The following is a 60,538-nucleotide window of genomic DNA, read 5'->3' as shown; positions in this document are numbered from 1 at the left end:
ATACTCTCCTCTCTCAATAAGTGAATTATTGACATAAATACATAAAATGAGCTGATGAATTTAGTTCTGTAGCTGAACAGTTTTAGATCTCGACACTTAACAAACTCCTGCCTATCGTGACTCGGCACAAAAATTTAAAATATTGGTTCCGTACGTCATGCGGACTGCGCCCCTCGTGCGGATGGGCGGGAATGGAGGGTAAAAACCGTTGGGATATTATTATTATTATTATTATATTGACTGTTCACATCTGCGTATATATATGAGTGTACATACGCACCCCAAGCAAGCAGAGCGCCGCTCTGAGAGTAGTGACAACACACACATTCATACATAGTACATGTGTATCCGTACAAATCGCGTGCTGTGGTGTTGATGGATATTCAACATTTGAAAGCAAATTTATATGTCTGGGTGTAGCTGAATGCGCAAAGATGCTTGCCACAAGTTGCTGATATCCGGGGATGGTCGGGTTCGAATTCCACTGCAGGCACATGCAAATAAATTTTTTTTTAGTTTTTGTCTTGATTGTTCACTTCACGGATGCTTTTTCAGTACGAACGCGGTAATTTTAATATGCGCGTAATTGAATTGAATATTTACCAATATACGGTACTTTCGTTGACGTTTATAGTAAGATCAATTACGTTTCTATTTGATTTTAATATTTTTTTCCCTCAGCGTGGCGCGGATATAAAGTCAGTGGGAACTTAACTGCTCTAAAGGACTTGGATACCGCTCGCACCTCTTCTAAAATAGTCCGGAATGTAAGTTAAGGCTGAACTCTGGTGTTTCTTGGCGCCCACCATTCCATTCCATTCTAATACCAATACGAAGTACTAAACGTTTAGTATACCGCCGTTGAGATACCTCCGAATAAACAAATGCTTCGGGGATACACTATAGAGAAAACTGAATGACGAGAAGACGTTACAGATCTTTGTGAAAGACATATCATCTGCTTGCGAGTATTTTTGTTTAAAAACAATGACTTGTTTGTGCCACAATCTATTCAATCGAAGCAGAGAGTCTATCGAAGAGGAGGCTAGTATGTGCAATGTCTTCAAATTTGTTAAAAAGTAGAAGCACTTTTTCTTGAATATGCTTATTTAAAAAACAGAGATGTAGATAGCTTTTGGATATGCAATTACAGATGCTTGACTATACCATAGTAATTAAAACTCTAGCATTCACGTTCACGCGCTCTAGACAGCCATGGCTACCCATTTGTCAAAATACCTGCATTTAATTTCTTCCAAAAACGGGTTGTGCGCAGGTCGCGAGAAAGAAAAAAAAAACGTCTAAAAAAATTATCCCTATTACAAACGAAACCGGGAGTGGGATTCATGTATATGCGCCGAGAATACCTATAGCCGCTATAAAGAAAGTGCCTCTAATAAATAGATGTATTGTCTATTTATTTTCTGTAGTGTCCCCAGATAAGTTTCTATATTTTGAGTTGGTTTTTAAATCAGTGTACCGCTTGCGGTAGTTGCAATTTGCATTATTAAAAGCTTCTCTTTTCCATTTTGGGACAAGCCTTTATTAAGGTCTTCCTTGAGCTTAACTGCTCATTCAGCCACTAGCTACATATATTTCTTTTACAATATTGAACCCCATATTAAAATTGTGTTCGTTTTCCTATTCCCCTTGGCTCTTTAGCGTGAAAGGTCGCTTAAATATAATTAGTGAAGCCGCATGGCGTTAAAACACCCAAATTTTAGTTTCAAATACTTAAAAAAATATTCCAAATGTTGGTCAGAGATGTAAGAGGTCCGAGTGCCATATTTCAGCAAAAACCGTGCAGCCATTTCTGATTGAAAAGCAATCTCGCATAGTGTTTGTTTTTAATTTCATCAAATTTTAAATCACCATATACCGATTAAAAAAGTTCTTAATAAAAAAAAAATAAAACTTTATTACACTTCTGCAGGCTAAGGTCTTTAATTTGACCTCTCATTTTTGAAATTCCTCAAAAGTATTCTCAAATTAAAATCTTCTTAAATCTCATTCGTGTGACATTGTGATACACATGTATTTCAATAAACTGATGCACTAATTTGAATTTGATTGTTCGAACAAATGGCAGCGCTCTAAATAAAGGTCAGGAATAAAGCCTTTTCAACCCCATTTCGATTGATACCCATCTTTTAATGATTCATCCAACTTATTGTATAGTATGAATTTTACTTTTTGAACACATGTCAACCCTCTTAAAACATTCCAAATGTTCAAACCAAAGATTTCTTAACATCCTTTCTTTTGACATTTTTTGTAATGTGAGGCCATGAGGGCTAGAGGAGCCTATCTACAAAATAGTAGTAATATGAGAAAGAAGGATCTATAAAAAATAAATCGTTTTTTTTACTAAAATGTTCATTGCACTTACGTGATGTTACATATCGCTAGCTTAGAAAGAAAAGTTGCTAAGTCCCATTTTAAAAATTTTACAGGAGAGGAAAAAATCTTCCTATAGCCATTTTCTTTAAGTATTTCGCAAGACTTTGAATCATACATTTTGCGCGTTTAAAGCAAAGCAAAACTCCATACGAATCAGAAGGATTCGATATTTATTAAAAGATGTCGTATTATTTTGGCCTTATCGGATTTGTGGTGCCTCTTTTGGACTTAGCAAATTTTCCTTTTAGGGCTTATGAAGAAGAAAAAATAAAACAAGTACCTTTATTATTTTCGAAACAATGCGTATTCAATTTCTCTAGTCTCCTATATCAAAATATGAGTTTTCATAAAAAGTGGACTTAGCAACTTTTCACTCTAAGCTAGCGATATTATGGTAAAAGAATACTAAACAGGCGTGCCTCGGACTTTCAATTCCAGCAATGTATTGTCAGGTGCGCCTCAACTGTTTTTGCAATGTCAATTAGGCTACTCCGGCCCTCATAGCCTCATATTTCATTTCGTCGTTTAAAGTACAAAACCGCTAATCGTCATTCTGTAAAACCGCGTAACTGACATTGGCTGCCAAAAATTAGATTTGCTCACACAAGCTCCATTCGTCCTGAAATATACTAGCCAGAAATGCGATAGCTTTATAAAAAAGAGAACCATTTTGAAATATTGAGTGTTTTTACGCTCTACAAAATAAATTCTACAACTTCACATACGCGGTTTTGCATTTTGTTGATATGCGATTTTGCACTTTAAACGACGATTTACTTGTTGTATTTGGTTATTGAGTTAGATCTTTCAAACAGGTGGCAGCACTCTTCAAAAGTATTTTCAAGCTTAATCCTTGTTAACTCTTCCTCGCCCGACATTGCAACACATATCTTATTACATTAAACGAGCAATTCTTGTACATATATATATACATATATCCATAGGGTTCTTGGAAACGACTCTAACGATTTTGGTGAAATTTTGTACGCAGATAATGTTTTGGATTTTAAGGTTATCTGTATAGGCATAATCTCCGAGAAGACTCCCATAAGGTTGCCACCTATTCGAAATTAGTTACAATTAATTAAAAATCATAGTATGGGTATCGAATGGAAGGTATTTTAAAGATTCCTAATTCAAAAATATTTTTTAAGAGGGTTGCCACCTATTTTGAATCGCAAGTTTATTTAGAATTTTGTTTAGAAAAAAAGGTAAAATATTCATGGGTACCAAGAGAAGTTTCTTAAACAATGCTTTCCCTATATACAAAATGTTATCCCTTAGGATAATAGTGTAAGGTTGCCACTTATTTTCGATTCTTCACAATTTATCTAAGACATCGCAATATGGATATCAAATGAAAGGTAATGTTGAGAACTTTGGTCAGAAAATATTTTCGATCAAGGTTCTATGTAATACAAATTTTTATTTTGTTAATTTCAATCAGCATTTTTTGTAAATATACACAGTACATATACGCTTAAGACTTGTACTATGGATTCCAACGTATTTGGGAATGGGGTTAACACCTAAATTTTAGAGTAAGAAATTTACTTACTAGATATCGAAATCAATTTTTTTCCAATTCCAGAATATTTTTTTAAAGCTATCCAAATCTTGAAAACCTTAAAAAGTATATGCNGTAAATATACACAGTACATATACGCTTAAGACTTGTACTATGGATTCCAACGTATTTGGGAATGGGGTTAACACCTAAATTTTAGAGTAAGAAATTTACTTACTAGATATCGAAATCAATTTTTTTCCAATTCCAGAATATTTTTTTAAAGCTATCCAAATCTTGAAAACCTTAAAAAGTATATGCACTCCGGGCAAGACGCGGTCAACCTGGTACTTTTAATTAACTGATGAATTAAGTGGAATTTTATTTTTCAAACATGTGGCAACCCTGCTAAATACAGTTCAGAAGTAAAAAAATTTCAAAACCCATTTCGATTGATACCCATATTTTGATAATTCATTTGAATAATCAAATAATTTCAATTTAACTTTTTAAACAGGTGGCAACCCTCTTCCAACACCTCAAACATATTCTAAGCGTTCAAACTAAATATGTCTTCAGACTCCTTCGATATTTCAAGCAGGTGGCCACCTTCTTCGAATATAATTTTTCTTTGAATATAATTTTTAAAAGGCGGCAACTCTTTTAATAAAAGTAAAACCTTATTGCACATCTACAGTTCAAACCATTTAATTTGACAAGTCATTTCGGAAGATCGTACGAACGGTGCGGGCATGATGGCATTGATTATTAAATAATTTGAGTTTGATTGTTAAGCAGTTGGCAACTCTTTTTAAAAAACTTAAACCAGTTTGCACATCTAGGGACCAAGTGCTTTAATTTTACAAAACATTTTTGAAAATGGGGTGAACGATTAATTAAATCAAACTGTTTATAGAACATATTTGTAGAATATCTTAACCCTCCAACGGCTAATTTTTCAAAAGTGGAAAAGTAGGAAATTTAATACAGGTCTCCGAACACGAGAATTATGTCCTGAAGTCGATTTGTATATAAGAAGACATGTTGAGCATAATTTTTAAAAAACCTTATCAACAAAATTTTGATAAAAATGAAACTCTCAGACTTTAATTACCAATTACTGCGGTACACTAAGCACATTTCACTGCATTTTTTAAATCATTTTTGAATTACCAACGTCATAGTGAAAAGCTAAAATCGCAATATTACTATATTTGGCCCATAGTTTCGCGAATATATTGATTTTCGTGTGTAAAACTTGCTATTGGACTTATTAAATAAAAAGTAAATATAGCCAATACGGGTCAAGAAAAGGAGTTTCTATGACTGCCATCAGTACAAATTGCAAATCCCGGGATTATTTGCCAAGAATCCTGGGATTTTCGGGACCTAAAAAAGGGATTAACATTCCTAGTTAGCACTTACTTAGACCACACTTGTTTTTAACTTTTACATTCCTAAAAACAATTGACCACCATGCAAGAAATCGCCATAGCTTGCAAATTTTACTGTATTATAAAAATTAAATTAAAAATTTTAACTCGTGGAGTAAGTAAAATTTCGAATTGTAAATTCGAGTAAATTAAAGAAAACAGTGAAGAAAAATAGTCTAGATATTAAATTATAAAGGAGATCACAAAAACGTATGTCCATATTTAGATTAAACAGGCAAAAATACATAAAGTGCAATTAAAATACATATATTAAACTTCTAACTGGCTTATAGGAAAACTCTACCACTTTGTGAAAATTACCGGAATTTGTGTAGCTTAGGGGCTCTCGATACGATTTTGAAAATTTTTCATAGGGCACGTTATGACCAAACGAACCTATTTAGGGGCAGTCTTGCTTTGTATGTAGAACAAAGTTGAAAAATAAGGCGCACCCTAATGTACGTACATACGAATTCATTGGGCCACTCACAACTCATTGCATACGCTTAGTATAATCGTAATTATGCGTAACAAACTCCTTGACAATAAAAACAAGCTACAATCGCATTGTATACGACACGGCAGGTGATTCGCACAAAGCATTCAGAGGAAGAGTAAAGAAAGCTAAGAAAAAACACGATGAAGCACATAACTATACCTCTGCAGAGGAGCACTCGGTTGCCTAGTGGTTCGCATTGCAACCGTACCAGTTACTCAAACACTGACAAAAGATAACAATACACAATGATTGGACACAATGCAGCAACAACAACAAAAAGCAACTACATTGCAGCAACAAAAAAAAAAACATTGCGAAGCATACTACATACTATACTTGAAAGCGAAAAAAGTAATAATAAAAAATGGATGAAAAGATATGTAGTTGAGTGGATAAGAGAAAGAATAGATGAAAGAAGGAATAACTGAAAGAATAGATGAAATGAAAGGACGAATGATTCAAGGCGCTTTGAATGACACCAAAGACATGTCCAAGTGGGTGAACAAGTACAACTTCAACATGAAATAGTAGGATGAATGACGGAGCAACGATGATGAGTACATACATACATACTATAACGTTGTACGACAGGTTATAAAATGACATAGCACATAGCCTAGCAATTTTCAACATCACAAAATGGTACAGGCTGGTTAGTGAACATTGGCAATCGGTTAAAAACGCTAACGTGTCACTCAGCAAAACATTATAAAGGAAAAAAGTAAAAGGGACTACATACTACAAAAAAAATTGGGTTAGTCAATGGCTAAAGCATAGCTAGAGTATGTTTTCGAAGTGCGATGATGGCAGAAAATTGAAGCGAAAAGGACAAGCACTTGAAAATGCTGGAAGTGCGCACAATAAGCATGAGCATGTCAAAAATAATAAAGTAGTATAAAGTACTTAAATATGATTTTAATTGTCCATCAATTATCATTTCAAATGGAGTGTTTTGCTATGAACGAAGGTGAACTATGCAAATCTGTACGTTCTCGCGGCGAGCTTTATAAAAATGAGCAATGCAATATGATTTTATCGACTGATAAGAATTAATGTATGGTAAGGATAGCTTAAGAATAACCTGAACATATCTACTTTCCCGACTTTCAACCACTTTCTATTCATTACATCATGCTGCGGTAGCGCTTCTTATTTACAGTTATGTTCCCTCTGCGGCCAACATTTGACTGAAATTATTAAAAAAAAATAAATCCTAGATACTCTTCTTTCGGGTGATAATAAAGATTTAGACATATAGTTCGGTCTTAAGTGTTTTATTTAAAATTAGAAAACCAAGGTTTAGATCAGTGATTCCCAAATTGGTCCAGGTGGACTCCCAGGGGTCCACGGGAGACTCAATGGGGGTCTACGCCGGCGTGAAAAAAATATGGGGGTCCATGAGTTGTAGGTGGAGGTTCACGAAAATTAATCTAGTTTCAAAAGTAAAGAACCAAATTGGTTGCTTGATAGCCCCTTTATTTAACTTTAATATTTTTGAGTAGTGTATAGTGCTCCTGACGCACGGCTGCACTTACCGTCACTTTGTGTTCTCATACGTGGGAAAGCCTTAAAGGCCACCTTCAGACTAAAAAACACCGTATGTTGCTATAACACTGAGGGGGGCGCGACGGAAATTGCTGGCGGCAGAGATTTGAGCATTTGTGTGTTTTCAATGCTACAGGATGGTACGCCACCATTACCTTTGTTGAAGAGATTCTATAATGTTGAGTTCCCTGAGACTGAATGCTGGTTTGATTCCATCGCTGAGACCGGACTCACACATTGTCAAATCTTCACTGATGGAACCAAAAGTGTCTCTAGGGAATAAGCTTCACTTTTCTGTTGGGGAATATGCTTCGGGCTTCCAGGCTGAGGTAAATGCAATCCTCAAAGCCATGGACTACCTGGTAGAACATAGGTGGAGGGGAAGGAGTTTACGTGTCTGTAGTGATAACCAAGCTGCACTTAAGGCATTAACCAACCCTCTATTTCAGTAGTTCCAAACTAGTTCGGCAATGCAAGTCTCAACTAAATGATGGTGGTGAACATAACCAGGTTGATTTACTTTGGGTGCCAGGTTACTAGGAGTACCTGGTAATGAGACATCTGCCTATTTGGACAGAGTTGACTCAGACCAGGCATTCCTCGGTTCGCAACCAGTTCTAGCGCTCCCACCTTCTGCTATCGAAGCCACCATCAGAAACTGAGCGTATACTTCGCTCAGAAATTACTGGGAAGCATCGAGGGGATGCCGGTGGGAAAAACTCATGTAGCCTTAAATCTTAGATGGTCTATCTAATTTTTTGCTTTCACTGAGCAGTTGGACTGCTGACTGGTCACTTCATGTGGCACAAACACCTGACTCTGATAGGCGTAGATGACAAGTCCATTTGCCCATCTTGCCTTGAAGAGGATGAGATAGTGGAACACTTTTTGTGCTTCTTGCTTGCTTGGTTATTTTTCATCGATTTTTCTAGACTCGTTCTTTTCTCTCTTGTCAGTTTCTGAAGTTTGGCCGTTTTGTTGTTTTAAGTTTGTGTTTTAAAAGTGTGAGTAATAAATATTTTTCACCTCACTTTAAAACTCGGAGCGATAAAAATAAAAATGATGCTATCAATACAAATAAACTATTTAACAAATACTCCATGTACAAAGTCATGAGTGAGCCGTACATTTGATGAGTTTATGGTGAAGATAATGTAAATAACTCCTCAGAGCGAGAGAGTATTTTGATGGATTTACGAGCTCTATTTTTGAAAACCTACAAGAGTGTAATCGCATTATTTTTATAAATAGAACACAAAAAAATATTTTAGTTTTATTTTGCGATGCAATTTATATAGGTAGATCGAATCTTCACATCTAATTTTTTTACGAGCTTTGGGAATATTTAAAAATGTGTCAAAGGGGTTAGCGAGAAAAAGAAGTTTGGGAACCCCTGGTTTAGATGGATCACCCTATACCTATATACTTATGTATATCCATAGGTCTATTGGAAACGGCTAGGGATGGATAGTTTTTAAAAATTAACGAACCTTATTTAATCCTTACGATTCTTGGAATAGAATAATCGATTGCGGGATTCGAGTTATTCGATTTTAATCAATTCTTTATTTCAATCCTTCTTTTACTTTTATATAGCCACGAATCATAGCTAATAATGGTGGTATAATGAATCAACAAAAATTATTGTATCAAGAGATTTAATAATAAATTTGTGTAAAAATTGCTTCATTTACCGTAAAATATGTGCTTGACACATATTAAAGGTACTGTTTAATTTGGAAGGTAATAAAGTTTCATCCTAATTTGAATACCCTCTTTTAAATTTTCTTCTTTCCATAAATTTATCTCTAGTATCTATACGAATATGCGCCAATTAGTCTTACTTAATATTTCTATTACTCATGCCAGAAATTGAAACTGTTAATCAAGAAATATTATACGTTACAAGTAAACGGTAATTATAGATTCATGATTATCCGTGGCTCCAATGCGCAGAATGTGACTGATGAGATTGTAACTCCGACCCACAGATCGCTTCGTCGGTCAGACTCGTTTGTGCTAACGCCGTATAAAAAAATCAGAGAATCGAGTTCTCAGAATCGATTCTCGATCGATTCCAAAAATTTAGAATCGATTCTCTAAAATCGATTATTTTGAGAAAATCTTCGGTTCTGGAATAAAATCGGAATCGATTTTCCCATCCCTAGAAATGGCTTTAACCATTTTGATGAAATCAGATAATGTTTTACATTTTAAGGTTGTCCACGTAGGTGTTATATGCGAGAATATTCTTATAAGCTTGCCACCGATTCGATAATTTAAAAATTAAATAAACCATTTCAAACATCAACAATTCAAAGGTTCTTTGAATAGGGTGGCACCTAGTTCCCATCGTATATGTATTTATTTAATTTAATGTTTAGAAAATTAAGAAACCTTTATATACGATGAACATCCGTACTTTATTTCAAAGGACAGTCCTTTTTCTTATGATATGTCGCTTGACTTTATTTATTTACTTAAATACTATTTTGATAAAAATTTTGAAGAATGAGCCTTCTTCGTGTATTACCATTTAACAGTGTCCGTTGACAAGACCCCCTTCAAAGCTAATGAAGAGACAATCACGTAGATTTAGAGACTTCCATCCTTTTTGCTTTCTTGTTCAATAAAAACAGATCCCAGCTATAGTTTGTTTGAAGATACAGATTTGTTCTCTTTCGAGCCATATTCTTTGCAATGTTGTTTGCATAAATATTTCGGTGGTTGGGAATCCAAATTACTTTCTTTGTACATCGTGTAGCCAAATTGCTTAGAACCACTATTCCTTGAACTGCTACCCTGAGGTAATGCTGCATTGCAGATATTAAATCGTAGCCTGGTTTTCAGAGCAGAGGGTGATGCAGCATTCTTTACTCCAGTACAGCCTTTTTTATACATATATCTTAATTCAACTTCGTGACGCCACACGCAGACGATTTTATTATTTCACTTGGAGCCATTGAAATGGAACTATGGGGCTATTTCTTGATTTCGTTCGATCCGAAAATCATAAAATTTTCTATAGAAGATACGTACGAAAACAAGAATACATACGCTCCTATGTAGGTATGTTCTACACTGTACATTTCATTCCGAAAGGGTTTTACTTTCGCAAAATGTATTATAATTATCAAAACAGGAAATTAAGATTTTCGCCAAGTATCACTTCAATTAGCCTGGAGTTTGTCGCAATAAGGGTCGACAGAGCTTCAGGAGCTTTTCTGGGGTTGAAGGGAAGGCCCTCGGGATAAGCACCTCTTCCATTTTACTTATGGACGTGTTTTTGGCTGGTGATGGACTATGTGTTGCTGTAAACCCCACCACGTCCATCGGTATACTTATTTTCCCATGCATCGAGAGTGGCTGCTTTAAAACCCATCAAGCTGTTGTATTGGTAATCAATAATTTTCTGCAGCATATAACCCCAAGTGCAACATTCCATGGGATTACAGACAAGTTAGCCATTCGTCCTTGGAAATAAATCATTTTTTTTTTACAGTTATAGAAAGTAAGCATGTCTGCTATCACGATATAAAAAAATCTAACCCACCGATATTCCAGATATTTACTATGTGATTGTAATATGTTGAAAAATTTTTAAATCGGACTTTAGCTACACCCACTTGTGATACAACGATATATTTCAGAAATACGAAAACTGCGATATTTCAATAACTAAAAACGGCAATTTACTCCAGCTCTCTTAACAAGTAACAATATTAAAGATTTTTGAAAAATATGCGTGGAACCAGCCACTTATGACTATATAATTGTATATGGATGGCCGCCTTATCAATTTCCAACAAACTTGGTGCAATTACTACGATATATCACATAGCATATTAACGGGTGATTTTTTTGAGGTTAGGATTTTCATGCATTAGTATCTAATGCATGAAAATCCTAACCTCAAAAAAATCACCCGTTATTATCGAAACTGTTTGATATTGGGAAATAATTTAATTTTCGTTAACCTTACAGATTTAATTTTTTTTTTACCGTCTGCAGTTCTTAAGAAAAATCACAAGAAATATTTTTCATTATGAGTATTCATGGAAACGCGTAAATGCCTCGTAACCGCGTAAACCTCATGACTAAATCGGGTTTCCATACAAAATTAAGTAAGTTTAAGAGGCCTACATGGTTACGAGGCATTTACGCCTCGCTGTCGCTGTAAATTTCCTTGAAGAAATTAATATATGAGCACCTGTTCAATGATAGCTGCATATGATTTAAGAAATGTTTATTGAAGAAAATTTCTTTTCCATTTCTTGTGCGCCATTTTATATAAATTTTTCGTTTACTTGAGAGCTGCAGACGGCCCTTAAAAAAGAAAATATATTTTTTTAATTTAGTTTCGGTTTGACTTTTCTTTTAATTAATTTTCTATTCATTTTTTGTTTTATGATAAAATTTTTTTATTTGATGTAGTTTTTAATAGATATTTTTTTAAATTTGTATATTTCATTGTTCTAAAAAGAATAAAAGTATTTTTTTAGTTACTTATTTTTTAAAATAATTTGATTTATTTTGGCTTTATTTTCAGTTTATTTATTTCTCATTTTTTAATTTTACTTATTAGGTTTTTTGTTTTAAAAAGAAAGATAAATTCGTGTATATCTTTTTAAGAATATAATTTTTAATAAAGCTTATTGCTAAAAGGCGGACAGCGTAACGCTAAGGGCTCGTCGTTAGCAGGTCTTTTAATTAGTCTTTCGAAAGACAATACAGAGCTTTCAAAATAGTTGCCATAATTGACAATTGCCTTACTATTACTACTTACTATTGAATGAGGACGCTAATTTACTCCAGGTGCCACCGCCCGCTTTATGACTATATGATGTATCCTGGCAACCACTTCATCGATTTCTACCAAGCTTGGTACAATTATATCATTAAGTCTAGCTCAGCATATTATAGAAAGCGCAAAGGTAGTTTAGAGAAAACTGAAACGACGATATTTGATACCTGCGCCAGGTATACATATAAAATTCGGTTTCGCCCGAACTTATACAACTTTACTTACTTCAATTTAATATTTGTTTGTAATTTTTTAAATTTAGTTTTTCTTAATTTTTAGATTTATTTTAAAAACAAAAATATTGCTTTAACTTATTTAATTTTAAATTTTTAAGCACTATTTTCACCCTTATGCTTTTTTTCTAATTTAATGTTTAATTTTATTGTCATAAAAAAATATTTTTTTTTTATTTAATTTATTTGTAAAAATATTTTTATTTATTTTGGCTTTATTTTTATTTTATTGACTAAATTTTCTTTTATTTATTAAAGAAAAATACATAGCTAGATACATACACAAATATTACTATACATATACTACGTACGTAGCCGCAAAAGAAAGAAATTCGATGATTAAATAGTCCATAATTATGTTTATCAGAAAATAGTATTTATGCAAATCTTCTTTGTATGACCATATGTATGTACATTGGGGTGGCCCAAATGTTTTTCTTCCAGCCACCCCCAGATCTGAAGAATATCAAAAGTGAGAAGACACGTATTTTTTATTTTGAAATCGATTAATATTTACCAGTGCCGCAGGGTACTTTGGTATGAAATCGTATTTTTTTTTTGCGAATAAGAAGTCTTCGAAAAATAACAATATGCTGCTTATTCAACCCTAAAAATTTTACTAAGTGTGTTTTAATAACCGATAATGTCATCTGTTTTATAGAATAATTAGTTATTTTAAGTTTTCCTAACCACATCACGCACGAACAGCTCAATGGATGTGTTTAATTCTTTTTTTGCATTCTAATCAATGTTTTCCGGTTTGTGGTAAAAAATTTTAAAAAATAGGGTTGCAAGATATTTTAAAATGTAAAATTATATAAAAGCTCAATAAAATAATTAAATTTGTTCATCAAAACTAAAAGAGTTTGAAAAAAAAAATAAAAAAATTTAACGGGGTTGCCACATTTAAAAAAGACAACAACGGTTATTCAAAACGTAAGCTTACTTAATACCACAATATGGATACCAAATGGAAGGTTTATGCACTTCCAGCAAAGGATTTTGAAAATACATACTTTAACTCACATATATTTTTGAATAGGGTTGCCCTTTATCCATAACAAATTTTTTTTTAAATCATGCTACATGCGGTTAAGTAAAATATTAATTTCAAACAAAAAGTGTTAAAATAAAGCTTTAACCCCTACATATTTCTGGATAGAGTTTGCACCTATCTAAAAAATTAAAATATGTGTGATATATGGTCGCTACCATGTCAAACTATCGAATGTGCAAAAATGCATATTGCATCATTTCACTTAACTTGCATAATAACCTTAATCTTAGTTAATATATGGGTGGCAACGCTATTTAAAAATAAGTTAGTTCAAAGCTTATGCGTACACCTTTCGTGTGATGCTCATATTNTAGTAATATATTATCTTGCTTCTTCCATCCGCAATAAAAAATGCAGAGCAGAAATAAATTGAAGAGCAAATAAGAAAAGACAGTAAGTCAAATATTAAAACGAAATTGGAAGCTAGCCTAGAGGAACATTGTATATTTTTGAAGAAATTCTCTTCTTAAAGATAAAATACTTAAAATAAAAATAATTATTTGGCGGTTATGTATATATTCGTTAAGACTTTTGGGCCGAGTTTATTTTCCAATTTTTATCGGAAATTTTAATGAATTACCCTGCAGGGAAACAGCGAACTAGTGAAATAAATTTCTAGTTCCGTACAAGATCTTTATCGCCGAAAGCGAAGCAGTTTTATAGTAACTAGATCCCCACGAGTTCAAAATCAGCGAAATGTGGTACTCTTAAAAAACTATTTCTATTAGAAATTTATATCTAAAGAGACGAATTTAGAACAGATTCGGAATTATAGAAAAATAGATGCAGAATGAACTAGATCTTATCTGTCGAATTTAGAACTAGTTCGGAACTGTAGAAAAATGGATGGATGGTGTTTGGCGGCTTTTTCGCTCAAATACGCTTCCATTCTGCACTTTGCATATGCTTTTTCATAGCTTGGTGATACAAAACAAAAGTTTGTGTTAACAGCCAAAATGTAAACGTACATTTCTTATAATCATTCAAACAAAATTTCATTTCAAATTGAAAACACAATTCTTTAAAAATAATTTAAATCGCACACAGGGAAGAACCAAAAAATCATGATACTTTTTCTTTCGTCTGTCGATTTTAGAACTGGTTCGGAACTATAGAATTTAGGTCTAGTTCGGAATTATCGAAAAAGAGATGCAGCGGGCGGGCCATCGATCGCCCTGTTAAATTCGCAAGTTGTTTGCATGCAAAAGGGATTTATCGCGAACCAGTACTGGCTCTAAATGTACTAGAAGGGCACCAGTTCAGAACTAGAGATTTTCACCACAGGGATTTTGCTGCATATGTTGATACGAAGGACAGGTACGGAAGTGCGCTCCGTCGGATTCTGGTTGAGCTTTCAGTTTTGGCCTTTTTGCACTTCACCGACGATGTGTGGAAACAGTGATGCTTATGTTGCTCGCAACTCCAGCCTCCAGCCGGGCATCAATGTTTTAATGAAAAGAACGCAAGAAAAAAGACACAGATGGAGATTTAAACCAATAAAATACTTGCTAAAAGTTTATTGAAGAATTTCTTGATTTTGATGGGAATATATATAGTATGTATGTATAACAATTTTACCTTAAGATGCGATGAAGGGTGGTGGCTGATATGAATGACCGCGCTATTTTTTGACGGATTTAGCCGAACCCTCAAAACAGCAAATTGTAATGAGGGGAAATTCGGCTAACTAGTTATATTATTCGGCGGGAAAATGGTCATGCGGCGGTGTATATGTGCATAATCGTATGTGCGTGGATGCACTTAAACATTAGGGTGGTTCACCCTTTCAAAGCTTGGTTTAGCCCAGTGGTTTAAACAATGTGGGATTCGCCCTTTTCATACTATACTAGTTAAATCTATATTTTCTTCAGTGTTGAAATACTCAGAAGCAAACAATAAACAAAAGCAAAGTAAAAAAAGCAGAGATGTTAAGTGAATTAAGAATGTGTCGTGGAAACAGGGTAATTGAGAGAGGGTCAATTTGCATGGGGTATTTTTTCGACTATGAGCGTATAGCACAGAAGGATTCTACATGTAATTCTAAGTAAACTTGTCTCGAGGAAATTTTGAAAATTTGCACTATTGCGCCCTCTTTAACTAATAAAAGAATATTACGCTTATAAATTGGCTAGTCGATGCAAGTCAATGAGCTGTAGCAGAGAAACGTTTTTTCTTGTGCGATTCCTTATTAAAAGTGTAACGGTGCGTCTAGTTATTGCAAATATTTTGTTCCTGAAGAGAAGGTATTACTGGTAATTAAAAGATTATTTCATAATTACTAAAATTTATTAAATGAATTTTATATAGCTCTGTAAGTTCAACGTGAAATTATTGCTATTATTCTACTTTAATATTTAAATAGAAAAAAACTAAATAGTTCCGCTGAGTTTCGACTGGAAATTCATAAAATGTTATTCTGTGCAGTGTTGGCCTTAAGGTAAAATATACTCTTTTTACGCACTTTTGCTACACCCATACAATTACCTTCACTTTTCAGAAACCCCAGAGTAACAAGTTTTTAGCGAATTCAATAAATTTTTTTAAAATTTTTCCGCCATATTGGATTTTTGGAGCTTGATTTCATATTAGTATTCAGCCACCATAAAAATCCGAAATACGACCAAAAACCCCCGGGAAACAAGTTTCGAGCGAATTCAATAAAAATTTATGGTCAGATTCATGATCAGCGATTCCAAATACACCCGAGGAACAAGTTCGAACGAATTCAATAAATTTTTAAAAATTTGTCCGCCATATTGGAGTGTTGGAACCTGACTGAAGATTTGTAATCAGTGGCCCCATAAACTATTATCTATTCAGACCACTGTGCGACGACTGCAAAAGTATAAAGGACTACGATTTGAGGGTATGCACCTGGAATATCAGGACCCTTAATGGGAAAGGTGCCGCTACTCGGCTGGTTGATGTCCTCGGGAAGACAAAAAATGGCATTGTCTCTACCAAAGAAATAATACGGACCGAGCAAGGCAAGTGATATACGGAAGCAAGTACCGCCGCCGAAGAAGTAGTCGGATTTCAGCGAACCCGAAAGAACAACTGTTAGGCTGAGGACTACGAAGAGCTTGACAGTAAAAACGAATTTAAGTGTGACCTGCCCAATCCATAAGAAAATCGACCCTGTCGTATGCGCCAACTGCCGCGGGAGCAGCCTTTTAAGCACAGGTTACAAGATCGCATCGAGTGTATTGTGTGAAAGATCACCCACCGCCAACGAACTTATTGGGCCTTATCAGTGTGGCTTTCGACCTAGAAAATCCACCATAGATCAGGATCGACACACACCCTCTCTTTTTCGATTTCAAAGCAACTTTTGACAGCCTGAAATGAAGATGTCTTTATGCCTATTTGGTATTAATGCTGGGCTAGATTTCTGAATTTGGTATCCTCTCGAAATTGATACGGCTGTGTAAAATGACGTTCAGCAATACCATCAGCTCCGTCAGAATTGGGAATGACCTCTCCAAGCCGTTTGATACCAAACGAGGCTTCAGACAAGGTGACTCTGTTTCATGTGATTTCTTTAATCTTATGTTGGAGAAGATAATAAGAGCCGCAAAACTGAACCGCCCAGGCACAATACTTTACAAGAGCGTACAACTGCTGGCATATGCCGAAGACATCGACATTATCGGCGAAAACAAGGGCTATATCTGTTGAGTCTTTTGGGAGTTAGATAGAGAAGCAAAGCGAATGGGTCTGGTGATGAACGAGGACAAAACGAAGTATCTACTGTCATCAGATAAACAGTCAGAGCATAAGCGTATTGGCACCCACGCCACTATTGACAGTTAATAGTTTGAAATATTAGACAACTACTTTTGTTTAGCAACCAGCATTAACACCAATAAAAATGTCAGCCTTGAAATCCAACGGAGAATCACTCTTGCCAACAAGTGCTACTTTGGGCTGATTAGGCAATTGAGAAGTAAAATCCTGTCTCGTTGTACAAAGATCACACTCTGTAAGTCACTCATCATGCCTGTGCTGGTGTATGGCGTGGAAGCATGGACAATGAGAGCATCTGATGAGGCGGCTCTTGGAGTTTTCGAGAGAAAGGTTCTGTGAAAGATTACCGAACCTTTACGCGTTGGCGACGGCGAATATCGCAGACGATTTTACGATGAGCTGTATGAGGTTTATAACCATATAGACATAGTGCAGGGAACTAAACTATAGCGGTATTCAATACGGTTAGCTATGCTGGTAACAAAGGAAGCGGAAGGCCTCCCCTGAGGTGGAAAGATCAGGTGGAGAACAACCTGGCTTCACTTGGCATTTCCAATTGGCGCAGTTGGCACAGAAGAGAAAAAACTGGCGTGGTGTTTTGGACCCGTGTAAAATCGCTTTGGCGATTACAGCGCCAATAAAAAAGTAGTGTTACACCAAACTTATTTCTTTTTTTTTAATATTAGTTCAGTGCTCTTAAAAGAAGGAGCTTCGGTACAAAAGATGTGCCGAATTTTTGGTTGCATATAAATTGTGGATTAGGTAAGCTCTTTAAGTTATTTGTTTTTACATAAAACAAGGTGCAAAATTCGTAGTGTATACATATGTGGTTTAAATATTAGATGCGATACCTTTTCCTGCGATTTTCATAAAATTTTCACTTGTAACACTGGCATGAGCTGCCGTCTTTTCGTTCACTTCTAATTTGGTGAGGCTAAATTTAAAGGGTATTTTTCTTATTGTATGTTAATATATATACAACTCACTGCAGCTTTTAACGAGCCATTTTAACCCATTTTCAAACTCGCAGTAAGCCTGTGTCCCTACTACAGCCGTATTAAAAAGTTATTCAGACACACATTCTACATACATAAATAAGTAAGTACAAACGCAAGTATTTTAGTTGCTTGTGGTCTAAAATAAAACTCGTTGCTGTTGTCGTCGCTGTCGTAAGTTTAATGGTTTTTAATGAATTTTAAATGCAGACAACGAACTGTGGGCGAATATAAGAATTTTCAATTTATGAACGCTATATATATGCATGCGTAGTATAGGGTGATTCAACGATTCAAGGGTGATGCAGATCTTTGACAGAAATTATTTGTGATAAATATGTTAATTTTGAAGTTGTTGTTTTTTTTTGCGTATTTGACAGAAGATTTTTTCATTCCTCTTATTGCGCTTTCTGGTTTACACTGTTGCACTGAACTTCGCAGCTAACATATTACGTTTAGCGTTAAAAAATATTTGCCAAATAGCACTGGGTTACTGGGTGTTCTATGGGTGCCACTATTCAATCTCTATGTAGAATTGCTCGGTGATTCAGAAAATCGTGTTAACTTTTTTTTTCTGAAGATACGTTTTCGAGATATTTTCAATTTACTGCTTTTCAGCTTAAAGCAAAAATTGGTTCCTTTTAATGACGTATATCTTACCAACCAATTTAAAAATTTTAATAAATAATTTGGCAAATGAAGGCTAATGAAATTCTCCATAAACCGTGTATACATCACTTTCCGATAGGACTTATAGTTTCTGACAAATTAATAAATCATTCGAGCTTTTTTATTTTTTAATGAAAAAATAAAAAAAAATCAAACTTTAAACAGAAGAAAGATTTAAAAAATAACAGGTTCTGTGCCAAATTTTTACACTTATACTAAAGCCTGTTCTGTTACAAAAATCAAATTACTAGTGAAGAAAATCGATGTATAAATAAGAAATAATGAGTGGTCAAATGAAAATACGCAAAGATTTTTTGTATGAAAAATGAGCATCATTATTTCTCATTTATCCACCGATTTTCTTCATCAGCAACTGGATTTTTATTCGTAACAGAACAGGTTTTAGTACAAATGCAAAAATTTGGCACAGAACCTGTTATTATCTTAATTTTTCTTCTGTTAAAGTTAGATTTTTTTTAGTTTTTTCATTAAAAAGTAAAAAAAACTGGAATGAATAATTAATTTGTCAGACACCATCAGTCCTAACGGAAAGTGATGTGTGTACATATATGTGGTTTATGGAGAATTTCATTAGCTTTCATTTGCCGTATTTTATATTAAGATTTTTACCAAACCAATTTTTGCTTTAAGCTGGTCGAAAACGTATCCATAGAAAAAAAATTAACCCGATTCTCGGAATCACCGTTCAGTTCTGGCAATCCACTCACAAAACTCTTTTATAGTATATTTATACACTTAATTACGCCTGAGAAATGTATGGATTGCCTGCGACACTCATTACTTGTCCATTTTTATAATGATTGACATTTGAATTTCATTTCCGCCAGGCGGCAGGCACAGTCGCGGTTTGTTATTATTCTCATACTACGAGGATATTTACGAACAGTGGCGGATACAGAATTTTATTTGAGGAGGCGCGGTTGAGATCAACTTGCCAAATGACGTTAAATTACAGGCATCCAAATTTATACAACGGAGAGTGACCAATCAAAGTTTGAGCTATATGACCTACAAGCATCCAAACTGGTTGAACCCTCGCGTAATTTTTATGGAGTTTGAAGCGTAGTGTTTTGTGATATAATTTTACTTTTAAAAAGTTTCATTTTGAGAATTTGGTGCAAGTTCCATTCACAGAGTCCCCTGTAATAAAACAATAACACTACATATTTAAAAAAAAAAAACACAAGACAAAAAGGTATACGTTGGGTTTATTAAAGCAATATACACGTATGAATACTTATTTCTTGCCTACAATGTTTGTCAAATGAAGGATGTTATTAAGTAACTTAACAACTTTTTAACGACAAATTTTATTATAATACTTTAAATTCCAAACCCAATTTAGCATTTTTCTTTTGCAAATCTTTCTATTATCCTTTCAGTGTCTATTTCAAAATGCAAGTGTACGTGTCAAAATGCTAGACCTATCACTCTTTCTTCAGTCATGGTACCATGCAACCATGTTTCAACAGGCGAAGGGTTTAAAAACTTCTTTCTGAAGTAGCGTTACTAGCTGGAAGTGTAGACAGATTTCGGAGAAATTCGTTAATCAATGGAAAAGCATATTCGTCACATTTACCAAGAGCTTCTGCTGATGATTTAGGGAATAGCTTTTCGCTTACCTCATTTGTCCATTGTTCTGACCACACTTTATACCCTCCTACCAAGGTGATTGCGTCTTTTTCTATGGAAAATTCTATTGTTTTTCAAGCGATTTTACACGTTCGAAAGCACTTTTTTTTATATAGCGTATTATATTCTCCAATTTTAGATGGAAAGTAATGAGTTCAAATCAAAAATGCTTAATGTCTCTTTCGGCAATCATCATCGGATGTCTAGAAAAATATTAAAGGTATTCAGACTATCCTCGTTAATGTATTAATTNTTCCTTCCAAGGTGATTGCGTCTTTTTCTATGGAAAATTCTATTGTTTTTCAAGCGATTTTACACGTTCGAAAGCACTTTTTTTATATAGCGTATTATATTCTCCAATTTTAGATGGAAGTAATGAGTTCAAATCAAAAATGCTTAATTTCTCTTTCGGCAATCTTCATCGGATATCTAGAAAAATATTAAAGGTATTCAGACTATCCTCGTTAATGTATTAATTCGTTATCAGGTAACTCGGTAACACTTTCAACTTCGAACGCCCCTTATTCTTTTTTTGGTTAAAATTACTTTCTAATCAGCTGGCGTGAAGTTCTTTTATTTTAAACATTTATTAAGACAGACATTTATTAGACAGAAAGGTTTATTGAACTTTTCATAAAATGTATGCACTTTTCGCGGGAGAAAATTCCAGCAAATAAGTGACAGAAGGGATTCAGCTGCAATTTTAACGCGTGTGTTACCACATTATCAGACTTGTCACCTCGCTGAGTTGGTAATGATATATTCAGTAATTTACAAAAACAAAACAATGGTGGGAGTTACCGAATACCGAATTAAGACCTTAACGACGGTAGTCTGAATACCCTGGTTATGAAATAGCTGTATAAATGTTGCATTCTGGTATATTTCATTCCTTTAAGCATGTAGTTCATCGGGGTAATTCTGATTACGCCGGGGCTTATTAATTTATTTTAACCGTTAAGAACGGTAATGAACGGTTATGGAAATATTTTTAATTTTTAGTATATTTTTCAAGTCATTAAATTTTTTTAATNTTGGTTAAAATTACTTTCTAATCAGCTGGCGTGAAGTTCTTTTATTTTAAACATTTATTAAGACAGACATTTATTAGACAGAAAGGTTTATTGAACTTTTCATAAAATGTATGCACTTTTCGCGGGAGAAAATTNCATAAAATTTATGCACTTTTCGCGGGAGAAAATTCCAGCAAATAAGTGACAGAAAGGAATCAGCTGNGGGATTCAGCTGCAATTTTAACGCGTGTGTTACCACATTATCAGACTTGTCACCTCGCTGAGTTGGTAATGATATATTCAGTAATTTACAAAAACAAAACAATGGTGGGAGTTACCGAATACCGAATTAAGACCTTAACGACGGTAGTCTGAATACCCTGGTTATGAAATAGCTGTATAAATGTTGCATTCTGGTATATTTCATTCCTTTAAGCATGTAGTTCATCGGGGTAATTCTGATTACGCCGGGGCTTATTAATTTATTTTAACCGTTAAGAACGGTAATGAACGGTTATGGAAATATTTTTAATTTTTAGTATATTTTTCAAGTCATTAAATTTTTTTAATGCGCATACAAATTTCTGGTTACACAGTTGAAAGTGAAATTTTCTACGTTCACCGCGGAAATAGATAAAAAGTAGTATCAGAAAGTTCGATTCGACATACATATCAATAGCTGAGTGGAAAATCGACATATATCGGCAGCCAGTTCCAAAACGCCGTATCTCAGAATTTGGTTGAAGAACGCCCTATTTTAGAATTTGATTCAAAAATTTCGATATTTTAGTATGCAGTTTTGTAGCCACTTCAACAAAGTGCAAGTTTAAAGTCACTCGGAATTACCATTGATTTTTGAGAACTTTTTAGCTAAAGGTGTTGCTCATTTTCTGCATACAAAAAAACCGCCAAAAATGCTACGTATGAAAGAAAATCGTCAACAAAAAAATGCATACTGCATACTCAAAATATTTCTAAAAAAATCATATGAAAAAGTTGAAATGTTGCACAAAGATTCAAACTTGGATTTATACGGGTTCTGTTAGAGAATGCTATTTTTTATAAACAAATAATTAAAGTTAAAAAATATTAAGACAAATGGACAAGTCTTGTAAGTGTTGTAAAGTTATGATAAGGCCAATGCATTCATAGCATCTACATACCCATTGTTTTAATTCGTCACGTCCTGTTCTACAAATAATATTGTGCAAGCCTAAAAAGGGCATTATGATTGAAGATTAGAAAAAGAAAACTTAAAAAAAAAATTGTTTACAGATTTCTCGCTTGAGGTCATATATATTTTTATTTTTTATTTTTTATTTTTTAATTTTTCGAGCTCTGAGGGGGCGGGCGATCACCCCAATCGCCCCTCTTCTGTATCCGCTACTGTTTGCGCTTACCTTGCTTTTTATACATATGTATGTATGCATATATGAGCATGCATATATCCTTTTTTCTTCTGTTTTTTGTGGTATTGTTAGGGTTGACGCAATCCCTTCAAAGCTTTCGTTGAACAAGTATGGTTGGAAGTTTTTGAAATACGCCTTATATCACGCGTTATTCATTTGTTTAATGCTAAATGTCATTAACCACAAATAAAATGTTGTAAAAATAAACGTACCACGTAAAATTTAAATTAATCAAGCTATGACTTTTGGCCTAAATAGTAAATGATTGTGTTGGTTATTGATTGCTGGTAATTGGAGGTTTAAGCGTAAGGTTGAGAATTTTTTTATGCTTACATATATATACAAAGTTATGTAATGGTTATAATGTAGTATTTTTAATTATATACGCACATTTTTTTTTTGTTTTGGTGTATAAAGACGAGTACACTGGCGTTCAAAAGTGGATGAATGGTGTTTTTTTTTTATTATTTACAAAAACTTGTTTCTTACTTTAATAATAATATGGTTCATGCTTTAACAAGAACCATATAAGTCACACTTTCAAAATTTATATTTATTTATATTTATTAAAGCGAAATAAAATCCATTGACATTATTGCTCTTTGAAACATTAAATTTGCTTAGCTTCACGGCGGCCCGCGCGAGACCGTCGTACCACACCACGTCATGCTATGCACTTGTCTGCAGTAAAAAAGCATATAATTTGTGTTTCAAAAGTGTGTGAAAAGTAATCAATTAACTTACATGATCTCGGTTCCGATATTAAATAATCAATAACTGTTTATACCCGCATTTTGGCACATTTGCTTGAATGTGCCATCTAATAAATAGTGTCGCCGTTCTCCTTAGCTGCTTCTGAATGATGTCGTCACAAATTGCTGGCGTAGACATGAGTACAGTGTAAGAAAATTCCTTTCCATAATTGTTTCCTTATAGAAAGGTTGGTTTCTTTTCCACTTTAGACATTCCGAATTCTTTCAAAATATGTTAATTTAAAACACAGAATTACTTTCAGTGTTCCGCCGGGGATTTTGGACATGGACTGTTTCTTCAATTTAATAGTGCTCGCTTTATTTTTGTGGAAACGAAACATGTTTTGCAAGTTCTGGATCATTTCTATACTCCTTCTTCAAATATTTCTCGTATTCCAGCTGCGTTTTGCGTTTGGTTTTTGGCATCCTCTTTTTACAATATTCGTAATTTCAAATTTTTTAATAAAATCAATTGGTGGTAGTTTATAATTGTGTGTGGATTAATATCACAACACTGAGGATTTGGCAATAACCTTTTTCATCTTAGGGTGCAATGTTTATTGTAAGAATAACATTTTTTTCTATGAATCGACATACTTTAAGCATTGTTGACACTATTTCCATTTGAATGAAGAAATAGCGTCAATGACTTTATTTCCAAATTTTTGTTGACTTTAATTCTCTTTTGAAAAGGTAATAATGTCAATTGGCTTTATTTCGCACCAGGGTGGGAAATAAAGTCAATTGACCTTATTTCCGTTGATCTTGTTACCTGTCACCGGCTCAATTAGCTCGAAACTTGTTAATGGGGGGTTTTTGCGGTCGCTGATTGTGAAACTCACCATGAATTTTTCAAATTCAGAATAGCTGATCCAATATGGCTGATAAATTTTTGAAAATTAAATGAATTCGCTCGTAACTTATTACTCGTTGTTTCTTTTTAATAGGTTGTTGTAAGTATCAACCTTGAGTAAAGTAGCGACCTTAATTTTTGAAATATCCAAGTTTCCGCATTTCTGAAATTTGCAGTTCCTGCTAAAAAATTATTTCAAATATCAATTTTGAGCAGACTAGCTTCAGTAGTTACTGATTTATCGCGGATTTCGTATATCTCTAAATTACCGTTGTATCAGATATGGACGTTGCTATCATCCGATTTTAAAAATGTCTACCGCGTGGGAGAAGTTGGTAGAGCGGTTGCCGAGATACACACATATACTCATAAGTGGGGGCTACGGCCATTTTCCGAAAAATTCCAGTATGTATCTACTCTTATTTTCCGCTAAGAGATCATTATAAATATGCTAAGCTTCAGAAATTAATAAATTATAGCAGTTTATGTACTTCTGCATACTAATTTTACATGGTAGATAGGCGTGGTAATTGTCCGATTTTGCCCAAAAAGTACACACACCCAGTCTCGTTAGGATTCTCAATTTTTACTCCCGACAGACAGCCAAAGGTTAATCTCTATTTGGTATATATATGTCTATAATTTCTAGATTCCTTTAGGCTGTTACAAATAATCTTTATAGAGTGGGAGAAATGACGAAAAAGCTGGCCAATATTCCAAAAATCAAAGTTGTCCGACTGTTGCAAAACATAGTAATTTGTCAAGAGGAAGGTCCATTGTGAAGTGGATGAAAAATTAACTGTAAAAGCTGTCTCAGAAAAAAAAATATATATAAGAATACTTTTTTATTTGATTGTTGAAAAAGTCGTGATCGCGGGTGAACGGGCTATTCTGCACTTTGAAGATTTCAATTTATGCCGCATAGCTCCAGCTGAATTTGAGCGATGACCTAAGTTATTTTAGATTCAGAGACATAAATGGATCCTTTGTGCCTTATTTGCAAAAAGCGGCAACTTAAAAAACCCGCATAAGAATAAGTCTAGCAAGTGAATTCGCACAATCTTGGCGGCCAATTCAATCTACCTTTGCGAGCGATAACAATACCCCCAAAGCCAATAGCCGCAATGTAGATAGTGGCGTCTTTTGTGTGGTGTCTTGTTAATTTGGCATCAGTGACTGAAAGGTCGAAAAAATCTACCCACCTTAACTGCCCTATATATGGCGCGTAAATATGAAAGGAGGACTGAAAAATCGATAGCCCCTAGTTGTTGGTGATAGTAAATACCCCAGATAAAGGAACGATGACCCTTTATGAGCTACAAATACAGCCGGGTCCTGGATTTACATAAATAGTACATAAAACTCAAACAAATTAGTATCATCAGAGAAGTTGCCATAACCGCTTTTACATACTATTTTTGGTTTAGAAAATACTCAATTTATCTGTATTTTGGTACTTAAGTATAAGTCTGTAATTACTTAAAACCGGCATATGGAAATAAGTATCAAACTTATATACTCATATATGTGCATGTACATATGATGACAACATACATACATACATAAATATATGTTGAAGAACAATATGGCTTTTCCCAAAACTCCGAACAATGCCAAACATTTGTGTGTGAAAACTGGAATATAAGTCTAGGGAAACCAAATATTAATTTGCAAATGTCCTCAATAAGTTTGCAATATTGTCTGTGCGCGTTTACATAGTTATAAATACATAAGTCAATGGGATAGCATGTAAGCATATGTTTTGAAATTACTTTCCATAGAACGTGGGAAAATATACAATTTTGATACAGCGAATAGCAAAATCACGTTTTAAAAATTATGAACAATTCTACTATGCATATTTTATACACACGCAGTTATGTACATACATAAGTGTGTATGTATGTCGGCCATTAGCGTAGTCGAAATATATATGATTTAGGAAAGCAGTTTGATTGTTTAAAAACCATGCACACAAATGACATAGTCAAACACCTACTGTGCCAACCCTGTACTTTTGCGCCTTCCTTGACATTATTGTTGAATGGACTTCCGACTAACCCATATACTAACTGAACGATCCCTACTGCACGGTCTGTACTGAATAGGTTATCGAGGGCGCAGAACATTAATTTTTCGTTTTCGGCTAAATTTGCAACCAAAAGGCATGATTTGAGCAGGAAGGCAGGGAGGTCTCTTAATGTTGGCAACCTTGTGGATATCATGCTTAAGTCAAAATAAAATTTATCCGACGTTTGTCATGTGGCACACACTATTCTCAGGAAATTACGTCAAGCAGCCAGAAAAAAAAAAATCAGATAATGGGTCCGAAATAATAAAAAAGGGGGTGAAATGCGAACTTTTTGCGTTTACCGATTCCATTTTCGGATACTTTTACAATCCGTTTTCTTACTAAAGTGTGTGGCAGAAACGTATATACAGGCAAGTACCGAAAATTGTTGTGAAACGGATACGTTTTCTTACTGTTTTTCGAAAATTTGTCTGATTGAATTTTTCGTTCAGTATGCTTTCTTTCTGCACTTCACAAATGCTTTTTCATGGTTCGGAAAAAAATTAAGGAAATGACTGACGGGATTCGAACCCAGCACCTTCTTAAAGCTAAGAAATAGTGGCACGCTCCTCTGAACTCTCAGCCCCTGCCGATTACGTATACATGCTTGCAAATGTTCAGCTTAAAGAATTAAAATACAACTATTACTTTCAAATAGCACCATCTTTTTCGAACGTTTTCCGGATACGAAAATGAATGATAATTGCAGTCGTTTTCTAATCGTTTCCGACATTACAGATGCTTGCTCCCATGTCCTTAAGCCGTCATTAAATGTGAGAAATCTTTAAAGCTTGAAATTTTTTCCTTTCTTTTGAGTATTTTGACGATTATAAAGTTAGTTGGTGCTATTCCATTGACAACTATGACAAAAAGTAGAAAATAACTTTAATGCCGACCTCATTTTTGAACACGCATACTTCGGTTATATCTTCCTAACTAATTTCTGGAGTACCTGATTTCACTGCACAGCTGATCCTGTAATATTATGCGCTCCGTACGGGGTATAATTACAGCCCTGCTTCACATGCACTGCTTGCCCATGCCCTGCACTGAAATGTAAGTATAATCAGCCAAATATGTACCTATGGTATTGGGCTGCTTGCTTGCTTCCAAATGAAGTTTTATTGCGAAAACCCCTTGAACCGTATGTCATTTCTGCGTGATAGAGAGTCAAAAATTGTCTTCGGGGACTTAAGCACACGAAACCATCCTCACCGTATAACATTAGCTGCTTGTAAATTATAAAGAAGTCATAGGTTCGGAAATAGCATAGCCATACTTCGTTGGCTCTAATCTAAAATTATAGCGTTGCAACCACTAACAATGTATCGTTTTTGTAAAGTACATAGAACATGCATACATATGTATGTATATCAGTGATCATGATTCATGAAAATCACACGCAAATAAAAATTTAAAAGAAAAAAAAAATAACTGAATTGATTTACCTCCCCTATGTGGGAAGTCGATGAAAAATTGCTCTCTATACGCCGAACAATGCCATGTCATCAATCAAAATTGTATTTACAAATATTTAACCCATTCACAATAGATGCTTGCAGCATCATCGGTCATCATAGCGTCAATGCATTCTACATACATAAATATGCATACACACATGCACGTAACTGCATGCAGCATGTAGCGAATTCGGATCACTCATACGCCCGGTATCACCGACCAATACCACCTGTGTTACTCCTTTTCATTCATGTTTATTGTGTTGCCATCGGCATGNACGCCCGGTATCACCGACCAATACCACCTGTGTTACTCCTTTTCATTCATTGGTATTGTGTTGCCATCGGCATAACCACCCGCATACACAAATGCATGAATTCATTTACATACACACATATGTACATATGTATTTCTGTACACATATANACCACCCGCATACACAAATGCATGTATTCATTTACATACACACATATGTACATATGTATTTCTGTACACATATACTTTGTCTAATGGGTACTCGTTCATATATATGTACATACAGTGTGGGCTCAAGCATAGTGGCAACATAAATAACAGAGATGTTTGTTTATATGTAAATTGCCCCTCTTGTATGGTAACATTCATGAAGCAACAAATACAATTGGTTATGCATAAATGCATGTTGCAAAATGTAACAATAACTATGTTCGCTGTGCCAGCATGTTTGTAGTTTACAAAATGCAAAACACTAAAAGAAAACACAAAACATGGAAGCAATGCATTAAATCATTTCAAAAGCACCTTTGTTAATTTTTCTAGTGGTTTCGGTAGATCAACTAAGTATGTAAGCACATACATATATGTATGTGTGCCAGCTTGTAGAAAATGTGTATGTAAATAACGACATAAATGAAATGATAACATTGTAGATAAATTGCAAATCGCTAGCATAGTACATACGAAACCTAATCTTGTAAAGCAATCAAGCGCTCAAAAATTGTNTGTAAATAACGACATAAATGAAATGATAACATTGTAGATAAATTGCAAATTGCTAGCATAGTACATACGAACCCTAATCTTGTAAAGCAATCAAGCGCTCATGGAAAAATTGCTCAGATTATTGAAGGANATCTTGTAAAGCAATCAAGCGCTCAAAAATTGTTCAGATTATTGGAGGGTATGTGCATTAGGGCGGGTACATTTTTTTTTTTTGATTATGCGCGTAAAGCATAGCAGATTCTACGTACGTGAAATTTTAAGCAAATTTGGAGTTTGCCAAATTGCGAAAATAGGTTTGGTGGAAATTTTAAGGAAACGATAAATGCAGAAATTGATTCCTCANATATGTGCATTAGGGCGGGTACATTTTTTTTTTTGATTATGCGCGTAAAGCATAGCAGATTCTACGTACGTGAAATTTTAAGCAAATTTGGAGTTTGCCAAATTGCGATAATAGGTTTAGAAAAAATTTAAAAACTTTTACTGCTGCGCCCTCTGGTGGAAATTTTAAGGAAACGATAAATGCAGAAATTGATTCCTCATACCAACAAAAACCTTGAAGCATGTTTTTATGCAAAATTTAAGCACTTCTTTACGACACTACAGCAAAATGCTACGAAAACCTTTTTCGCAATTTGGCAAACTCCAAATTGATTTTAGAGCCATTGTTTCTGCGAAAATTTTGCTTAGAATAACACGTAGAATCCTCCTATACTATCGGCGCATAGTCGAAAAAATCTCCCTTATAAATTGATATGCCCTAGTGGGCATACTTACATACATAAATATTGGTGGAGCTGCTATTTCCCCCACAAACACCCGGTGGTTTCTAATGTAGATACTTAATCACTACATACATTCGAAATTATATTAGCAGCCAAGCATCAGGAGGTGGAAAGAGACCCAGGCACTGACGGTGTTCCCTATAAAGCACTCACTAAAGCACTTGTTAACCTCTTCAACCAGATTCGCTGAAGGAATTTTTCTAGGTATATGGAAGACACAAAAACTAGTTGTCATTCCGAATCCGGGGAAACCTCCGGATGATCAATCTTGGTATGTCTATATACTTGCTGGATTCCGCCGGTAAAATTTTGGAGCACATCTTTTCTAAACGCTTAGAAATGGAACTCCAAGCGAAAGGTGGAATCTCGCCAAACCAATTTGGCTTTAGAAAGGAGAAGATTCAGTAGATTCAGTATATACAGTGGTTATTATAGCGCGGGAAGCAACTAGCGGCATCATGGTTGGATGGGGCAAAAGAATATTGCCTAGTAGTAATAAATACTTTATGCTAGAAACGGTTTTAACTCAGCTGGATGGTCAAAAATCTTCGATAGACTTAATGAAATAGGTGTTTCGCAGTACTTGAAAATGTTGGTAAGGAGTTACTTTGATAACCGACTTTCACTGTACCAAACCGAACGAAGATGCAAAAAAGAATACTTAACCGGAGGGATTCTTCAGGGTTCCATCCAATGTCCACTATTTTGGAATGCCATGTATGTATGACGGAGTATTGAGAGTTGAGCTATCCGAGGGCTCAAACATAGAAGGACGATCTTGTCGCAGTCCTTACAGAGAGCTGGATAATGTTCGTGAAAAGGCAAGTACTTCAGTCAGCTTAATTAAACTGCAATAGACTNTTTAGAGCCATTGTTTCTGCGAAAATTTTGCTTAGAATAACACGTAGAATAATCCTATACTATCGGCGCATAGTCGAAAAAATCTCCCTTATAAATTGATCTGCCCTAGTGTGCATACTTACATACATAAATATTGGTGGAGCTGCTATTTCCCCCACAAACACCCGGTGGTTTCTAATGTAGAGACTTAATCACTACATACATTCGAAATTATATTAGCAGCCAAGCATCAGGAGGTGGAAAGAGACCCAGGCACTGACGGTGTTCCCTATAAAGCAGTCACTAAAGCACTTGTTAACCTCTTCAACCAGATTCGCTGAAGGAATTTTTCTAGGTATATGGAAGACACAAAAACTTGTTCTCATTCCGAATCCGGGGAAACCTCCGAATGATCAATCTTGGTATGTCTATATACTTGCTGGATTCCGCCGGTAAAATTTTGGAGCACATCTTTTCTAAATGCTTAGAAATGGAACTCCAAGCGAAAGGTGGAATCTCGCCAAACCAATTTGGATTTAGAAAGGAGAAGTCCACGGTAGATTCAGTATATACAGTGGTTATTATAGCGCGGGAAGCAACTAGCGGCATCATGGTTGGGTGGGGCAAAAGAATATTGCCTAGTAGTAATAAATACTTTATGCTAGAAACGTTTTTAACTCAGCTGGATGGTCAAAAATCTTCGATAGACTTAATGAAATAGGTGTTTCGCAGTACTTGCAAATGTTGGTAAGGAGTTACTTTGATAACCGACTTTGACTGTACGAAACCGAACAAAGATGCATAAAAGAATACTTAACCTAGGTTCCATCCAATGCCCACTATTTTGGAATGTCATGTATGTGTGACGGAGTATTGAGATTTGAGCTATCCGAGGGCTCCAACATGGAAGGACGATCTTGTCGCAGTCCTTACAGAGAGCTGGATAATGTTCGTGAAAAGGCAAGTACTTCAGTCAGCTTAATTAAACTGCAATAGACCGCACAAAAGACGGAAGCGGTACCCATCTCCAGTAGGAAAAAATTTTAGGAAATAGAATTTCAGATTGACAGCTACGTCGCCTCGACTAAGCTGGTCATAAAATATCTACCTATAATTCTGGACAAGTTATTACCATTCAAAGCGCACCCACAGTAGTAAGGCAGCAGCAACAGTGATGGCGTTATAAAGAATAATGCTCAACACTCAAATGCTGAAACAACGGCTCCGACAGTTTTTATCGAATGTGGTCAAAAGCCAAACCCCTTACGGGGACCCTATCTGATCTAATTCAATAGAACGGCCTTCATACTGCAGAGGAATCAGCTCTACATATCGCTTGTGCGCCCTTCGAGTCTGTAGCGCATTCAGAATGGTGTCAGATGAAGCAGCCACTCGTGATTTCAGGTATGCCGCCAATAAATCTACTGGAGAAAGATGCAGGCATACTGTCTGCAGCACCGCGCCCTTTAAGTGCAGCGGAGCGAACACGTATCAGAAATACTGTAATATAGGAATAGAAAAGCAGGTGGGACCACTCGGCTTACCAGAATCGCTAGTAAAATATATGCTGAAGAGAATGGACGGCAACCAGCGACACAGTGGCTTCAATCATGAAAAATCCCAGGAGTCTGAAGAGACAGCATCGTAGCAGCGGCGACTAATCGCCAAATCTGATTTGCGCCTAGCTGTCTAAGTATATATTAACCTTCCTTACTGTCAGTGTATGGAGAATGAGCTAGCACGCAATGATCCATGTTATCAGGGATGAAATCGAGACCTTCTAGAATACCAGAGTATTCAAACCCTGTATCAATCCGGCAAGCAGTGTTCCTAAGTCTTACTTCCGCCCTTGATGGAACTGCTATATCGACAGGTGGTATTTTAAGCATAACGACAAGAGCCAGCGCTGAAGTGTCCTAAGAGCCCCACTGATTCCGATGAGGACAGCTCGTTACACTCGTTCTATCCGACTATGTTAGATAGCCCCTTCCCGTACATTCCACCAGATGAGGACTACATAGAATATGATGGGAATAAATATGGTTTCATATAGCCAGGAAATAACCTCGGGAGAAAGGCCCCATCTCCCTGCAGATATGTAGAACCACTGAAGCCTTCCTTGCTCTCTTCTCGATGTTAGACATCCACGACAAGTTCTTATCAAAAATCAAGCCCAAACACTCAAACCTTTCAGAAAGCGCCAGGAGTGGCGTGGGGCATATTACTGAACAAAACGAGTTCCTTTTTACTAGGATTTACAGTAAGTCCTTATTAGGCAGACCATCTTGTCATTACGTTCAAGAATCCTCGAATTAAGTCGTAGAGGGTATCCAAAAATTTAAGTAGTGCATTATCATAAATTCAAAGATTATACGAACTTGATAATCCAAGCACCTAAACCTTTTATACTTACATAACGTGAATGCATTCATATCCATGCATACAAGCATAGCATAACGCGCAAACAAGCGTATTTCGTATGAAAAGATCAGGCGGCGTCGATTGTCACCGCCATTGTGTGTATTGCAAGGCCTTCACCATTCCCGCCTAAACGAGCACCCACTTCAAAGCTCTCATCACATTGACTATGCATCTGTTTGTGTACACTTGTATGAAGATTTTTATATGCATATGTCGATGTTCGTGTTTTAAGCGTATTAAATTTCTACACAAGACATTCGAGTTGGTGACCGAAGAGTGACTTTAGACGGAAGGCTTTGGTTACTTGAATTGCCTGATTAATGACGTGACGTTAACATTATAGCATAATTAACATCATTATCATGGAACATACCGTGTGTGATAAAGAAACATCATTATTATTCTAATCAGAATTATACTCTAAAGCGGTATATGCACCTTAGGGTGGTTCTTAAATGTAGGAAGCCAATTATTATATCAGATTTTCTAAGCCTCTACCACTACGTCGATGCTTTTATAGTAGAAGATAATCACGTATGAAGAGGTTAGAATCATAAAGGTCTAAGTGACATTTTTTTGAAAATATAAGTTATACCCATATTTGTATAGTTAAATATACTATTTATTTGGTGACAAAGAGTAAACATTCTTTGAATTAGTTTATTAACCTGCATTCGTTAGGCAAGAATCATTTTAAATGAATTTACCCAGAATTTACAATAAGGAATCAACTATAACTTTCTTATTTTATTATTACCTTAAAACAATGTCAATCGGGACCAAAATTGGGAGGGGGAGACTGAAAAAAATCGTTCATTTGATTTTTTAAGGACCACCCCAATGTACATAAATATGTAGTTTCATACCTGATGTGGTTGATAAGAAGATGCATTTTACAGTGAGGCTGTATAATGTTACTCAAATACGCATATTTGTAGTACATATATGACTGATGGTGTACATATGTATGTAAGCCTACTTGTTAGAGTTCGCATTAGTTAGTGTACAAGTTTGCAAGCATGTTGTGACACTTGAGTGGGATAATTTTTAGAGGGCTACTCATCTTATGGTTATTTTGTTATTGCATGTGCAATAGTTAGAATATTTGACGAGCGTAGAATGATATTATTTATCCTTATCTTCATGCTAGTCTTCTTCCTCTTAATAATAATAATAATAGATTGGCGCTTACACATATGTTAGTGTTTGGCCGAGCTTCTCCTCCGACTTGTGGCGTGCGCCTTGATATTGTCACACAAGGCGAAGGGACCTACAGTTTTACGCCGACTCCGAACGGCGATTGTATTTTTATGAGAAGCTGTTTTTCATGGCAGAAATACGATCGGAGGTTTGCCATTGCCTGCCGACGGACGACCGCTGTTAAGAAAAAACCTTTTTTCTACATTTTTTGCGATGTTGCTTTGACCAGGGTTTGAACTCGGGTCCTGCGGAGTGGAAGCGCGCACTTCTTACCACTACACCACAGCGGCCGACACTTCCTCTTATTTAAATAAATTATGGTAGAAATTGAAACGCTGTTGCAGAGATGCACATATCGCACACGATCTTCATAGGTGACATAAGTCAAAACTACACGTACGTCAGAAAATGTGAACCACTATTTCTTGGCACATGCTAATGATATGGGAAAGGGAGACTTTGCTTAAAGGTGCCCACACTTACCGACGTTAACGTACGTGAGTGTGGCTGACACGATCAAAATTATGAGAGCGCCATGTAAATGGAAACTCACCACGGTGTACGTGCGGCGGTTATGCGTGCTTCTCTCTCTCTCTATCAACAGTAATCTTTTCATGTTGCTACGTCAAACAGACACGGCATACAGACACGTCGGTGAGTGTGGGCACCTTAAGTTTGTCCAATAAATTATAACAAAAATTTGCTCAGGCTTTTGCTGAAAGGTAAATAAAAGCTCAGTGTCATTTTTTTTTTTCAAAAAAAACCAATTCTCAAAAACTTGAACACATTTGACATTTGAAATTTGCACATTATTATACCAAATTGCAAACTGCATACCTGAATTCTTTTTAGAGATTCTTATTAAAAATTTAAAAATTTCGCTGAAAGTTTTCAGATTTTCTTAATTTTCGTACACTGTTTCATTCTTGGATTTAAATGGGGTTTGCTAAAATATAGCCATATTTTAATACAAACTTAACAAAAAGATTTTAGCATATATAACTTTGCGAATATTAGTGAAAAAAAAGAGCCGTACGCTCAATTTTGGGAGTAACTGTATGTATATAATAAGTATTTGGTTTCGAAAAAGTCGTATTCTTCTTATTTGGCACGACAACCGTTTGTCTCTTTGAACCAGTTATTTATCCCAAATGCGGACACGTCCTCCTGTAATTGGTTCTTCTACTTTGTATACGTGAGCGCCCTTGCTTTCGTTGTCCAACCATTTGTGTGGAGTCCAAGGATCTTTTCTCCGGAGCGTCCATGCATACAGCATGTCCTAGCCAGCGCATTTGTTATATTTTTATGCGCTCTATGTCGTTAAAAAGCTCGTACAGTTCGTCGTACCATCTTCTTCGGTACTCGTCGCCAACGCGAATAGGGCCATAGATCTTGCGTAGAATAGTTCCCTCGAAAGCCCCCACAACCTTCTCAAATTTGTTAAACATCGTCCATGTTTCTGCGCCATATAAAAGGACGGGTTTAAGAGAGATTTATGGAGCGTGATTTTTGTTCATCATGACAANTATTTTTATGCGCTCTATGTCGTTAAAAAGCTCGTACAGTTCGTCGTACCGTCTTCTTCGGTACTCGTCGCCAACGCGAATAGGGCCATAGATCTTGCGTAGAATAGTTCCCTCGAATGCCCCCATAACCTTCTCATCTTTGTTAAACATCGTCCATGTTTCTGCGCCATATAAAAGGACGGGTTTGAGAGAGATTTATGGAGCGTGATTTTTGTTCATCATGACAAAGGTCTGCCTTTCAATTGCCTACCGAGGCCAAAGTATCACCTGACAAAAGAAGTTATTCTTCGCTTTACATCCAAACTGACACTATTGGTGCGCCTATGAATATTTCTCGATGAAATCAAAATTATTGGTTTTTCAACGGAAATTGTCGACGGTTGTAGCAAAAAAAAATAAGTAAAAAACTCTAACTTTGGGCGGAGCCGAATATTAGATACCCGGCGCAAGTATTAAAAATAGTTTTTTTTCTCCTTTGCGAAAACTACCGCTACATGGTAAGCAGGGGTGGTTTTACCCCGCTCGATAAACTTATATAGTTATATGTGGGCGGTATCACGCCCATTTCCGAAATTCCGGTAAAATGTTACTTCTTTCCAAGGGGCTACTAGCAATTTTAGTAAATAAGCGTCCTTAAATTTTGAGATATCGAAGTTTCTTATGTGAAAAGTGAATGTAATTTTTGTCCGATTTTAGTAATTTTGCTTTTGTGTGGCAAGCACAATAATTGTACCCAGTTTGGAACAAATTTATCGAATGGTTACCGAGATACACATATGTGGTCGTAAATCGGTGGTGCTACGCCCATTTTCCATAATTTTATCATAAACTTATTTTTTACAGACAGACAGCCGCCGCTTAATCGATTTCTCTTTTCATTCTGATCATTTATGTACACTTTTGTCTATATCTATCTCGATTCGTTTTGCCGGTAACAAACAACCGTTATGTGAACAAAGTTATAATACCCTTGTGCACAAGTGCATTCGGGTATAAATATATATTTTTTCTAAGTAATAAACCGAAAGTCAGATATTTATTATTCTTATTCATCGCAAATTTTTTAATATTTAAATAATGATTAACCTCCCGTAAAATCATCCCGTAAACCTGGTGGTAAAAATGTCGCCGTGAGCCTGGTGGGGTCCAGAAACCCCCAAATGGGACGTTACATTTTACGGTCTATTAAAGAAAGGATTCTTACTTTATTAGTAAATGTATAAATGTATAGTTTAAATAAAATAATAATTGCTTCTTTCAAACATATCGTCGTTTAAAGAACAAAACCGCGTATCGTCATTCTGCAAAACCGCGTAACTGACATTTGCTGCCAAAAATTTAATTTGCTCACACAAGCTCTTGGCTCAATCCTTATCCATTCGTCCTGAAATATACTAGCCAAAAATGCGATTGCTTTATAAAAAAGAGAACCATTTTGAAATATGAGTATTTTCACATAATTTATGCAACCTCACATACGCGGTTTTGCATTATCTTGATATGCGGTTTTGCATTTTGTTAATACGCGGTTTTGTACTTTAAATGACGATATGTATATTGATACGCCTATATAATAAGAAACATAAACTTTTTTTGTTTTTAACAAAAACATGAACTTCTTTTCTTTGAAAATAAGGAAAAATTTAATTGTAATCTATTTTTTATTGCTTAAAATTTCACAAAACAGCGAGCCTGGTGGGGTATGTGACGCCCGGCACTCACTCCGATACGTCCTGTTCGCATGAATCGAACTTCAGCTACTAATGATTTGAAATCACGGACGCATAATAGTTGTGATATTTTGAAAATGAGTCGAGACCCCACCAGGCACTTCGAAGTTTAATATGACTTATATTGGTTGGTTGAAACTCTAATTCAGCAATTTTCGTTCTGAAACTCGACAACTTATACGCCGCTTATATGATGTATGTATGAAGTAAAACCTTTAAATAGTAAAATAAATTAAAATTAAAATAAATTTATGCTAAGGTTAATTATAAAATTAATAGCTAAGATCTGTTTAAGTGGCATTTTTAAATTGTTTTTGAGTTTGGGTTTGCTTTAAAATACATACATCCATCACGCCAGTTCTTTACTTTTTTCTTGATTTACATCCATAAAAATTGCATACGGAAAATTGAGGTTCTACACCGACTCCTTCTAATTTTGTGCGGCATTTTCACCAAAAATTTAGCTTGGACATTCAATACATATATACGCAATAATAATATACAAACACAGAATTTCAATAACATTTATGGCCAATTTGTGTAGGTGAGCAGTGCAAAATATTTTTGTTCTGTTTTTAAATATAAAGAACAGATTTTAATTTAGTGCTTGTTAGCAAAAATTTTCTTTTACTTTGTACATAAATTTTGAACCAATTTACTTAGAAAACATTGCGAAATTATTACCAACATCATAATGAGTCTGTCCGTCATTCATGCGGCGCACCGCCCCCGATATCGCTTTCATTGCGCATACGTTTGTATATTCCACTTAGTAATTATGCCAATTTTTCAAATTCGCTTTCAAACTCAAATTTAGGGTAAGTAAAATTGTTTTCATTATAATTTTAGCATTTAACAAGCGCGAAAACTGTTACACTACCATACAGATTATGCGCCATTCTCACCACTTGGGGGCCACACTGATTCTGTTCTCTGTATAGGCAGTGGCTTGGCTGACTGCTGACTACATATGTATGTAAAATGTGTATGTATGTTTGTATGCATGTAAGATGTATGTCCATCTGTCAAATGAAAATATCCATAATTCGAAATTCAAAAGGCAATCGTAAATGCCAAATTGCAAACAATTTCAATATTCGTTACGTAAACAAAAGTCAGCTGGCGGGCAGCTATAGCAACAGCGACTACAACAATAGTTACAACAGTGAAGAGCACAACAGCAGCAGCAGCAACATCACAAATTGACCAGCTGCTGGTGGCAAATAGCCAGCGACATACTTTTTGTGTGTGGCAACGTACAGTCGGAAAATTCCATTTGTGCCAGCGTATACACTTGTGGTGTTTATTTACACACATACACCCGCACACAACTTTAGTATTAACAAATTTGATTACCTCAGTGAAAGAAAAACTTTTATAATTTACATTAACCGGTGGCGACGTTGGGTGGTGGATTGGATCGTTGGCACGCGAACGCAACGCTCATTTATCATATTTAACTTATATGTATGTACATATATGTGAGACATACAATCGCATTGTAGTTAGTTTACTCATGACAGTGGTTTTCAAATTTGGCGTGGCAAAGTGTCCGAAATGCCAAAATGCTTGAACGGCTGTGAATTCAGCGAAAAGTAGTTAGCATTTTATGTAAATTTTGAAAAATTTATACCAAATCTTCTATGGACTGCTTAATAAAATTCATACTTCCTTTGTGAGAATTATTGCAAAAAAATTTATAAAGGAAGTTCGAGTATAAGCTATAAAATAGCAGACACAAAGCGATTTGCCGTTTAGAAAGTTATATAAAATTGCATACAATTTGAAAGTTGTCGTGCAGCCGGAACTTTGGAAACTATAGATTTTGATGCGGTGGTATGGGAATATTTATGTATTTTGATTTTTTGCTCTTCGGTTAAACTACGATTAACCGATTTTAAGGAGGTTACTTTATGTGCCTTCCAGGAGATCGAGGGGGCTTTTGATAATACCGCCTATGAAGCCATCTCATGGGCACTGGTCCAATGAGGCATAGATCCGTCCACTATCGGATAGATCGACAATATGCTCCGTCGGCGTGATATCACATCGTCCCTAAGAAACAGCTCCGTGAGCATCAGAGCCATAAGAGGATGGCTACAGGTGGAGGTGTTCTTTCTCCTCTACTTTGGTCCAACTGTGCCTTAGACGGCCCCAAGCCCGGTTTGAGAAAACAGGAGGGAAGATAGGGGGCTTTGGTCTTTCCAGGGTACGGGCTTGGNCCTTAGACGGCCCCAAGCCCGGTTTGAGAAAACAGGAGGGAAGATAGGGGGCTTTGGTATTTCCAGGGTACGGGCTTGGCAACCCCGTCTACCCCAGTTAAAGGCTACCAGTCCTGAGTCGGTGGAGGCTCAACTGGCAGAAGAGTCTACGGCTTTCGAAAGTCATACCAAAGACTTTAAAATGGTGCCACGGGGAACAGATGCTACCGGAGTGTGTTCGTCGGCGAGACGAGCAAAACTGCCGACACAAACAAGGCTTGCAACACTGGCAAGACAAGCACTAGCATGGCAAACACGACTAGAAAAAAGGGTGAAAATGAAGTTGAACGAAAGCTGGAGAATGAAGGAACATGTTTTTAAACCGTGGAAAATGCTGGAGATGATGGAAAAGTGGTGCGCAAGTTGAGCAATTCGATCCGTTGCGAAAGTTGCGTGAGTGGTGTCACCTCTCCTGGTTAGAGGAGGGTGCCCAGGCGAGTAAGACGTGTGAGATGAGCAAGACGGAGGATGATGGTATGAAGTGTGCATGTTGTGTTGTGTGGAGAGCAGTAGTCGTGTAAGTCGTTCTAGTGTGAGTTGAGTCAGTTAAGTGGGTCAGGGTGAGTTTAGCCAATCGAGCAAATCTCGCCGGCGAGCATAACTCCGGTCTGTTCATGGGTACGGTCCCTTCGGGGAGTATCGTGGTGGCTGTGGTTTAATACCTAAATGCGGGTAGAACTCGCAAGGGTTCAATGTGGAGTTGCATTTCAACCGGGTGCCGGGACCCAAAGAACGGCAGAGATTTTAGGTAGGTTTCGGCTTTACCAAGGTGGTAAGTGTGTCCACCACACACTGCCGATTGGAACTGAAGTGCTTGCATTTCAGGGCAGTGATTAAGGCAAAAATTAATCCGTTGTGCTAAGTGCGGGCACCGTGATGCTAAGACTTTTGGCAGGAAAGCACGATAAACCCTACATGCATCTACTCTGGTCTCTCGTCGAAGATGACCCTTTAGCCAAACTGCAGGAAAGTGGTTACGATGCTGTTGGTTATAAGGCCGATCTAGTAATTACTGTGCCGGGAAGTTTCGGCAGCACTGTATCAGACTTTATAATTGCACCTCTTTGCGTGGTATCAAACAAGTGTGCCTATGAGGGCCTCCGCATAAAGCCGCAAAAGGCTGTTCTGGTACTGTTTACAAGAAGGTACAAGCCGAAAATTGGTTCGGTTACCCTTGGGGAAATAGTGCTTGGATACTCTGACGAAGTTAAATACCTCGGGGTTACCCTGGATAAGAGATTAAGTTGGAATTTCCATATAGAAAAAATTCTTAGCAAAGCCACCCGAGACATATGGGCCTGTCGAAAACTTTTCGGTCGAACATGGGGTCTAAATTCCAAACTAATCGAATTGCTATACCGAAATATAGTCCGTCCGATTTCAACTTATGCCTTTATAGTCTGGTGGCCAAAAACGCTGCAAAAAACTGCCGTTTCACGTCTGAAAAACCATTAAAGAATGACTTTATTGTCGGGGTCAGGAGCAATGAGAACGTATCCAACCGCGACCTTAGAGTTGCTCTTAGGCTGAACCCCACTCCACATTTTTGTCCAAGCAGCAGCAGCAAAATTCTGGCATTACTTTTAAAAACAAGACACAATAAAAAGGTATTTTGAGCAAAATATCAGGTCTAGGAATCTGCGAGTTCTCCGACGTTATGCCAAAGGAAATCTGCTTTGGAAAGAAATGTCGGGCCAAAATTCCAGACCGAGATGCCTCGTCAAATAGTTTACCAGAACTATATCCCAGATATGTGCCCTGGTACACAGACGAATCAAAATGGAGGGCAGAGCAAGTGCGGGTGACTGTGGACCTGGTACCAAACTTTCTATTGCAATGGGTACTTGGTCCGCTGTCTTCCAGGCCGAGCAATCTCAATCTGTGGCAGACTGAACCTTGAGAAGAGTTTAAAAGGCGCGTTTCTAGTTATATTTCTAGATAGCCAGGCGGCCATAAAGGCCCTTTCCAATTGGACGACCGCCTTTAAGCTCGTCAATAAGTGCTTTCATAACATTCAACTCTTGTCAGCAAGGAACCCGGTATTACCATGCTGGGTACCAGGATATTGCGGAATCGTGGGTAACGAGGCCGCCGAAGAATTGGCAAGCGACGACTCACCGTTTTGCTGACTCAGAAGAATATACTTTTTGATTATCCTTTCGCTAAGAGAGACGTACATCTTCTGAACAGAGCCGATATCAAGTTATTTGTTGGCCATCTGACGGCCCATAATCACCTGTACTCTCACATGCACCGTATTGGTATTTCCACAGAGAAGAATGCCGTCTTTGCGTTGAAGACGAGGAGATTTCGGAGCACATTATGTGTGGTTGTTCGGCATTGGCCAGAGTAATACTTCTGTACCAAGAAATGTTTATCATTTATAAGCGGGATACAAAAGATCTTTTAGGTCGTGGTGTCCCTTTCTGTTACACTCAAAANATAGCCAGGCGGCCATAAAGGCCCTTTCCAATTGGACGACCGCCTTTAAGCTCGTCAATAAGTGCTTTCATAACATTCAACTCTTGTCAGCAAGGAACCCGGTATTACCATGCTGGGTACCAGGATATTGCGGAATCGTGGGTAACGAGGCCGCCGAAGAATTGGCAAGCGACGACTCACCGTTTTGCTGACTCAGAAGAATATACTTTTTGATTATCCTTTCGCTAAGAGAGACGTACATCTTCTGAACAGAGCCGATATCAAGTTACTTGTTGGCTATCTGACGGCCCATAATCACCTGTAGTCTCACATGCACCGTATTGGTATTTCCACAGAGAAGAATGCCGTCTTTGCGTTGAAGACGAGGAGATTTCGGAGCACATTATGTGTGGTTGTTCGGCATTGGCCAGAGTAATACTTCTGTACCAAGAAATGTTTAGCATTTATAAGCGGGATACAAAAGATCTTTTAGGTCGTGGTGTCCCTTTCTGTTACACTCAAATNATTGGACGACCGCCTTTAAGCTCGTCAATAAGTGCTTTCATAACATTCAACTCTTGTCAGCAAGGAACCCGGTATTACCATGCTGGGTACCAGGATATTGCGGAATCGTGGGTAACGAGGCCGCCGAAGAATTGGCAAGCGACGACTCACCGTTTTGCTGACTCAGAAGAATATACTTTTTGATTATCCTTTCGCTAAGAGAGACGTACATCTTCTGAACAGAGCCGATATCAAGTTATTTGTTGGCCATCTGACGGCCCATAATCACCTGTACTCTCACATGCACCATATTGGTATTTCCACAGAGAAGAATGCCGTCTTTGCGTTGAAGACGAGGAGATTTCGGAGCACATTATGTGTGGTTGTTCGGCATTGGCCAGAGTAATACTTCTGTACCAAGAAATGTTTAGCATTTATAAGCGGGATACAAAAGATCTTTTAGGTCGTGGTGTCCCTTTCTGTTACACTCAAATCACGTAAGTACATTACATTACCGAAGGTTTCAAGACCAAGCCGAAAAATTAACATCCCTATTTGTCACTAACAGGTATATTCTGCACGTTACCGATGATTTTGTAACCCGAAAATTTTATTACCAAAAAATTTTACCAGTTCTTGTCAGCGCGATTCTAGGTACGTTGGTTATGTATTTAAAATATTCACCAATTCAGCTATGAAGAATTGTGCAAATTCTGGCATTGCATATTTCACGGGGCAATACTTTGTTACCAGCTTATGAGATGGTAACAAAAATTACCGGTTACAAGAGCACATAGAATGCGAAAAAGGGTTAAAAATTTACAGGAACTTTATTTACCGGTTACAAACTTTTTATTACCAGCGCAGAATGGACCTGTAAGTAAAACAATGCTATACTATACTAATTATATAAAGAGAAGTCCCTTTTTCGTAACAGGTAATTTCGCGAACGGCTGGTCCGATTTTTATGCAATTTTGTATATAAATAGCTTTCGGCAAACACCATGTTTTATTTTTTTTCCGGTAGGCGGACCTGGGACCGATCTATTCGAAAAAATCTTATTTATGGTCCGATTTGCTTAAAATTTGGTACGTAGGTAGCTTTTTGCCTACATTAGCATATATGATTCTTTTTTCCAGGAAGAGGAACAGGAACCGATGGTCCGATTTGCTTAAAATTTGGGACGTATGTAGCTTTTTGCCTAGATTGGCATACATGATTATTTTTGTGATTTGCTTAAAATTTGGTACGTATGTAGCTTTTTGCCTAGATTAGCATATATGATTATTTTTGTGAAGTGGACCAGAGACCGATCTATTCGAAAAAGTTTTATTTATCGCCCGATTTGATTGAAATTTAGTAAGCAGGTAGCCTTCCTATCTAGCTTTTTACCCAGATTAGCATATAGGATCCTTTTTCCGGGAAGTGGACCAGGGACCGATCTATTCGAAAAAATCTTATTTATGGTCCGATTTGCTTAAAATTTGGTACGTATGTAGCCTTTTGCCTAGATTAGCATATATGATTATTTTTGTGAAATGGACCAGAGACCGATCTATTCGAAAAAGTTTTATTTATCGCCCGATTTGCTTGAAATTTAGTACGCAGGTAGCCTTCCTAGATTCATATATAGGATCAATTTTTTCTTCTAATATATTCCGATTTTAATTGAAATTGGGCGCGTAGGCAGCTTACTGCCTGCATTAACATATAGGATACTTTTTTCTTATAGGTGGGCCAGGGACCGATCTATTATATAGAATAGAATTGAGTGATTGTTTTACAGTTCGAAATGTTTTAAGGCGCCGCAAAGCAAGCGGGTATTGGCTATTTGTCGATAGTTATTATCTATACCAATTATATTAAGAGAATATATTTTTGTAAGAAGTGAACTCGCGAACGGCTATACCGATTTTTTTGAAATAGGATGTTTTGGTTATAGCCACCGCATATTTCTGAAAGCATTTATGGTAGAGTCCTGGTTATTGGTATGAAGGTTTTGAAATCAATCCCGTACTCTTTGAGAAAAGTGGGGGCTATTGGTATAGAGGGCGTGGCGCCTCCCAAACAANTATTGGCTATTTGTCGATAGTTATTATCTATACCAATTATATTAAGAGAATATATTTTTGTAAGAAGTGAACTCGCGAACGGCTATACCGATTTTTTTGAAATAGGATGTTTTGGTTATAGCCACCGCATATTTCTGAAAGCATTTATGGTAGAGTCCTGGTTATTGGTATGAAGGTTTTGAAATCAATCCCGTACTCTTTGAGAAAAGTGGGGGCTATTGGTATAGAGGGCGTGGCGCCTCCCAAACAAACTGAAACTTTTACCTATCTGTAAATACATATATAATTCTTCGGTACGTGTGTTTTCGAGTGAACTCCTCCTAAACGACCGAAATGATTTTAATGAAATAGTTATCTTAAAGTCCCTGTATAGTTTAGGTTCACAACTTAAAACGCCAAGTGGCACAGGAGTCGAGTTATTACTAAAATTCGTATTTATGATCTGATGTGGCTAATATTCAAAATATATATTGGTAACGTGAAGGGAAATATTGCTACGAAAAAAATGGCTCGCCAATTTGCTCTGGAGTCGAGTTATAACTAAAATTTGTATTTATGGTCCGATGCATATTGGTAACGGTGGGGGCAATACTATTGAAAAAAAGAGCCGCAGGGTGGCGCTGGAGTCGAGTTATTGCTAAAAATCGTTAAGTGAAGTCATTCGGAGACACCGGAGATCAAAATCAAATTGCCACCGTTAAATCGACCATAACCATTGAGGTCCTTGCTTTACGGCGACTAAACAAAACAATGACAATTCTTGATGCAAATTCAGTTGTAAGACATTTCTGGTAATTCGTCTGAAATAAATCTATGTACATTGGATTTTTGTGGGCCAATGATGTTCTTTCATTTTGAAATTGCCACCACCTTTTCTATACAGATTCAAGGACGATTCACCATCGAGCCGGATCATTGTTTCCTCAAGAACTTCTTCACCGACATAACGCTTTCATTAGGTTATTTAGGACGGCAATGGAGGATATGCTTTCTGACGACCACAAAACCAACCAAATGCGAACGTGAATTGTGGTGGAAACTTTGTACCAAATATTTGAATAAAGATAGGAATTTTGGGCGGGACGAAGTTCGCCGGGTCTGCTAGTGTATGTATAAATATTTTTAAGTGTAACAACCATTTTAAATATTCTTAAGTGTAACCATTTTCTTTTAAATGTTTACGCAATTCATTTAGCATTTTTATGACCATTCAAAAAATAAATAAAACTTATTTTTCTCTTTTCCTTTTCTAGCGCTACATGCGTTCGTGATTTTCTTTTCACATATTAAATAGGCAATAAGTGGGTCGAATGTGTTTATAAAAATAGCACAAAAAAATAGAAAGCCACAGCAATCAGAGTAGTATGGGTTATGCGGTGGAGTGGAGTTTTGGATGTTTGTGTTTAACTTTCGTTCACTTATACCAGCAACAGAGAGCAAATATTTTTGCAGCCAAGGTAAATAGCAACACACCGAACGGAGCCTATCAAAGTAAGTAATTTAATTATTTGTGAGTGTCCTTTAAAAGTTTATAAAAATCGTTATCATTTATTTACAATTTAGTACACTTTTAAAAAATATGCAAATAAATATACAACCCAAATATTTATGCGCGTACCACACCACCATGCTCGCACAACCGAGAGCTATCTACGAAGAGGCTGTTTACAGACGAAAAAGTTTCTGTAGTATTTTGATAGCCCAAGGTCTATTTGGCGTAGCAATCATTTTCTCAGGAAACTTCTTTTGATTAAAAAAAGCAGGCATCGAAAATAATAGTTATTTTCAAAATTTCAATTCAAAAAGCCAGTCGGAAAGAATTGGTCTTTTTAACATTCATATATAGCAATGTGATGCTTGTTAGCCAAGGAATGTTAATCTTATATGATTTAATTTTTTTTTACTTTTTTTCGGTTAAATATAAAAGTTTAAATTTGACTTATGTTTTTTCGGTCAATTATAAAAGTTAAATCTGACTTCGGTCAAAATAGCAGTTTACATATTCAAAATACAATATGTTTTATTAAAAAATCACATCCTATCAATTGCAGGTTTCTATCTTCTGTAAATATATTGAGATTCTTTAATTTAAGCTTTAATTTATTCACCTTCTACAGGAATGATTCGGAATTCAATTTAACAATTAATATACATAGCTGCCGGGATACATAAATTTTATACTCTCCCAGTAATCCATAAGGTCCGTATCAACATCAACGCGCTTCTCCTTATAGTTGCCTAGTCAAGTGTTCATTTTTTTTTTACCGAAAAAATTAAAGTCAATTTGTAACTTTTATTTTTGACCGAAAAAATTAAAGTCAATTTGTAACATTTATTTTTGACTGAAAACATATCGGTGAGAAAACAACGATTATTTTAATTTTTTTTTTTGAAAAAAAGCATAACCGTAACGGTCCTTGAAAAAAGATAAAAATGGATTCCTAAAGAAATATTTTAATACTTTAATATAAAAAAAATATCTCAAAAAATGTAAAAGCATTGTTGCTGATATTCCTATAAATAAAAAAAAACCATTGAACAGTACTGATAAGTTGATGTCCTTTCAGTGAAGCTGCAAGTAAATCTGTATTTTTTTAATCAACAAAAGTCAACAATTGCACATATTTTCTTTAGTTAATACGACTATCTACAGATTGAAAAATGTAACTAACAATAGAAAACCCTATCGTCCAATGAAAACATATCACCATTAAATCCTTACATTTCAAACTTTGTGTTAATACATTTAATGAGATTGAATGGCAATCAATGGAAAGAAATCAACACACAGCCACCCGTACAGATTGATCTATGGAAAATATTGAAAGTGAATGCTATATCCCAAAGGTGTTGCGCTTACTTTGTAAAACTGGCGAAAGATATATGNAACTTTGTGTTAATACATTTAATGAGATTGAATGGCAATCAATGGAAAGATATCAACACACAGCCAGCCGTACAGATTTAATCTGATCTATGGAAAATATTGAAAGTGAATGCTATATCCCAAAGGTGTTGCGCTTACTTTGTAAAACTGGCGAAAGATATACATATGCACAAATGTATGTATATGCACTATTGGTTTAAAGTTTTTATAAAAGCAGCAGCATCCTTTCGTTATTCTCAGCTTGTGTGCGCACAAATGTATGTGTGCATACAAGAGTACGTGGCTGTGTTGTCCTTTGAAATGAAATTCACACACACGCAAGCATAAACCTACATTCGCATTCGTTGGGTCGTAATAAAAATAGAAGCGCATAGATGCACACTTTTGTGCAGACGCACAGCTGTTGCGCACAGCTGGCAATGATAGGCAAGCGGGACCAGTGAGACGCACGTGACTGTCGGACATGTAGCAAAAAGAGGTCACCGAAAATGAAGCCAAATCACAACACCGATGCATATCACTTTCAGTGTTGCATTTTTTGTCTTTTTCTACCGAAATTGGTATGATTATTTTCTCTCGCGAGGTTTGCAGTTTAAAGTGAATTTTGGTAAATTCTGGCCAAAAGTATTTATTTAACAAATTGTGATTGAATTGGGCATTGCTCTCAAAAAGTCGAAATGAAAAAAAATTTATAAATTTTGAATCCTTAACTTTCAACTTAAAAGTCATAATACTTCGTGTGGGCCTTTTAGCAGTTAGTTTGAGAACACGGTTCGATGAAATGCACCACAATCAATGAAAAGTGAATTTTGGATTTTTAGTTAGTTACAGATTTTTTGTATTTCAGCGATGATGTGAGATAGGGTGTTTCTATATATTTCAATTTAAATAATATAATTTAATGCAATAGCCTAAGAAAGGCTCATACCGAGTTTAGTACGGATTGGCGAAGCGAATACTGTTTTAAATACAATATTGCATCATAAGTGGGCGAGGCCACTCCTATTTTCCAAAGATTTCGAAATAATCCTATTTTGTTCCAAAATTTTACTTCACATACCAATTTTCAACAATTTGGATACAATATTAACCGAAATATCGTAGATTTATCTAAATTGATATTTAACTAAATTTTAACGCTTGTATGCCAAAACAATTTATTTGATCATCACTTATATAACATCAATGTAAAAAGGAAAACAAATGTTTATTCTGTCTGGGAACGGTGACTGGGAAATGTTTTTTGGAATGTTCTCTATCGGGTGTGACTATTTTTTAAAGTTTCCTTCAAAATTTTGTCAAATTGGTTTATGGCCGCCTAAATCGTTCAAATACCCTTACGTGCGTCGTCATGAGTCACCTTGCTTCATAATCGACTCCAAGCTACTTCTTTTATCGATTTGAAATATAAAATTATTGGAAAAGGGTTTTGTTAGAATTTTGATATATTACAAGATTACGCATTATACAACTTGGGTGTTAATAAAGTACTGAACGCCTGAAAAGATCAGAACTCCAGAAAAGCTTAGAGTAGCATTACATAACAAGCTCTACAGGCATTCAGCGCATTTCAGGCTAAGGCTAATATAGGTTACAAGAGGAATTTAATTGGATTTTAGTAGGAAAATATTTCGAAGAGGGTTGCCACCTTTTTTTTGGAAGTCAAGTTTAAATTAGAAATGTTCAGCTTGAACATGTAGAGTTTTGTGAGGTTTTTGAAGAGGGTTTCCACCTGTTTTAAATTTAAATTCAAATACAATTATATTATAGGTAAGTTTAATGAGTTATTACAATCTAAGTTTTAATCAGAAGAGTCTTGAAAAGGCTTTATTTCGAAGCAACATATATATAGCAGGGACTACACATATTTAAAAATTTAAATTCAACTTGAATTATATTCAATCTGAAGGTTTCTTAGCAATTTGTCATTTGACACCCATATATTAATTTTTCAGATAGCTTGCGATTAATTAATTTATTTTGCCTTTTCGAACAGGTGGCAACCCTTTCCAAAATACTTTCAAACTACAACTTTTTTAAGCCTCTTGTCATCCATTCTTTAATATAATTTTCAAATAAATATTTCCCTTAATTCTAGTCGAATTTGATTTTTTAAACAGGTGACAGCCCTCCTCCATGAGTATGGAATGGATTTTATATACATATATGTATCTATACCAAGTTCTTGTAATCTATCAAAAATATTTTCTGAGATATGATATGCCGTATGAAATTTCTGTTTTGTGGGAGGTGAAACGATCCCTCGTGTACAAAATGGCACCAGTGTACAAAATTTAGTGGGAATCGGTTGAGTAGTTTAAGCGTAGCAAATAAACAAACTCACTTTCGGATTTATAATATTAGTAAGGATTATGGAGTTTACTCTTACTGTGGAGTTCTAATCATGTGGTTTTCTTCTTTCTTGGTAAACATTGCATTTATAGTATTAATTGGTAGGTACATTGTCAACTTTTTTGGTAACTTTTAAGAAAAAAGTGGCGGCACGTTACTTTCTACTAATAACATTACGACGTTTGTCATGACATATCGAATAGATTGCGTAGTGAAGGAAAAAAAATTAAAAAAACACCTTGATATTTAGTCGAAAATATGAAAGGTAGGAAAGGGATTCAAAGGGATGCCTATAAAATGGGTTACAAAATTAATAAAAAAGTTTCAATACAATAAACACAAAAACATAGAAGTATACATATGTGTACATATACAAAAGCAGTAAAGTTGAAATATGGTCATACTTACAGTGAACGACCCTTAAAAACTATGTGCTCTGCGAATCGCCCTCCTCGGCTGGCGATGCTATATTGCTGTCCGATGTTGAGAGTGGCCGGCAGATGCCCAATTTAGTTTTCCCCGCTGGCATGCCTTTTAGTATCGCCACTGCTTCATCCAAATCGATGCCATGCAAGCTATGTTCACCAACGCTAACCAGTCGATCGCCAGGAAATATATCATTTGTTGCCTCTGCTGCGCCACCGCGTATAAGTCCACGTATTACGATGACAGTGCCTTCGGAATCGAGTGGATCTTGATAGTCAAGTATCGAGAAACCGAAGCCTTGCTCAGTTTTCTCAATTTCAATGGTAGTAACATCGCTGCTCCAAAGCGCCAGTCCCGAAACGTTTTCCAACGATTTGGAACGTTGCTGATCGGTCAGCGTGGCAGTGCTCGATGTATAGAGGGAACTTTCCGATTGCGCTTTGGTTAACAGATTTTGTAGACTCTGATGGCCGCCAGGCAGTAGTGAACGTGTTTCGAATGCTTCTGGATTTTGTGAAGTATTTATTACGGATGGGGCGGTGTGACCACGCGCACATATCAATTTAACATGCGTTGGCAGCTCTTTGAGTATTTTAACGACTTCGGTATGTTTGAGTCCTTGCAATTTGTATTCGTTCACTTGCAGCAGCTCGTCACCCGGTTTCAGTATGCCTTGTCGCCCCACAGGCCCATCCTCCAGTATGGAGCGTATATAGTGATGTGGACGCTTTTCGATGCCGCCCTCGACATCCACGGTGCCCTCCAGGCTGATTCCTAGACCTGAAAGTTTATTTATTTCGGCTACAATAATTTCACTTTCAGGAAACTCACTTTTCCAGGTCAGCTTCAGCGTCTCCACACTGGGCGGGGCTAGAGTTGAAGTGGCGGGCTTGGGCGCTGGTGTTGTCATTGCCGTTCTGGGCGCAGATATTGACGCAGGTATTGCCTTTGTTGTCACCACCACCGTCGTCGTAGTTGTCGTTAGCTGTGTTGACGTGGCGGATGTTGTCACTGTAACCGATGAGACAGACTTCTTTCGACTGCCGTTTTGCTGTTTAATCGATTGCGGCGTTTTCGGTGTCTGCAGTTCTTTCACGGCAGACTGATCCTCAAGCGTCACCGAGTCATCTTGATCATCACTATCGCCGTTGTCACCACCATTAATATGCGTAGCTTTGCCATTCGCCATACGCTTGGCATCTGGGGTTGTGGGAGTCCTTTGTCGCTTTGCATTGCTGATGTCACTGTGGTCGCTGCGGTCCAACATGTATGACATGTTAGAATCGACCGTCTCTCGCGACGGAAAATCTGCGAACTCCATCATGATTATGCCCCCTTCAGTGGCTACAGAATCAGCATCAGACCGTGGCGGTAGCCAGGAGAGTGTTGCTATCGAAGGTGATGCAGGCAGTGAGCTCTGTGACTGCGTCTCTCCCTTTAATTCCGTGAGTGCATTTTGTAAATGTTCGAATTTGCGTCCGCGCAAGAATCGTTCCAATGTAAGGTGTACTTCGATGTCGGTATTTCGCAGAATTTCGACCGCTTGATGGTTAGTAACACCGGCTAGCGAACGTCCATCCACAGCAACAATGCGATCGTTGATCTGTATACGCCTACTCACCTCAGCGGCGCTGCCCTCGATAATGCTCTTTACGAATATACCTGAAAGATCTTCCTCTTCGCAAACGTATCCGGCCACAGTTATGCCAAGTCCGTAGACATTTTTGTGCAATTCCACGACATAAGTTTCCGTCTCGGGTGAATCGATGTAGTTCGATGAGGCCGATGAGCAGCGATCGGCATCATTATTCGCTGCGTCCGGTGTGATCGTTGAGGTGCCAGCAACTTCGCCAGCTATCACAGTCTCAATATGTTCCAATTGCATGGAGTTTGAGTTTTTTTTGATGGAGTTGGTGGTGGTGAGATCGAGCTGCTGTAGCAGCGAGCCCGTACTGACTGATGTACCAACGGTCGACGCTGTCATCGTGATCGACGTTGCTGGCGCGGGCGGTGGGGGCAACAGTGGTGGCGGTGATGGTGATACAATCGAAAATGGTACGATGTCCAAATCTTTGGGGCACATGCGCGCCGCTACGGATGAAGACAACGGCAAATCTGTTGGTATAGGTGGCAGTGGCAAATCAGCTAGTTCAGTGTCCGGCGTTGGCAGGAAGCAGCCGCCGCCATCGCCAACGCTTGTAGCACTAGTAGCAAAGCTGGGGTTTTGAAAGAGATGCCGTGACAGTTCTTCTGGGTCGGAGAGGAGCTTAGTTGGAATAATTGGCGCTTGACTTGCCAACGTTTGTAAATCGATGGCTGTCGGCTCCACTGGCCTGGCAACAATCAATCGAACCTGAGCTCCAGTCTGACGAAGAACCGTTGCTACTTGCTCGGAACTGAAGCCACGCAAGTTCACATCGCCAATTTGCAACAAATGATCGCCACACTGCAAACGACCATCACGTTCCGCGACACCGCCCGGCGTTAGGGCTTTAATCACAACACCAGTGCTGCGTCCACCGACCAAAATAAAGCCCAAGCCATTGCCATCGTTAACCAAATCGATTACTTCAACCTGAGACCACTCGGTACTCAAAACCATTATGCCGCTATTAGGACTGTTGTCGCCGCCTTCTTCGTCACTTTCCTCGTCGCCGAAGTCTTCGTCACAAAAACTGCAACTTCGGTTTTTACCTGCCTGTCTGCTGCTGCGTATCGCCGTCGTTTCCGCGTTCGAGAATGTATTTGCCGTTCTTGCCGTAGTCGTTGCGAGCCGTGGGCAACTACTGCTGCTGTTAACATGACTTGTGGCTGGCGACACCGACAGCGTCAGCGAGAACGTGCGCAGATATGACTGCCACTTCGAAAGCGGCGTACAGCAATTTGATAAGGATGTGGAACGTAGTGGTGGCACTGGTGGTGGTGGCGATGCGCACTCTGGCCTCGATGTTGTGCACGGTTGAGGCGGCAATGCCTTGAAGACGATAGTGCATTGGGTACAGGATGCCGAAGAGGAAGTTTGGGAAGCGGAAGAGGAGGAGATGCAGGACAAAAGGGGTGCAGATGATGTGGGTGTTAGGTGTGGCGAGTTGGGAGCAACGGCTGCAACGATTGGCTGCTGTGTCTCGTACTTTAGTATCGACCGTTTTTGTTGCTGTTGCGTGTAGCTGTACGAGTATTTTCTATCGAATTCGTTGTCCTGGTTGAGGCAGCTGTCGTTTGCTTGTCGCGTGCGTCAAATGACGTTGCTGCAAACTCCACTGACGCCGGAAAATCGATGGTTTTCTAGGTTATCAATGGCAAAGTGTGGGTGATTGTCGTGGCGGCGACGATTGTGAGTGTGGCAGCTGTGGCGTAATATGCCCGTTAGCTGTTGTGTATTGCAGCTGTTACTTTGCGCGTTGTTGCCTATTTTTGTATTGCTGTCGTTAACTTTAGTGTTGTTGCAGCTATTTTTATGAGTGCAGCAGCTGCTGATTGAATGGTTGGTTGCGCTGCTTTTATGCGTGCTGTTGACGAGCTTGTAGCTATTGTTGTTGTCGTTGTTATCGGTTATATTGCTGCTGCTGTTGTTGCTTAAAGTTTGAAACCCATCCCTTGCAGCATGTGTAACGTGCATATTAACCACAACCAAAACTACAACTATCCCGTCCCCGGTGCACTCGGAGCAGGAACCACAGGCGGCGTTTGTGCTGCCTCACCACCTGGCCACCTGATCGGCAGGGTGTTGCATGAAAGATTTACTTCAAATATATGCTTGTCTGAATTGAGTCCACCAATATTTTTGTTGTTCGTGTTATTATAGGCGCTTTGGTTTTGTTATTGTATGCTGTGAAAACATCAAATTAGCGCACTTTAGCTCACTTGACATTGCGCAGATACTCTTCTAGGGTGCGATTGCTGGGGAGAATGTTAACTTTTGGGGCGTTAATAGTTAACGGTACTCTGTGTTGTTTTATTGAGTTGAATGTACATTAGAGTGGTCCAAAAAATTTTTAAGAGATAGGGTTGGGGGCAACTTCGAAAGTTTTTCCTTATGCCGAAAGAGGTGCTGGCACCAAAATTTACGTTTCTAAGTATACATTTAGAGGATGGTCATGAAATGTTTATATTTTACTCTAGAAGCAATTGTACATATATTGACCGAACAATTGGTTAAAAAATAGACCAATTCAAATTTAAATTAGATAAAAAAATATGACCCGCCTTGGTTGTCATTTTTTTAAAAATCATTAATATTTTTGTTAGTTTCAAAGGGATTCAGAAGCACATTTCAAGGTCATTGAGCACCCTACATTGGTTACAGTGGAAAATTTAAAGTTGATTAAGATATTATAAATACCAAAAGGAAAAAATAAGAGGGTGCCCCGATTTCTATGATGATTTTTTTTTCACCCCTTACAAAAATTGGACCACTCTAATATACATACGGTCATATATGTAAATGACGACTCCGGGAGGTGGATATTGTCTATATACAACAACAAATTGCGTAATAACACCAAAAAGGCCAATTTTTTCGCCTCCTTGTACTAACGATACGTGCATGGACTATATCATTGCGCCACTCTCGTAATGACTTTCGGTACGTGCAGACCTCGAAAATGCGTACATACGTGCGCGCCTACTAGAATGTTGACGCGATACAATCGCATAACGAGAAATGCATAACGACCGAATACTCGTACATTCGTACATATGCGCGTGCATACTAGTTTGTATGGCTGCGGTACCGGGTGTAATCGCTACAATCGTGTGTGCTACTTTGTGTGGCAAGCGACGCTTCAAATAATCGACTGCGGCATATGTTGCTTTCACAAACAACGGCTAAGTGCCATTGGAAACGCTCGCGATGATAAAAACGTTACGCGCTGTACCGTTTAATTGCACAAAACCGCATCGCAAATGTGGTACGGGCGTTTCGACGCGTTCTAATCGAGCAACTGATTACGAGCATTAGACGCTTGTCAATGGGGGTGCAGATAGTTCAAGCTGTTTATATAAATGCATGGTTTGCATATCTACTGATAGGTGTATGCGTGTTTCATACGCATGCGGGCGTGTTTTTGTTTATCTATTTAAGCGTGCTCTGCTGGCTGCGGGCGGCGCTGTTTGCCTAACTAATTTTCGTAGCTCTTTTATCATTATGCGCTTTAATGATGTGGTTAACAACTGGCTGATTGTCTGCATGTCTTGCATATTGTTTGCTCAGATATGCGCGCATTATCTGTGACATTGCTGGGAGGACTTGCATGTGGCGCATCTCAGGTTCTAGCGAGTGTTTTTCACGTGAAGTGTGTTATGTTTGGCAACTAGAATGAATTTTTGTGTAAGATCAAAAAGCAGTTCAATACCTTTGTGGGCGTTTGCTAGTGAGGGGTTGTGGTGGCCTTCTGGTCACTCGAAACTTGACCTTGTCCACCGAAAGATGTAGTATGCTTTTTCGGGTCCGACACGTTTTGTCGGGTTGAAGAAAAACTTCACTCTTAATCAAAGCTTTCTCACACCAGAGTTGAAGTGATAGGCCTTCAAGATGGTCACAATCGTTTGCTTGTACAGCAGCGAGTTTACCCGCAGTTGTGAAGCGTGCCACTTCAGCTGTGACATTCGCCAACATAGAGCCATTTTCGCAGCCTGCGCCTGCTATTGTTAGGTCAGGCGAGCAGCTGAAACTAGCCACAATTCTTTTGAAGCAATCGTCTTCCATGGTGCAGAAAGTCAAATCGTCCATCTGATCTGCCAATAAAGCAAAAGCTAACTGTTTCTGTATAACCTTGTGCTAACAAATTGAAATTAATTTATTGCTTTCCTTCGCTTCTTTCCCTTCGAACTGAGTTATTCATTTTAAATGGGAAACGAAAATCTATTGACCTTTTTTCTTCGTGTAGTGCCTACATTTACGTATGTGTGTACATATGTATGTATGTAGATATGTTTGTATCAGATTTTTTATGCGCCATTGAACACACGGCCTGGCTGCCGATACAAGGATTGAGGTCATCATTGAGGTATTAGCAGAGCGAAGTTGCATAAATTTGCAAAGGCTAAAAAAAGGTTGATAATTTAAGGAAACCCATTATTTATATTTAAATTCCATTAAGTTTAATGAGGAAGCTTGCAATGTTGTGGGAAAAGGCAATTTAAACAAAAATTTAAAAATAGATCTTACTACTTAAACAGTAACAAAAATATGATCAAAAAGTTCAAATTTTATTGATTAGGTTCTTCCGCTAGTATATTTTAGTCATGGGTTACTAGTACATATAAATATTACAGATTCCAACAGTAGGTAAAGCTTAGTCGCGTAATTTAATAGGTGAGGTTACGTGTCTTTCATGCTTATGGATTTGAAGGCTTACGAACCAGCAAGCGAAACACAAAATAACTGCTTCGAATGTTGGAAAAAACCTGTTCCGAGCCCAAGAAAAATATGCACATATAAACAAGTTTTATTTTCGAGGAAATCAAAATTGTTTTTTTTTTCATTACAAATTTGTAATTCCCTATATCAGCTTACTGCACTTTGGTACTGCTAGATTAGTTTCTTCGTCTTTGTGTATCAGAATACATCCGTGACATGTACTGAACTGATTGCAATCTTCTACATATTGCCTTTTTGCCCATGGAGATGATGCAAAAGTCAACATCTTGCCAATTGGATTTTTCTTTGAAAACGTTGCCAAAATGAAAATATTTAAGGCATCTCATTCTAGTAAGAGCACAACTGGGTACACTATAAAAAGGAATTAAAATAGCAGTTGTAAGACCAGAAGAAGGCTTGTAAAGGGTGCAACGGTTGGCAAGTCTATCCATAACAGATGCACAGATTTGGGGGCAAAAATGAACGCGGCAATAGAGCTGACCATTGAGTTGATTGGGAGTGTTGGCTTATTAATTTCTCTGAAGAAAACCAAAAAAACCCATAGGTAGCCTGTCTGATTGTATATGGTTACCTAATTAAATTTGCACGATAGCTTACAGGCTAACCTAATATTCGCGGCTTGCGTTTTGGTACGCACGCCGTCGAATTTGTTTTTTTGCGTCACCCGAAATTGGCTTGCGTGCGTTTGCATTTGATTTCATTGAGCGAAACGTCAAATCAAAATGTCACGCAGAACAAAAATTGGAAATTGAGTTAGCTTCATACGCACGCCGTTCAATTTCGGTTAGTCCCATACAAGTTGTATGTGCATGAGAAATTTTTGACAGTAAATTTGCGGCGTGCGTGAATATTAGGTTACAGTGTTACATATACATATGTATGTCTTGGTGCTATAATCAAGGGAGGGGCAGATTTTTGGCTCTTAAAGGAGTCATAAAGCCAGCAAGTGCTACGCCAAATGTAAAGCAGTTCTCAGGGTAAACGGGGTGTAATAAATACATTAAAAGCAACATATATATTAGTAATGAGATTCGGAGTACAAGAAATTTTATTACGCTCTTCTTCTCTCTTCACGCTGGCTCTTGATGTCACCCCTCATCTAGGACCTAAATTTGCCAAGCCGGCTTCTAAGTGCAAAAGGCTTCTGCGAGGCACTTTGTTACCTCTGCTATAATCGATGACAGAACTAACCTACGCTCGCAATCGGAATACGCGACAGCGAAGGCTTTAAGGATATACAGTGCCCTCTTGGGAATGTTCCATAATATAGGTGGACCTCTGCAGACAGCGTGTTCTCTTGGGCAAGATCTATGAAAGTAAATTAATACCGGCACTCCCCAAGCTCTGTGTACTGAGAGTTGCATGTGTAAACAAAACTACGCTAGGCTAGGAAAGGATTTAATTCGAGCAACGAAAGAGTCTGAACATACCGACCATAGCATCCCATTTTGAACATACGCTACGACCTGAAAATATAGTTGATGTCATGTTGACATCGAATCAGCTTGGGATGTAGCAAACATGGCAAGAACAGAGATACACTCACAGCTAAGATGAGAAGATGTTATAAGAAGAACCAGGGCAAGTAGGTGAAAAGCGCAGAATATGACACGTCGGAAGGTTAATAAGTGACAGACTAGAGCTTAGTGCCCTACCGATGAAATATTTTGCGGTAGTACCGTAAGGGTCGGTATTTAAATGGTAGGAAGTTTAATTCGGGTTAAAGTCCCACACTGACGGAGTGTGGCTTCCAGTGCTTTCTACTCGTTAAAAAATGTACGTTTATATGAAATCCTCTAAAGCTAAGGCCATCTAGGGCTTAGGGCGTCAAAAGAGATGTAAACGACTTAGGGCGGCTAAAGAGATGTACCTCTGTACATGTACAGTGTTGGGGTTGAATAAAGGACCAGTGAATATCAGATCACGAACAAAACTTTGCCCCGACTTCAAAGTTTACTTCGCCGAAAGAAGTAAATGAGAATCAGACAAAGTTTAAAGCTGCCATGAGATTGGAATCCAAGAAGAAGAAACAACGGAACGGAATTTGGCGTGTTTTTCTAGTACTCTCATTGTGGAAAACTTACGGACTTCCAGATTATTGCTTCGCTTTTCGGGCTTAAACTTATACAATTGACATGGCGGCAAAGCTCGTAAGCAAGATGGACGTTGTTCACTCACAATTCGTATTGGTGGTAGACATTCAGCCTTCAATTAAGGTCCTCGTATCAGCAGCGAATAACTTGACATGCATACAAGAATGTACAAAATCACAAAAATCTTCTAGACAACAAAATGTCAATCTATGCTAGGCTTTGGGGCACAGTGATGTCTCGGGAAACGGATCGGTAAGTAGAGTAAACAGAGTCTACAGAAACTATTCAAATGGAGCATAAATTTTCTTATGGGAAAACTAACCGATCAGGGGGCTATTGACCACATGGCTACGTACTTCCGTGCCTCGTATAAATATTTCTGTAAGATTTTCTGCGTGAATGGTCCGCGTTTCAAACAAGGAGACTCAGTAATGCATACAGTGCCTTCTATACCGTCGCAGTCGAACTTGCGGTTATATAGAAAACTGTGGAACCTTTACGTACTACCTCACAATACTCCTTATTTTTCTCAGACAGCGAGGTAGCTCTAAAGGCATTAAACTCTGTCACAAGTAATTCGCAGATTGCATTAAATTGGCGCACAGTACTTAACATGACCGAAGAGCAATTAACTATTCACCAGATATGGATGGCGGACGAGCTTACAAATAAGGGTACTTTATTTCCACTTTCGACATCTTGAAAGATGTTGAACATGTAGCTTGCTACCCGCAAGCTGAGCAGAGAAGAAATTTAATGGTCATGGGTCTGCTGGCATGTCACATTTATTCTGTATTTATGAAAGAACTTGAATCCGTAAAGCACTTGTTTGGACAGGGAGTGATCTGCATTTTGAATGCGGAATCTAAGATTCATGGACGCTGGAAGTTTTGGGAACCTGAGCTATATAACTTGGATTAATATATGGCGATTGTTTGAATTCATCAATTAAGTATACATATTGATTTATATTAAAGGGGGCTTGTCATTCACATAAGCTTGAAAATTTAAGTTACAGTTTAAACGGAGGCGTAAAAGAAGCGATCAATATCAATGCCGACAAGTTTCAGCTTGAAACCATATCCTTATCACTATACCCGAAGGAGAATGCTTAGGGATTAGGTTTACTAAGGTTTGATTACCCTAATGGTCTTTAATTAGGGTAATATATCACGAAACTGGCTCATAGCATATCCATGTGTACATGCCAACTTTTGATCTGAATACTTCGCATAGAATGAGTGAAATTTCCCAGTGATAAATATCCATACAAAATGTGAGGGGTCGTTTATCTAAGCCCTAACTGAAATGAAGTGCCCCACATACAAAAAAGGGTTTGTTTTTCCAGCGAATTACAATTCTGTGAGTATTTTGAAAACTCAACCAAAATGCTTATGTGTATTGAAGTATGTAGTTTTTAAATTTTGTTTAACGAGTATCAGGGGTTCTTTTCCGTCAAGTTTTTTCTGTGATGGACTTTTTACTTGCACACTTTTTTCTTATTGGCCGCTCAGAGATACTAAACTCAAACAAAGTTCGAAAAGTATTCAAACAG

At 37.1% G+C, this 60,538-nt stretch overlaps 3 protein-coding genes across 3 annotated transcripts; all 3 read right to left on the bottom strand.

The window, feature by feature from the left end:
• Positions 1–50,496: 50,496 nt before the first annotated feature.
• Positions 50,497–53,719, bottom strand: LOC108369322 (patj homolog). Its single transcript, XM_017624412.1, has 2 exons — positions 51,340–53,719; positions 50,497–51,282 (listed from the first exon to the last, which is right to left on the bottom strand). The coding sequence occupies exons 1-2, from the start codon at positions 53,108–53,110 to the stop codon at positions 50,510–50,512; spliced, it is 2,544 nt and encodes an 847-aa protein (XP_017479901.1). The 5' UTR covers positions 53,111–53,719; the 3' UTR covers positions 50,497–50,509.
• LOC108369323 (GATA zinc finger domain-containing protein 15-like) lies at positions 53,640–54,551 on the bottom strand. Its single transcript, XM_017624413.1, has one exon. The coding sequence runs from the start codon at positions 54,125–54,127 to the stop codon at positions 53,744–53,746; it is 384 nt and encodes a 127-aa protein (XP_017479902.1). The 5' UTR covers positions 54,128–54,551; the 3' UTR covers positions 53,640–53,743.
• Positions 54,552–55,004: 453 nt separating this feature from the next.
• Positions 55,005–56,383, bottom strand: LOC108369324 (uncharacterized). Its single transcript, XM_017624414.1, has 2 exons — positions 55,863–56,383; positions 55,005–55,820 (listed from the first exon to the last, which is right to left on the bottom strand). Exons 1-2 carry the CDS (start codon positions 56,237–56,239, stop codon positions 55,808–55,810), a joined length of 390 nt encoding a protein of 129 aa, XP_017479903.1. The 5' UTR covers positions 56,240–56,383; the 3' UTR covers positions 55,005–55,807.
• Between the last annotated feature and the right edge of the window lie 4,155 nt (positions 56,384–60,538).

The sequence above is a fragment of the Rhagoletis zephyria genome, unplaced genomic scaffold, assembly GCF_001687245.7.
Source record: "Rhagoletis zephyria isolate East Lansing unplaced genomic scaffold, Rhagoletis_zephyria_1.1 Rzeph_scaffold_03612, whole genome shotgun sequence".
Taxonomy (NCBI): Eukaryota; Metazoa; Arthropoda; class Insecta; order Diptera; family Tephritidae; genus Rhagoletis; species Rhagoletis zephyria.
The sequence above is the reverse complement of the archived record's forward strand: the minus strand, read 5'-3'. Positions and strand labels throughout refer to the sequence as shown.

Bases quoted from the DNA above. Each gene is read 5' to 3' on its own strand.
- LOC108369323 (XM_017624413.1), bottom strand. From the start codon at position 54,127: ATGCACGTTACACATGCTGCAAGGGATGGGTTTCAAACTTTAAGCAAC.
- LOC108369324 (XM_017624414.1), bottom strand. From the start codon at position 56,239: ATGGACGATTTGACTTTCTGCACCATGGAAGACGATTGCTTCAAAAGA.
- LOC108369322 (XM_017624412.1), bottom strand. From the start codon at position 53,110: ATGGTTTTGAGTACCGAGTGGTCTCAGGTTGAAGTAATCGATTTGGTT. The intron at 51,283-51,339 runs GTGAGTTTCCTG...TTTCAGGTCTAG, and splicing joins GCTGAAGCTGACCTGGAAAA to GAATCAGCCTGGAGGGCACC.